The 72,089-nt window shown below is 40.5% G+C and overlaps 1 protein-coding gene across 1 annotated transcript; it reads left to right on the top strand.

The window, feature by feature from the left end:
- Window positions 1-31,118: 31,118 nt before the first annotated feature.
- LOC147443127 (triosephosphate isomerase, cytosolic-like) lies at window positions 31,119-36,668 on the top strand. Its single transcript, XM_086529054.1, has 9 exons — window positions 31,119-31,275; window positions 33,461-33,536; window positions 33,652-33,775; window positions 33,897-33,981; window positions 34,180-34,312; window positions 34,399-34,493; window positions 34,616-34,694; window positions 36,190-36,272; window positions 36,384-36,668. The coding sequence occupies exons 1-9, from the start codon at window positions 31,237-31,239 to the stop codon at window positions 36,429-36,431; spliced, it is 762 nt and encodes a 253-aa protein (XP_086385180.1). The 5' UTR covers window positions 31,119-31,236; the 3' UTR covers window positions 36,432-36,668.
- The last annotated feature ends 35,421 nt before the right edge of the window (window positions 36,669-72,089 follow it).

Raw genomic sequence — 72,089 nt, forward strand, 5'->3', positions numbered from 1 at the left:
GTGAATTGCCCGATACTTCCCTATTCCTAGTTGAGACCATGCCTGAATGGAGTGAGAAGATTGTGAACTTTTTAGTTAACGGTTTTCCACCCAAAGAGCTTCGTAAGGATATAGCTCGAAAACTGTTAAAATAATGTGAACCTTATTCTTTAATTGCGAGAACTCTCTATAAGTTAGGGAAAGACCATATTATCAGACGTTGTGCCCATGAGGATGAGTATTTATACATACTGCAAGAAACCCACTTGGGTATAGCCAAAGGACATTTCTCAGGGAAACTAATTGCTAGAAAGGTGTTGCAATCAGGCTATTGGTGGCTTATATTATTCAAGGATGCATCACTTTTTGCAAAAGGATGTGATGAATGCCAACATTACAAGATCACACAACAAAAGGATAAGATGCCCTTACATCCTGTTAAAGTGACTCAACCATTTGAAAAATGGGGTTTAGACTTTGTAGGTCCAATTAGTCCGACAGCTTGTAACACTCAATCTCGATATATTATCGTTGCCACTGACTATGTGACGAAGTGGGCGGAAGCCAAGGCGACACACAAGGCTGATGCAAGGTCAACTGCAAAGTTTCTCTTTGAGAACATTATTACAAGATTTGGTTGTCCCTTTGAAATTGTGAGTGACAATGGTACTCATTTTATAAATAGAATGATAAAGGAACTCACGACGAACTTCATGATAGCCCACCATAAATCCACGCCTTATTATCCACAAGCAAATGGCCAAGCTGAGAGCACTCACAAAACCTTAATTTCTATCTTGACCAAAACAGTGGAAGCTCATCACACGGATTGGGATTTGAAGCTGACATCAGCTCTATGGGCTCACCATACTTCTTACAAAGTGGCTATTAATAGTACACCATTCAAAATGGTATATGGCCAAGAAGCAATTATGCCATGGGAGTTTGTAATTCCTAGTCTGCGAGTAGCTTTACAAGAAGGTTGGGATGGTAACCCTTTAGTTGAGCATTTATATATCCTTGAAAGGCTAGACAAAGAAAGACAATTGGCTATGCAAAATGCACTTGTGGAGAAAGATAGGAGGAAGAAATGGTTTGACCGCCATCTAAAGAATAAAGATATGAATGTTGGTGATAAAGTCCTTATGTATGGAGTACGTAACAATAAGAAAAAGTTGAAATATGCTAGAAAAGGACCATATAGAGTATGTGAAATCACCCCATAAGGTACCATTTGTGTGGAAACTCTTGATGGAGTTGAAACCATTGTATTTCTCAATGGGAGCAAATTTAAAAGATATTATGATCCTTTAAGCCAAGAGGAGCTACGTGCCATCCATTAAAAAAACCAAACAGAATTAAAGAAGATACAAACTCAAGCTGAAGCTAAGGAGCGATAACAACGCATAAGATGCCAAAGAGAGGCCAACCTTGGAGTTACACATGCATTCCACATTGAAATAGAGGATGATTGGTTTGACTCTGGCACACCTCTACGATACCCTATTGAACTAAATAGCACCTATGGAAAAGTGCTATATAACGCCTTGCTAGACACGAGTGCTAAATATAATCTGTTGTCATATGGAGTGTGGTGTCAGTTGGGAAAGTCATCTCTATCTGAGAGTACTATCCAATTCAAGGGTGTCAACAAGAAAAAAGCTGCGGTTTTTGGTATCTGGCACACTTTTGATAGTTATAACAATGGGGTTGTAGCTCAATACTTTTTGGTCATGCCTCTTGGAACTATGGAAGGTAATATAAACCTAGGATGCACGTGGATGATAGCGACCAAATGCACTATTGATTGGGGGATAGAGAGTGTCACAATGCAGAAACCAACTCTTAGCCCTGTCACTCAAGCCATAGTCCCTGAGATATTACCTCCTGAGGAAATAAAACAAAAAACAATGCATGTCGAGGAGGTTGAATCATATGTCCCTATAGCCCAACTCTCTAAAGCTTCAACTTCTATAGTTGAACAAAAAATGTGACACGCAATACCCATCGCAATATAACTAAGAAAACATACAAGTGGGTCCCTAAAGCTTCTTTAGCGACCATGGTTGATGCTAAAAAACAGGAGCCTTGTAAGAAATGCCCCACTCACTTCCTAGAAATGTAAGAAAACGTTGCGTTGGATTCCTAAACGACTATTGAAAACCCAAGGCTAGTATCAAGGAAATGATCAATTCTTGGTGCCAAAACATAAATTGTGTTCTTACCTGTCACCTGACCCATGTGAGTCAAATCTTGTGATGATAAAGCCGATTGAAGATCGTGGGAAAGGAAAGATCACAAAACACTATACACTTGATTCGAAGCTAGTTTGGGTACCCAAGCGAGAAAGGCTTGTTTCGCTCAGCTCAACCATAGAGAAACCGAATGAAGCTTCTTGCTCTTCATGTAGTTTATTTACAAAAATAGAAGGTTCGACACAACCTCCACCTACCATTGTACATATCCATACAAACAAGAAAGAGTTTGCATCTCCCGTTGTAAGTTCACCACCTACAACAACGTTGCAAATAAAATCATGGGACGTACCTTACCACCCTTGCAACTAGATAAAATGCCTAGAGTGGTCAACAACTATTGATCAAAGTCTTCACCCATGACAACTTGGAACAATTGGTTTCAAAATGTGACGACATCATTCCAAAAGGTATGATCTACCCAAGGAAGGGAGAAATGTTTGCAGACATCCCTCATTCACTTGCTCCCCTCTTAACCTTCCTCCCCGACCTCTCAATCTTCCAATCTTAGGGAATGTATATAAATAGCCTTATACTCACAAAAATAATTTAAAAAAGTAAAAGAGCAAGAGCCACCAAACAAAAATCTAGAAACCTACGAGTTCTAGTACATGACCCAGAATCATTAAAAAACATTATGCACAAGGACACGAGCTTTTGACATGACCCTTATAATATTTACACATATTAACCATCATTTATCTATGTGTACAGATATGGCTAGTACAATAGAGTCATCCACTCCTACCTTGGGTGAGAGGTACCCTCTTTACTTTGCACAAGTGTTTCACATAGTCTACCCGGTGCTTGCAAGTGAATGGGATTTGGTAGATACGCTAGCGTGTGAGAGGAATTTCGAGGAGTGTGGCTGATACGTCTTGATCACAACTGATCCATACTTAGTAGAGGACGTCTCTTCGATTTCACAAATACCCTCTTGACCAAGATGACTATAGACGTCTAGTGATGTTCTTAGTGAACATTTATGCCTCTAATGATGAGGAAGAGCTACATGATTACACGGATGGTACATATGGTCTCATGGATGATGACTTCGTTTTTCTCGATGATGGCAAGGATAGGGGTTTAGCCTTAGGGTTACCTCCCCATCTCTACAATATCTTGTTCCCTTGATTCTCTTGGGGGGGGGAGGGGGGTGCAAATATTTAGGTTAGGGTTCTTTATGTTGTTTGATTGTGTTCAATAAGGGTTGGTGCCTCTTCCCACTGATGTGCCTCCTAGAGGTATTTTTTGTGTTTCCTAGTGTATATAGGAACGTGTTGCTGTTGTTACGATTTTGAACTTCATGGAATCTTTCTCTCGTTCACTCTTCAAATCGAGCACGCGATCATCAACACGAACATGTGTTTCTTGTCCATTAGCATTGCCTCTTGTCTTCTTTTTTTGCATCCATGTTTGTCTGCTTTAAATGGATTGGTAGCACAATATTCATCACATTTTCTTAAATTAAACATTAGATTCTATATAATTTTTGTCATAATTCCTTGTCCAGGTTTTAGAATCAAGCAATCTGACTAAGCTAGTTTAACCAAGTTAGGAGTTAGAGATATTCTCTTAATACCATGGGGAATGCCTTCCTAATAATCAATGGTTACTTTAAGCTCTTAATCCGATTTAGGCAACATTGTGTGGAATGTACTAGGGCTTTCTAGTGGGCTTAGTCCCTATTAACCTTTAAGCTTAAGTATTATAAAGGGAGTTTACTAGTGTAATGAGCCTGGGAGGGGTAACAGTGTCATATGACCACCAAAAGTTACAAAATTGAAATGTTGATCAAAACAAACAAACAAAAAAATCAAAAGTGCCACAATGTAAATTCTTAATTTGGTACTTCACTCACATGTATTGCCTATGGTACTAGAGCCCGAGAGGTTCCTTGTGTGTGCGCTTTTCCTTGAAAAGAAAAAATCCCAAGGCATACAAAATAAGCACACACATCAAAATTGAATCAATGTAAAAATACTTTGGGGGGTCAAAGAAAAGGGAATAAGACAAGCGTTCATCTCATGAGCAATTGCTTTTATCATAGCTTAACTATAGGGTCTTCTAGGTATAGCCTCTAGTCAGCCCTCGGATATGAAATACTTGGTTCTCGTGATTAAACAGCTTAATTGACCAGAGAAAATTGTGAAGCTTGCCCATGGTATTAATTGTGACCTCTAGTGCCTTTTGATCGTTAAATTAGCGACCCATACTTGTTTAGTTTTTGACCTTTACAATTGTTTATGCGTTTGATTATATTACAGTTTAATGTTTGCTGCTGACAAATTGTTTACCAATCAATTTGTGTGCCTACAATTGCATATGCTTTTTAATTGGATATGAGAATGCAATTATTGTGCCAATTTTGGTTGATTTTGCAGTGATTGAAGAAGACTAAGGACATTCAATCTCGGATGCTATTCCACCTCGACAAACGGGCTTCATCTCAATAGCTTCTGAGGACGGAATCTACATCAAGAAGGGGGGCATGTTAACCCTCACGGTCACCCTATCACCTTCGACGGACGCATATTATTTATTTGATTGAGTCATGGACGGGGCTTGTCGGTCCAATAGGTGTGTAGGTGATCACCGATGAGAGGCGCACCACTTGTCTTATTTTTACAGTAGTTTTGCAACGACCTGCCACTGTGGGCGCCCATGTGTGAATGAGTCAACTCTTATAAAAGGTCCATTTGACCTAAAAAACTCATTCTTTGAGGTGTAAGCTAAGAAGTGCTCTTACTCCATCTCTGTCTCCTTCTCCTTCGTGTGCTCATGTGTATGAGAGAGAGAGAGAGAGAGAGAGAGAGAGAGAGAGAGAGAGTGATCGAGCATTGCGGCGGCATCGGCGGCGCCGAGGCGGTTGAGCGCGACATCGACGGCAACTCCTTCTTCTTCGCAACACAGGATCCTTTACGCGACGGAAGCATTGAGCGGTGAGTGACACACCCCTTCCCCTTTGAGCTTGCTAGGATCTTCTAATTGTGTGTTTGCAGCCTTTCGAGGCTCGCACACAGTGCACAGGCAAGTTCCCAGCTTCGACACGCACGGCAAAGCGTACACAAAAAAATAGCCTGAGCACAGATGCAAGCTAAGGTTGGAGCTTGGCGCAAAGCGGCTCCTCGACAACGGTGCCAAAAATGTCAAGTGTAGGGAGTTTTCCCAACAATGTGTGTGAGCCACAGGGGCTGCAAGCACATAACCTGTGCACACAGACATGCTATATGACTATAGCTAGTGTGTCACTCACCTCCTGCGTTGCTCCTGTTGAGGAATCCTATGCGCACTGAGAGGAAGAAGCCGACACTACTACCATCCTCCTCATTATCGTCGTATTTGGTGCTGCTCAATCGTGTATGCTCTCTCTCTCTCTCTCTCTCTCTCTCTCTCTCTCTCTCTCTCTCTCTCTCTCTCTCTCTCTCTCTCTCTCTCTCTCTCTCTCTCTCTCTCTCTCTCTCTGACAGAAAACCAAGAGGATAAGGCAAGAGCTCAGCTTCGTACATTCAAAATAATCAAAAAACTAGGTTTACAATCCTTAAGTAGGGGTCCGTCTCTTTCACATACAGGCACCCACATTCGGCCAATCAACACTAAACAAGTTTGGTGTGCAATTTGGTGCGCCTTTCATCTGTGATCACCAACCTTCTATCATAAACCTATGGGACTGACAAGCCCGGCCCATGACTCAATATGACGCTTAAAGTTAACATCTTAACAGCCATTTGGACAAAATATGTCACCTGTAGAAGTGTTTCTTTCTTGGTGCCATCCACTTCAGTAGATGTTATTGTCATCTTCATTGTGTTGATGTTGATTGTCATTTTGATGTAAGAGCAAACGTGCATAACGAAGCACAATTGTGTGGATGAATTTTAAGATTGTTTTGGTTGGGAAATAGCACCTTTCCATGGGACATTGGTTTGCATTCATTGCAATCAAATGTCTTTGTGTGTGGCAATAAGCTCTATAGTTATTTATTACTGAGCAAAGTGTTACTCGTTGTGCTATTCATATGGGAGAAAATAAGCACCTTTGTGCTAAACGAAAGTGTGGGTCTGTAGAAAAGAGGACCGACTCACTACTACAAAAAATTTAAAGGGTCAATGGCAGATGAAGCAAATGCAAATTGTATTGCTATGTAGACTTTTACTTTGCAAGAGAAAAAAGATGATACCTTCCAAGGAGCAATCATGTGCCTTTCATTGGGAGCATTCCATGATTTGACACGTGGTGAAGTGTATTTTTTTATCTTCACAAGAGAATCACAAAATTTTATGCCGAAGTGGTGGAGCACACCATTTGAAAATCAAGCAAATAATTGCAATGAAGATTTACATTGATTTTCGAATGCATGCCATGTTATCAATGGCGAGATTGCTTGTGTAGAAACATGGATGTCTGGTGGGATGTCAGAGTATCACATTGCAGAGGGAGATTCATAATGCAAGATGAGTCCGGAGTTTTTGTGCCAATGACTAACTTGTCCGAGACCAAACATGCTAGCATGCGTGCATATATTGTCTACAAGGAGAAAATTAGCTTGTATATGGCATTTGGTGCAGACATGGCAATACTGAGTGCTACAAAGCATCAAATATAATGCTTATCTTAAAGGTCTTAGGTTTGGTATTCATCCTTGGATTAATGATCTTGCACACCGATTCTTGAGTTAGTCATCATTGTGTTAGCTACCAAATTGCTGGTTAATTTGACACAATCTTCAATGTTTGAGATAGGTGTGCAAACCCTTGAGATCGATAGAGCTCCCTTGTAGGAGAAGATTATTAAAATAAGTGACCAATGTTTAGTGATGCATACCAAATACTTGAAGAAGATAGTCCTAGACCTCAACTCTAAATAAACTGAGCACTAAGCTCTCTTTTCTCAACTTGAATTTTTGAAGACTCCTTTTCTCATGGTCATCGTCATAGGTTTAGGTGTGGACCATGTTCAAACCCTACCATCCCTCAATCTCCTTCCACAACTTGCTTTGGAAAGCAAGTTGCAAGATACAAGGATTCAAACCATAAATTTCAGCTTGTTGAAGTGCATGGCCTCTCGAATAGGTGCTCCTTCCATTGCTAATTTTTTATGTCATATACTATAGAGTACATGTATTCTTAGCTGCTTTGATTCCCGGGGCCGTCACGCATCAAATCTCCCTATATCACGTGTATTCAAGAGCTTCTTAATAATACCCCAGTATAATGTACACTATCAGCCTATTTAAAAACCCCCCACTCCCTCTTATGTAAAAATATATATTTTGTACTATTAATAATTCTCTTCGACTTACGTGATATGATACACATTTGAAAAGTGACCGCCCCAGGCTTTGATTTTCTTCTTATTCCATTGTGCAAGTTGATCTTTTATGTCAAAGTTAGCCAACTTAGAGATGATCTCAATGGGCTAAAAGCTGCCTTTGCAAAGGAGGATTAATTGGAAGAAAACGGGCCTTTTATGGTTTCCTTATGGGCATTTAAGAGAGATTAGGGATTAGGTTTAAGCTTGCAAGGATTTTGTCCCCTAAAATGGGGACCTGAAATTAGGTGACTTTAGAGAAGCTAAACTTGATTGCCCTTCATGAAGCCCCTATGCAAAATAAAAGCCATTGGTTCTCATGATTGGAGATTGGCAAGTTCACACAGACTACTTTTGCTGTCAAGAAAGTAAGGGGATCATGCCTTTTGAAGTGAGTATTGTTTTAGTTACTTTCTGCGCCAATGTTTATGAATATTTGCTTCATGTTCTTTGTTGGTAGGGTGTCGTATTGCTCCTTTATTGGCAGCATGCTTAGCATCCAGGTTTATCCTTTTGATGTAAATTTCACAAAAGGATTAGACACTATCCAACTCAAAAATAGGTAAGGCCTTTGCTAACTTTAAGCAACATTCTTATTTTTATTTGTATTGAGTCATGGACCAGGCTTGTTGTGGTTCCACATGTGTAATTATGGGTGTTCGCCGATGAGAGATATACACCAAGTTTAGTGAGAGAGATAACATGTTTTGACCATCGGTCGAGTGTGGGTGCCCATATATGAATGGGATGACCCACATAAGTGGCTTGTAACCTAGTTTTTGCTCATTCTTGAAGGTATTGACATTGCTCTTGATCTTGTCCTCTCTAGAATTATCTCCTTGTTGTGTGTGAGTGTGAGTTTGTGAGAGTGAGAGAGAGGGTGCAATAATCAAGCAGCAAGGCGGTACAAGGGCGACAAGGCGGTTGAGCAACAATAGCAAGCTTCTTCCTCTCTACCCACACAAGATTCCTTAATCGAAGGCTACACAAAGGTGAGTGACATAGTGCATCTATCTAGATTGCCTATATCCACGTTGGGTGTTTATAGCCTTAGTGACTCACACACAACGTGCAATAAGTCACCTACCATTTGGCATTTTTGGCAATGTTGCCAAGGAGGTACTGTGTGTTAAGCTCCAGTTGCAGATTTGTTGCTATTTTTGTGATTTTTTTTCTTTTCTGTGAAGAAGGTTGGGAGTGGTGTGTGTTTTTGGCCTTTGTCTACAAGATATGTGGGTGGCAAGCAAGATCTATCAGTTTTTATTGATGTTTGCACATATCTATTGTTGTCATAGTTTAGATTTGCTGCTAAATTTTTATAATTTTTGCGATTCTTTTCAGTTAAGTTTAGATCTACGCTTAGTTAATTTTTGATCGGTTTGCTGTAAATCAAGCATTTAATCTTTTTTGTAAAAGTTGTTTTGTGCATTGGTTTGTTTTTCTATAATCTTTGTAATTTTTATTTGGTAAAAAAGTAAAATTTTAGAAAAAGAAACTAAAAAACAAAAAACAAAAAACGAAAGAAAAAAAGTCCACACACACCGTGCGAAGAAATCCGAACTGGGAAATTTTTTGTTAAAAAAATTTTGAAAAGAAAAAACCCCCAATATCCCCGTCCGCGAGCAAGAGCACGGTCTTGGTCTTGGTCTAATGATAGAAGGCATACATGGGTTTATATATATACCCTACTCCTCTAAAAGTGGAACGTGGCATGAGAAAAAGGCTCCTCCTTTTCCGTCCACAATCTTCCACTCAATTTTCACTTCCACCTAGTTACCTAGGTAAAAATTGCTTTTTTTGAGGACCACGGGCAACGCCCCCAATTAAGGCTCATTTTTGTGCCCCTTATTTGTCATTTAATGGGTTCAAAAGCCTCATCCACTCCTCTTACAGAAAGGGTAGATCTTGGGTTTACCATTTATTAGAGTTTATGTGCCTTTCTTAGTGCGATTTTCAATTATTTATCATTTTTCATGACCTTTTCATGAAACAAAATGAAACTAGACGTAATTATAACTATATCCTACATTGTGACAAAGTGATATAGAGAGTAACTTAGATAAATAAATTCAATAAATACAATTATTGATGGATTAAATGAACTTTTCTAACCATGTCTAGAGTAAATTCTGGGGAAAATTACCAAAATACCCCTCGAATTTGTGGAAATTCCCGAAATACCCCTCAAATTTCAAAAATTCCCAAAATACCCTTGTATCTATTTTAGTTGGATTGTTCACGATTTCCTCAATGGTGATCCGTTTTTTAGTGCTTAGCAGGTAATTTGTCACAAATTACCTCCCAAAAGAAGACAATTATGTCTAAAAATAATGAAGCAGTTCATCTCAAAAGCCACATAACCAGCTCAAAATCTAGTTTTAGTATCTTGTATTGATAGACACTCAGTCTTCTTATGAAAAGCTATTAAAAAATTTATCTCTGGATAAATTTACTCACAACCAGGGTATTTTGGGAATTTTGGAAAAATTTTAGGGCATTTTGGGAATTTATGACAAAATGTGAGGGGTATATTGGGAAATTTTGAAATTTGAAGGGTATTTTGGGAATATCCACAAATTAGAGGGGTATTTTGATAATTTTCCCTAAATTCTGTTTAGATAAAGAAAAACCACTTCAACAACATAAAGTGCATAAGCTATTGCTTAAATAGTTACAAAATCCATAAGAAATGCCAAGTGAAAATCTATGCGATAGGAGCATTCGTAGTCTTCTTTACGTTGGAGACTCTCCTTTTCTTCATTGATTTCCATGCCTCAAAATGCTCAGGTTCTCTCACACTTGAAATATTGCTTCTACTTGCACAAGAAGATTTGGAAATTTTATCATGTAAGAAAACGAAACCTTTTTCAATGTTTTTCATACAATGCATAACATCATGAGCTTCTGCTCGAGAGGCACCGCATATCTAGCTAGGTACGTTTGGGGGCAGGGGACCAGCGGCCCCCCCACCGGGCCGGCGGTCCCCTGCCCCCAATCGTACCTAGCTAGGTATCCGGTGCCTCCCTCACAGAAGCTCATGATGTTGAGGTAAGTGAGAATGTGGGAATTATTGTGAGAATTTGTCCAAAACTTCTTGTGAATTGATGCTAGAACACCATTAGGAAAAATCTCACCTTCTTCTCGGCTTCAATCTCTTCGCATGAAAGAGGATCTCTCTCATGATAGAGAAAATACCTCAATTCTATATAAATTGAGCTCTCAGCTCCCGCTTATCAAACCTGAAGTGTTGAAGAGTGATTGGCTAAAAAGCACATTATGAGTTGGGTAAAAAGCTTTAGAATAAAGCAAATGTTGGTGCTACCTTAGGATCGTGTGCATAGAGAAAGCATGTGTAGACAAAAGCTAGGCACAAAAGCATTCATGTGGATTGTTCCCACATCACCATTTCTAATGTCATCTTGATTGACATGTGTCTTGCTTCAACGTCATCAATTGTTGTTGCCACGTCAACATGCTGCCACATGTCAAAATTTTGATGTCATCCTATTTTCCTCCTTCATATGCTCTTTTAATACGTCCAGTGTTCGGGAAAAATCATTTTCACAAACATACAAAAATCCCTCCAAGACAAATTTGAACCGGAAATTTTACAATACTAGCTAGTATTTTTCCAAACACTATTTTCCATGTATTTTAAGCGGAATTTTCTCCTTTTTGCCCTCCCCTCAACCGGCTACTTTGATTTTGCAACCGGCTCAAGACTAAGCTGAGGCACACTTTTCCCCGAACACTGAGTCCACGTCTTACGCTGCTATTGCACATGAGACATGTTCATGGATGCACAACACCCCTCCTTTCAAGGAGGTACATGTGCAAGCAAAGGAAGCCTAAGCTCAATATTTCTAAAACCAAGGTTGGAACTCCCATGCAAAACATGCTCTTTCAAGGACCAAGAAGAAAATAGTTGACTAGAGGAGTAGAATTTTTTATTTTTATTTTTGCAAAACTCACAATTGTGAGCGAATTATATTGAGCAGCCCAAAAAATTACAAGGTCTAGTCATGCTCTTGTTGAGCCATGACATCATCCAGAGACTATAATTACATCAGGGTGGCCACCCCCACCAACCCGCCGCCTCTTCCTCGATACACAGGGTCCAAAAAGTTCTTTACACCGTCCTAGGCATTCCGTCTGCTGACAACAAGGCACAAGTAGTCCTAGACCAATCCTTCAAGTGTTGCTTGCGCCCGAGCGTCCATATTAGCACTTTGCTTTCTTGAGTAATTTTTGCTAAGCTTGCCACCTCAGAGCCTCCTTCAAACACACGCCGGTTCCTTGTCTGCCATACATTATGTAAGAAGAAATATCTGACGATTTGAGTGCTGACGAGGAGGGTAGGACTTCCTGAATTCTTGCGTCCAAGGAATAGGTTAGTCTTGAAGAACCTAATTTCCCATGTTCTTTGGACCCACTTGCATATTTTCCCTCCGAGGCCTTTAATAGTGGGGCAGTCCATGAATAGGTGGGCCAGATCTTCTCTAGCCATCCTGCACCCCAAGCATCGATCTGACCCAATCCCTCTCTCCTGAATCTTCACCCCCATCGGTAGAGCACCCCAAATTACCTTCCATAGAAAGACCTTCATGTGCTACGGAACTTTTGGCTTCCATATGTACTCCAATACTTGCTCCCACTTTTCCTCTGGCCATTGCTTTTTCCATAGCTTGTTTAGGGGGCTAGACCAATTCTTCTTATGCATCATTGTCTGATAAATGCTTTTAGGATGGGGTTTCCCTAATAGACTGCTTCCCGGCCATTTCCAGGCATTCCAGTCAAACACCGAATCACAGATTGGCATCACTAAATTGTCAAGCTCCTTCATCACTTTGTGGACCAACAAGACCTCCAAGCTATTGAGTTGGTACTGGGTAACCAGCAGGTCAATGGTTTTCCAACTCTTGTTGCCACTGTCCTAGAAGTGTCCAAGTATCTTCATACCCTTATTATTCAGTTTCCTAGCTGTCTCAATCCAATAGGGAGTTTGTGGCGGATCTACAACTTTGGACAGCCAGGGGGACCAATGCAAAATGGAGTTCTTGAAGTATGTGACTTCTTCCCCCCATTTTAAGACTCTTGTTGCTCTCTTGCATTTTCTTACCAATTCTCCTGAGCTGCCTCCCAGTCTTAAGGTAGACCACTCCGGGGCTAACAGTTTGTCATGAACCTCCACCCCTCTCCACTTTCCGCCATTCGAGCCAAGTTTAGATGTTTCTATCATATCTCTGACCATGACAGCCCAAACTTGATCTTGCTTAGCCAAGGAGACAACAAACTTGGCACAACAAGCTTCTGCATGGGCCATTGGGTTGATAATTCTGAGGCCTCCTTGATTCACCGGTCGAACAACTAATTCCCACCGGGCCCATTGCCATGGCCTGGAGGATTTCGTGTTGTTTTTCCATAAAAACCTTTTTACTGGTTTTAAGAACTCTTTCCAGTGACACTTAGCCATCTTGAGAAGCGGGCTAGTGAAGGCAATGTAAGGAATCATACAGGCATTCATCACCTTTATCTGACTTGACAATGGGAGAAGAGCATACTCCCACCTACTCATTTTTGTTTTTATTTTCTCAAGCACCCACTCAAATCTTTGCTTGTGAGTCATGTCCACCCCCAAGGGGGCTCCCAGATGCCTAAATATATTCCCTTTTGTGACAATCTCCGCCGACCAGACAGACGGGTCAAATGAGTCATTTTCCAATAGGGAGATCAGCCTTGACTTCTCTATATTACACTGGGACCCCGAAGCTTTTGAGAATATTTGAACAATCTCCATAGCTTTTCTGATGACCTAGGGGCACGCCTTCGAGAAGAGGAGAGAATTGTCTACAAAAAGTTTTGCTAGGAGTTGGCTATTTCCTGGCAAAGCGAGGCCTTGCAACTCCCCTCGTTCCGCACTAGCTTCGAGCGTCGTGATTAAAGGATGTGATCCTATGGCAAAAATTAGGGGGGCCAGAGGGCATCCCTACTTAATAGACCTTTTGACCTCAAAAGAGCCCACAATTCTATCGTTGAATAGGAGCTCTGACTGGCTTCCAGGCCCCAGTATGCGTACCAACCGACATAGGCGAGCCCAAAGCCCAGAGCTTCCATGACGGCTTCTATATATGTCCATGTTATTCTGTCATAAGCCCTGTCCAGGTTCAACTGCATCAGAATGCACTCCTGCTTTGTGACAGTTGCGTATTCGATGCCCACCATTGCTGCCAAGATGTTATCGTAAATGGACCTTCCTTTTATGAACCCATGTTGATGGGGAGAGATGATCTTGGTTAGTAAGGGGGCTAGTCTGAGGGCTACTGCTTTAGCTATAATTTTTTAGGCCACCGACATCATCGTTATAGGGCGCCAATGTTTCAGTTGAGAACAACAGATCTGTTTTGGGATGGGTTTGATAAGCCCTCTCTGTACACTTACGTCCAACGACCCTTCGACCATGGCTTTATTGGCCAATCTTGTGATTAGGGCCTTGAGATCATCCCAAAATTCTCTATAGAATTCCACCGTCATCCCATCCCAACCATGCAACTTTTCCTTACCAAGGGCTTGCAATGCTAGTGAACATTCGTCTTCGGAGAATGCCCGTTCCAAGCAATTAGCTTCTGAGTTGGGAATTTCCTTCTTGACACTCTGCAGTAAGGTCCCTCTGGCGTCTTCCACTTCTTGAAACTGGATCTCTGGCCGTCCAATGATTTGACTAAGATAGCTCAACATCAGACCAGCCATCTCATCTTGGTTATGAACTGATGTCCCTTTCTCATCATAGAGCGAGCGGACGTGGTCCCGGCTCTTCTTGATTTTTAAAGCCCTAAAAAACTCAGTTTGATTGGAGGCTTCAGGTTGTGAAGGACAGTCTCCCTCAAGAGAAGCCTTGCCTTTTTGATATCTTCTAACTGCTCATTAGCGAGGTTAGATTTGGCTTCGAGCCATCGTTTGTGCTCCTCCTCAGTAGCATGCCCATTGGCTTTTGTGGAGGTAAGCACCTGGACCTCCGCTGCAAGATGCTGAAGGTGTACCTCCCTAGCTTTCTTGAACCAGGGGCCCAAGGTTTTGATTGCTTTCTGGATGCTCCGAGCAAAGAGGTCCCATGCATTGTGTTTGTTGAGGTCGACATCTTTTTTGAGCTTACCCATTGCTTTCTTGGTTAGATTCCTGAAGAGAGGGTCTTTGAATAGGTGTGCCCCTGTTACTAACAGTTTTTTCCCACCTCTTGGGGTCTCCTCCTCCCCTTTATTCTTCATAAAATGTATGTGCAGAGGAATGTGATCCGAAAGACTTTTTGTTGGGATTACCTTCATCTCCATGACCAACAGTATCCAGTCAGCTTGGTGTGAGCAATAGCATCTGTCTAGCCTTGAGGTAGTGCGGCCATACTGGAGGCTTGTGTAGGTGAAACCAGGCGTGCTTTTCCATGGGCCGACTTCCCATAAGTCGATCATCGCCCACTTTTTGCACAAACTTTGCCATTTAGACCTTTCCGAGCCAGCCAACATACTGGAGGATCATGTTCTATCCCTGCTCTTTTCTACCATATTGAAGTCGCCAACCAACAACCACTCGCCTTCAATAGGAGTATCTCTAAGATGCATCCACATTTTAGATCTTTCTTTTGCATTGCAAGGGCCGTACACATTCACAACTGTGAAGGGATGCCCTTCCCATCTGATTCTAATCCCCAAGATTCTGCCGGATGGGTGGTTAAGAATCACCTTCGGCTCCAATTCTCTATCCGCAATGCTGAGGACGCCACTGAAACCGCTACTTCCTTCTCCATAGAATACTAGTTTCTTTCCTAGCAATTGTTTTCTCTTGCTATGGGCATCCAAGTGGTGCTCTTGGATGGCCCAGCAGTTGACTGTCTTCTCCTTTTTTATTTCCTCCCAGAAAAGGGTACTCTTCTTAAGGGTTTTCAACCCCTTTACGTTCCAAGATTGGATAGTGAGAGACTCCATCATTAATGAGGGGTTCATTGGGATAGAGGAACAAATTCTTCAGCATCCGAATCATCCCCCCCCCCCCCCCCCCCTCCTTGGTCACAGGAGAATCCGGGGGTTCCAAGTCAGGGGATTTCTTTTCTTGCAGTGCTGCAAATGGATTGTGCAGTGGGACAGTGAACCCCCCTCCTTTCGACGGGGTGGAGGATGAATTAGATCCTTTCGACTCAAGTGTTCTCACAACTTGAAGCACTTTGGAGTCTCTTGCCACTTCCTTCACTCTTCTGGCTCTTTTCAGACCGGGGACTTGGACAGCCGTCACTGTTGTCACTGTCATAAATTTGGGGGTAGCAGCTGAAGTACTGCTCCTATTATTATTTCCTGCACCTTCAAAAGTTCGCTGTATGGGAATTCCTCCATAATCTTGTCCTGTATCTTGATATCCATTTTGTCACAAACCATACCTCCTTTAACCTTCTCTGCATTTATCCCTTCGTTACTGCCTCCTTGCTTCTCCAACTCTTCCATCGGGGAATCCATTTTACTGGGGGCTTGTGCTGCCGAAGCTGCATTATCATTAGACTTCAAGGGGTAGTCCTTGGCGAAGTGTCCAAAGTTTTTGCATTCAAAACATGCCCCAAAGTATGTTCCAAAGTTTAGCGGAATAGTAACTAGCCCTGCTCCGACATTGATAACCATTCTCTTAGGTGGCGTTTTAGACACATCCCAGCCTATACAAACCCTGTTTGAAGTTCTGCCAAACCCTCTCTTGCTAGATATAAATAAGGGAGTGCCCAATTGGCTAGCAAGCATCCTGAGATTTTCCCACAGCCAGCTAGGCAGACCCATAAGCTCAACCCAGACCGGATGAAACCCTTGTAAAGATTCAGCTGAGTCGAACACTGGCTCCCAAGGCACCACACAAACCGTAGTCCTATTAAAGACTAGGGGCCCTTTTTCAAGGATCTTTTCCACGTCTGAGGCCTCTTTGAATCTCACTAAACAGAATCCTTTAGCTAGGTAGAAAGTACTTTCAACTGCTCCTCCATGGCCAAGAATCTGAGGGCCTTGAAGCCATTGAATCATCTCAAGCCTGTTCGGGATACTTCCACTGAACCCAAATACAAGCGTCAACTCAGCTTGCCTGGCTAACTGTTTTTTGATAATTGATGGTGGTATCGCTACAGTAATAGCCTCGGCAACCTCCACCTGCTGGGGCAAAGACTTTTTTAAAGCGGAAAAGACCCAATCTGCCAACCCGTCTTCCACCAACCCACTGTTATCTGCTTGGGAACTAGTTCTTTTGTTGTTGTTAGGGCCGGATTCAATCCTTTTGTTGACTTCCTTAAGCTCTTGCTAAAGTCTAGCTCTTGTATTCTGCAGTTTTTCGAAATCTCTTTCACTCGCCAACCCTTCTGCTGAGCCTTTTCCACAATCCTTAGAGTTAGGCCCCTTGAGTATGCTAGCAAACGATATGCCTGGCCTGCGAACTGGAGATGCACTTGATGCCTTATTTGCGTTCGTATAGATGGGACCCTGAGGAGCCCGTCTTTGAGGGTTTTAACCTTGAAATTGAACCCTTGATCTAATCCCATTTTCTCTCTTGGTTCTTCAGAAGGCACTTTTCCAATCGGTACAGTTTTGTCCACTTTCATGGTTGAAGTTTTTGGCAAATTGGGGCTCGACATTTCCGCCCGAGCCGTCGCCTTTATCCATCGGCACTGCTAACTCCAATTCGGATAATTTACCCGCTGCTAACATCTGTGAGAATTTTACAATATCTTCGTCTATGCCTACCGCGTCGGGTTCCATTAACGAGTGGCACCCAAAACAAAAGAGTTATGAAATCCCCTTCCAAAAGGGAGATTAGGAGGATAGGAAAGAAGGAGAGACCAAAAAAAAAAGATTATCACCACAAGGTAATAATCGTTGCAAAAGGGGCGATTATTATCTTTGAAGCTGGAGGCTTGCAGCAAAAGGAAATAAAAACGATTATTAACTAGGAGAGAAGCGCGATTATTTACTGCAAAAGGGCAGGCTCAGTAGCCCGCTTGAAGCTCACAGAGCAGCCTGCGTCTTCTTCTTTGCGCAAAAACTTCTGACCCCAACCCTAAAGCAGGTCGAGAAGATTGTGTGTGACTAAGAAAACCAAGGAAAATGTTGGCCTAGCTGCGCGATGGCGAAGAGCATACTTGTTTAACAAGGTGAAAATTCAGCACAGAGCTCTCCCGAAAACTGAAGAGAACATGTTGCAGGTTTTCGCCATAGCCAAGTTCCGCTTTGGTGGTTTTCTTAGTTCCGCTTTGCTGGTTTTTGCCATAGCTTGCATCTCATGTTTCTAATCAGTTCACCTGCTCTTCTTAAATGGTTGAGGAGTAGAAAACTTATGACACATAATGATTCAAAGGCTTCGAAGGTTTGTCTCCAACCAACCTTCCATTTTCCATCCAAAAGTTTTCCTTCTCCCGTGCAACATGCAATTTAGATTTTTTTATTTTTTATTGCGAAATTCACAATTGTGAGTGGATAGTATTAAGAACATAAAAAATATACACCAACCTCGAGCTCAGACCGAGCCTTGAGGGTCATAGGATTACAAGTTTTCTGCTTGACAGAGAAACCACAACTACTCCTAGGCTTTACTTATTACAAGATGTCATGTATTGTTCTAAACTAGTCCTTTGAGGCTTGTTTGCCTCCGATCATGTGGATCGTCACTCTGCTCTCTTGTATGATTTCACAAAAGCTGCAACACAGCCAAATCCCCCTCAAACACGTGGTGGTTCCTTACTTGCCAAATATGGTGAAAGAAGTAGTACCTGATTATTTGAGTGCAAACAAGAAGAGCAGGACTTCCCAACCTGTTACTACCAAAGAACAGATCATTCTTGAAGAACTTAATTTTCCATGTTCTTTGAATCCACTTGCATATTTTCCCAGCCATGCCACTGATTGCCTAGCATCCCATGAAAAGGTGGGCTAGGTCTTCACTAGCTATTCTGCACCCCGAGCAACAATCGGACCCGATTCCTCTTTCTTATATCTTCACGCCCGTCGGTAGAGCACCCCACATCACTTTACACAGAAATATCTTCATATACTGAGGCCACCTTGGCTTCCAGATGTTCTCCATGACTCCCTCCCACCATTTTTCCATCCAGTGCCTCTTCCATAATTTGTTGAGGGGGCTACACCAATTCGCTTCGTGCATTAATGCCTGGTAAATGCCTTTAGAATGTAGTTTCCAAAAGAGGCTACTCCCGGGCCACATCTCCAAGCGTCCCATTCAAAGTTGGATTCACAAATTCTCAAAGCCATTCAACTGAAATTGGGTGGCTAAAGAGTAAGCAGTTTTCTAGCACTTCCTGTTGCCATCCCAGAATTGCTCAAGTCGAACGAGCCCCTTATTATTCACAGTCCTGGCCATTTCTATCCAATAGGGGCTTTACGGCGGCCCCAATATTTTAGAAAGCCAAGGGGACCATTGCAAAATGGAGTTCTTAAAGTATTCGGTTGCTTCCCCCCATTTCAATACCTCAGCTGCACTTTTGCACTTTCTCATCAGCTCCCGTGAGAGTCCACGAGATCTAAGATAAGACCACTTCGGGGCGAGAAGTTTGTCGTGCATCACAACCCCCTTCCACTTTCCCCCTTTCGATCCCAGTTTTACTGCATCAAGCATTTCCTTGGTCATGATAGCCCAAGCTTGGTCCTGTTTAGCCAATGATACCATAAATTTGGCACAAAGGGCCTCAACATGGGATACAGGGTTAAGAATGCAGAGCCCTCCTTGGTCTACCGGGCAAGCAACTACCTCCCATCTAGCCCACTGCCATGGCTGGGAGATTTTCATGTTGTTCTTCCAACATGCAATTCAAATTTTCACTCACTCTCCCTCTCACTCTCTCTCTCTCACACACATATACACACCCACACACACACGTTCAAATGGACATCCATTTAAATATGCATAATTGGCATGTCCTCACATTACCTTTGAGCATGAGTTTATAGCCACACTCACACATGAATCTCTTGGTGTTCAAAATCTAGGCCCTCACCCATGTGCGTAAACAAAACTTATCACCCTTGGGATCCACTTTGTGGTAACTCACATGTAGGTTCATATCTATCTTACGTTGGTTCACCTACAATTCCTTTAATGCAAGGCACGGTCTCTCTCTCTCTCTCTCTCTCTCTCTCTCTCTCTCTCTCTCTCTCTCTCTCTCTCATACACACACACACACACACAACTATGGTATTAGTTCTCAGCTATACAATTTATAATACATATTATCTCTTCCTCTTTTGGCTCATGTGCTTCTTGGCGTCCTATTATTGACGGCGGCCACGTGAGCTCTCTTCTCCATCTTATCGCCCACCCTTTACTCTCATGATTTCTATCACAGAGAATCAGATCGTGTGTTTACTCTTATTGCACACCCTACCTAAGAGCGAGTCGCACTCAAAGGCAATGGGGAGAGTGGGGGAAGTAAGGAGCCAGTTTTAGCAAATGCGATTTTCTCTGCCAGATTGTAGAAGCCCTGATGATGTTGTGATGATAGCCCCTTCAAAAATGAAGGGGTTAAGCTATAGTTTAGGAAAAGAACACACGGGCACAATTATCTCTAGCTTTGCCCAATCAGCAAGTTTGCTTTTTGCACTATCTTTGCCCTTTTTATTGCCCAAGCTTTCTTTTTTTGAGCGACTTTCCAAGTGCGACCAAGGGTGAGCCACGTTCCCTTAGACCCCTGCTACACCCTGTGTGACTCGACCCTAATGCCTCAATTGGCACCCCTCATGTTCCACAATGCGAGCGCGAAGCGGACACACATTCAATCACTCTCTCTCTCTCTCTCTCTCTCTCTCTCTCTCTCTCTCTCTCTCACACACACACACACACACACACACACACATACACATTTTTTACTTTAGTTGACCCTACATTGATACATGATCCCACTGATAGTCCTAACTATACACCACAATGATACCCTTTGATCTCCATATCCATTGAAACATTGCTAACATATGGATTATTGATTTATAATGCAGATAAACTAGGTATCAATAAAAACCAAATTTGCCAATAGTATCACCTCATTGGGAAGCGTATGTCAAAATGATGTGCTTCCGTGGATATAGTATTTTGCACATGATAGGGTATGTTGGAAATGCAAACTCCATTAATACTTTTGTACCCCCGGTTTCTGAGTGGCATGACCCACGTTGGTTATCCTACAATTACAGTGGAAAGCTACTCCTAGCTTGACAATGTACTCATCTAGCCAGATTTTTTACATCTCTTCTTCATCTCATTGATGTGGTTGACTTGCACACCTGAAAGAAGTTAAATATTATTATGTAAACTCTTAAGTCTTAAATATTAGTATGTAAACTCTTAAGTCTATGGTTCCAATTATGTTCTATCATTTGGTGATTCACCATGGGTGCAGTTAAAGACGTTAACATTTCCCATAATATTATGTCATTTGATGACCATCTAAGTTGTTTTTAGCATAGGAGATATGTAACATTTAATGGCGTAGTAACTTGTGTGTAGAGGAAATTAGCATGAACAAAGTGAGCATTTCATTAGAATAGATTCCTAATGAGCATAACAAGAGTGCTTGGGTGGAGAGAGAGCAACAAAAAGCATAATACCTAGTTAGATAGCATGAACAATACTTCAAAAGAGAGAAATTAATCTATTGACAACGGTTGAGGACCGGATTTATATGGAGAGAGAGCAGCAAAAAACATAATACCTAGTTAGATAGCATGAACAATACTTCAAAAAAGAGAAATTAAGCCATTGACAACGGTTGAGGACCGGATTTACATGGAGCCGGTCCCCCTTCCAAAAGGCTTTGTATTATAGGTTTCTCCCATCAAGAGAGACATTTTACAATACAATTCTTTGTGTCCCTTCAATACTAGCTAGTGCAATGAAAATGGAAGCTTCAAGCACTAAGCAAAACACTTGTAAAACACAAAATCAATTCCCTCACGGTCTCAGATCCAAGACCTCACACACCTTCGGAGATGGTTGGGTATGAGAGTAGATTGAGAGGAAGAAGGAGTAGTCTTATGAGAAAGATGTACATCTCCTCACATGATCACTCATATTAGCATAGCATAGCTTATTAGTTAGCATGGTAGAGGAGATGAGCATGCATTGAAGCTTGGCTCTTGGTTGGATTTGCATCACAAAGCCAAGAGTTGTTGGTGTAGGCTTCCCTTCTCACAAGCTTGGAGTAGGTGTGATAAGCTTTCCATTAAAGCTTGAGAAGGAGAGAGAGAGAGTCTTCTTGCTTCACACATGAGCTAGTGTGAGTGTGTGTGGAATAATGCCTTTGAAAATTCAGCCCCCCCTCTCTCTCTTGGTCAAACCCTCTTGCTATTTTCTCATGCTACCACCCCATTGGACCTCTCCAGGCTTTAGCCAATAGGATTTGAGGAGCATAAGTGATAGCCTTCTGACATATGTCCCCCTTTCCCCTTTTGTGAGAGCTTTAGGTAATTAATTAATGCAACTAAACTCTCATTGGACCCCTTGGGAGACTGTCCAATAGTCAGCTTAACCAATATTCTAGCTTTTTCTCCCCTGGCACTTTCCCATATTAAATGATCAGTTTAACATGAGAAAATCACTTAGGAGAATTAGATATTAGTTATTATGACAAGATATGTATATTATTTAAATAAAAGGATTAGATACTTTGTACCCACGACTCACCGATGAATAATCTTGGCATAGCTCAACCCCTCTTAAATAAAAGAAATCATCATCCCAAATTAGCTATGGACAGATAATATCACTTCCCTTGCTTTGAATGCATCGTATACCTTCTTACTATACTTAGGAGTATTGGGAATCTTTATTAACCTATGCATGTCATCTCTGCAATCTACCTTGCTCACCTTAACTAGCCTCACCTTGCTCGCCATATCGATACATGCTGCATGCTCTCCATCTAACTCTTACACACACACACACACACACATTTCTTACTTTACTTGACCCCACATTGATACACGATCCCACTGATAGTCCTAACCATACACCAAAATGATACCACCTTGTAGTCATGATAGATGTTCTCTCCAAGAAGAATAAACACAAGGTCGTCTAGGAAAGCTTCACAAACCTCCTTCAAAGATTCTCTAAAATCAGTGTTTATCAATCGTTGGAATGTAGCAGGGGCATTGGTTAAGCCAAAAGCCATCATGCAAAATGCAAACACTCCAAATTGTGTTATGAAGGCAATTTTAGCTTAGTCCTCTAGTGCAATCATGATTTGATTGTAACCTGAGTACCGATTCGAAAGCTATAATCCTCCTTGCATGCTAATTTTTCAAGCACATATTCCAAATATGGTAATGGATAATGATCTTTCCTAGTGGTTGCATAAAGCGTTTTGAGGTCAACGCACACTCTGAGTTTTCCATTCTTTTTGGGCATGATGACTATTGGAGACACCCATTCAGAGTGCTCAATAGGGTATATGAATCCACATTTGACAATCTTTTTGAGTTATTCTTGGACAATCTTTGCATACTTAGCATTCATTGGATAGGGTCGTTGTTGGACTAGTTTAGCATTGCTAATTGTGATATGTCCAAGAAAATATGTCCTTGAATTCCTTGAGGAGCTTCTTAAGTTTAGCTTCTTTGGTCTTTGTTAGGCCTTGGCCAATGACAACAGGTTTGGACTCCTCATCTAGGTCTGCTAACTCTACTTCATTAACTATTATCGGACCATCATAGACTCCATTACTTCCATTGGTAGGTGTTCTTTGGGTTTCTATATACTCAACCTTATGCTCCCTTGTGATGTAAGATTTGAAAGGCTCAAGTGCAGGGTGTAAGTCTGTGGGATCTTGTTCGGTTATAAATCGTGATTTTGCTTCCTTTTTTTGTTGAGCTGACTCTTGGTTTTGGCATCTCCTTGCAACAAGGCTCAATTTTGGCTCACCTTCCTCGCGTTGGGCTTTCTGGAGCTGAGATGCTACACCCCAAAGCAGTACCTCTCGTATGTACTCTTTCAAGAACAATTTCCTAAAAGTAGGGTAGTGCATGCACTCTTCAATCCTTAAAATCCTATACCAATCCCTAGCCTTCCCACTCAGAGTCAAGCTTAGAGCCTTACACTTATATAGTTCATTATGCTCTTTTGGGGAATCACATATATGTATAACTACCTCAGTATGCTTCCTAACATCTCCGTCTCCATTGAATTTCTATGTGAGCTTGGCCACTTGTAGTGCCTTGCTTATCAGCTCTCTATCAGGTGTGTTGCACATATTTTCTACCAAGTCACCCAAGTGAGCAAGTATAGTGGACAAAGACACTCTAGGGACTACATGGGAAATGGAGGTTGGCATTGGTATTGGCATACATACGGTCCTTGGCCATGCTTGATACGACACTATGGCATGCGGTGGCACAAAGCTCATAAGTGTGGCCCTAGGCATAGCAGATCTGTGATGTGACTTGTTAATGTTAACTGGCATGGATCCACTAGAATACGGGCTTGGATAGTGTGGTCATGGAGCATAAGCTATCAGAACAACTAGGGGTGTGGGAGCTACATGAGCATGAGTGGCAATTGGCATATATGACTGACGCACACTTGTAGGTGCTAGGGTAGGCACTTCGTTACCATGTAATGGTGCATTACCAAGCATCGAGGTCGAGGGTGCACTTTCCATCATGCTCACCATCGGAGTAGGTTGATCTTCAAGAGAAAGTTGAGCTAGATCCGAGAAACTAAAGGTACTATTTGTGGGTTCAAATTGCATTGAGACTCCATGAGAAACAATATATGAAGGATCCATGGGACTCACTAAAGGAGCCTCCATTTGTGATAGGGTCGGTGGTTTTGCCTTGCTCGTATCAAAAAATCTCATGAGACCCGGTGAAGGCATGCTAATCCCTTTCTTTTGCCTCTCCAAATCATTAACCGATGGATGATATCACAAAATCTTTGTTAATGCTCCTCTAAATTGGTAGCACTTGATGTGGATTGTACAACATCTAACCAATCCACATGGTATTTGTGGCCTGTGTATAGTCCGATTAAAGACTTCATTTGTAGATCATACTCCCAATTTTCATTGAGAAATAGCCCATCTAGGATTGATGTGTTGGGAGTGTCCTTTGAAGCGGATGCTGTGGCTCCCTGTGGTTTGACTCTTAGGGGCTGCTAATTCATGAGATCACCATGGCTCAACTAGTATAGTTGATACCATAGGGGCCTTTGTCTTTAGTGCTCAACATTGTTCTGCCCTACGTAAGCTTTCAATTTCCTTTTCCCTAGGTACAAGGATATAACCCTCGACCTCTTGCACTTGGGCAAGACTCCTACCATCATGTAATAGAACTTCAAAGGGGAATAGCTATGAAGGGCCATTAATTGTAGTGGGTGGAATACTCACATGGACACTTTCAGGGAATGTGGGGTCTACATGAGACTTTAAAGGTGAATTTACTTCCCCACCCCCTTCATTTACTTTGCATGTTCAGCTCTACTAAAGGTCTCTTTAAATTGACTAAACATGCTAGACCCGGGTAGTGAGACCAAGGCATGCATGTCTTGACTCAAAATCTCAAGATTTTGTATAGGATATCCCTCCATGATGTCATAGTTGGAGGAAGAGTCACTAGATGTGATGTGTGGGTCTTGGGTTGCACTACCTTAGGTCTCGACTGAAGGTGTGGAACCTAAAGTAGATGGATAGTGAGTGCCCACGTAATTTGAAGCACTCTCAAGCTTTTCAAACTCTAGGAAATAAGAGGGGCCATAGATAAATGTTTTCTTGTTTCTAATTTTCTATAAACTAGGACATTGAGTAATGGGTCCTTCTCCTCTTTCTCACCTTGTTTGTGAGATTGTGCTATTTCACACCTATGTGGTTTCTTGAATTGCACACTAAGAGATTGCTCTCACACATCAATGCCACAGAGAGAGAGAGAGAGAGAGAGAGAGAGAGAGAGGCTCTGTTAGAGCTTGTCCCCCAACAAATATATATATATATATATATATATATATATCACACACACACAAAGATGAAACATGCTAGGTTGACCCAATCGCCTTAGTCTGTAAGTGAAACTCTTCTGAAGAGTAGCATGGACATGTTTTAAGAGCTTTGTATGTTTGTGTGATTGTTCTACAAGATGAAGAAGAGATATTGATTCAAAAGGAGAAAGAAGATGATACTTCTTCAATGATGTGAGTATATGTTTCTGATAAGATGAGGCCAAAATTGTTGGTTTGATCAAAGAAGGCCATAACGTAAACACAAAGAAAATCCCACCTTATTCGAAAGATGATATATCATGATTTTATCTAGCTTCATTGCACGCTTTGGAATTCAAATAAGAGCCCTATGTGGGGTTGGCCATTTCAACCTTAAATACTGTGTTCTCTCTTCTCTCTCTCTCTCTCTCTCTCTCTAAGCTTTTAGTTAGGGTTATGTGATTGCCTCCATGTTTGGGTTTGATTATATTTTAGACACGAGGCTATAAATTTCTCATTCAATCATGCGAGTGATGATGGCAATCTATTTTCTCCAATTTTTGTTATAATTGTGTGTGTGTGTGTGTGTTGTTGTATTAAACTTAATATATGTACACAAAAGAACACAAAGTTCAAAAGACAATTGGCTTTACATAACTGAACAATGATTTGTACAAAAATGACTCAGTATTAGATTCAATTTTGTACAATATAGTAAGAATGAGGCATCATTCCAATATCCCATACAAAAGTAATAGAGTTGTGGAGGTCATCCAGGTTGAGGTCAGCAAGGACCTTCTAAGTCGGACAACATCTAAGCTAAATTATTTTAAGTAAAGATAGCATTCTCACTTGCATCCATATAAATAAGGTAACAAATTTGTTAGCCTTAAATACGTAGTATACATGTCAAAGAACCTATCAATTGTTATCGTTGTTCTACTTAATTTTTTTAAACCTAAACTAATATCCTAACCAGTTTGTTTTTATAAGTAGTTAGTATAGAGTATGTAAATTTAAGCATCTAAAGGCCATCACTGCCTCCAATACCAGTGGCATATACTTGTATTTAACCCAATATTGTATCATCAAGCAATTATATTCTCAAAAAACACATGAATAACTATAAGACTAGCCATTGTCTGAAAAGTAAGCGCAATATCCCAAGTACTTTCCTCTTTTTTTTTTTGAAGTTTTCAAGCAACAACTACTTTCTTAGAGTAATATCCATATCATTCTGACAACCGTATTTTAAAGTAGCTTTTTACTTATTCTATTCATAAGTCATCCTTAAATAGATATTCAAAGTGTTTTGAGAGCCATGTTTATCAACCAAATTCTCTTGCATAATTCAAACAAACAAAGTTTAGAGTGTATCATCATATCCCTTTTTCTTCTAATTCCTACTTATACTTTTCCAAAGAGGCAAGGAACCCATCTATGTGACTTTCATTTAACTAAGAGGAAGCCATCTTCCCAAAAATTCCATTTAACTAAGTGACGGGAAATGCATCCCTCACCTTTTATATTGTTTCAGAGATGTATCAGCATTAAACCAGACCGGAGAGGATCCCACCATTTATGTTTCCAAGATCGGATCAGTACCCAAGTCAACCAGCCACGCAGAGCAAGGTTAATAGGGAGATAGCTTTAGTAAAGCTTGTGCAATACTTTAGGGAGAGAAAACTAGCAGTAAATAGTGTGTAGACCCTCAGGTACAAGCGGGTGCAAGAGTGGCGGGAACCCCTTATTACTTAGCTACCATAGTCGATGCAGGTCCAAAAGCATATAGTGTGCGAGGGGAGTCGAGGCTATAGTCGCTGAGGGCATCAATCAGATTGCAGAGGCAAGTGAAGGGGCATGCAAATGGTACGGTAGGAGGGAACACCTTTAGTTGGGATACGAGAGTAGCTATAAAAGCCTTAGTACTGTTCAAAGTAAAAAAATTATTACCCAACTATATCACAAGCATAATGACTAGTGCTCATAGGGTACTCTAACCAATTTAGAAGAAGTGATGTTTACCAAGTGAAAAGTGGTTTAGGGCATATATGCCCATGTTCTAGAAGAAGTGTAAGGGGGGGGGGGGGGGGGATTGTTGGTTTATAATGTGTGTTTTTTTAAAACCTCAGTAATATAAAATAAATGCCATAACTCAAAACCTTGAAAATAAACCAATTACGGCAAAGTGCAAATGCTTTACCAACCAGAGTGCCAAGTAGCTTAACCAAGTACTTTAAACTTTATGCAGTGGACCACAGTGGAAAAAAATGATTTTTTGATTTTATATGCATAGAAAAAAACATGTGCAGCAATTAGTTTGTACAGTAATCTCCATGATCCGAGGAGCAAAACCACAGTCAGCCATGGTAACACTCCATCTCATTATAGCACAATGTAAACAACAAAATAAACAAGGCTAAGTGAGGGGAATTCATCACGCTCACCTTCTTTTATAGAGTGAAAGGCAACCAGGCCCGCTAAGAATATCCATGAGACTTTCATCATTTGCTCGGTGCAGGGTTCAAGGCTAGGCGAGCGGCATCATCCAAAGAAGTGGTAAGATTATACAAAGATATCTTATTAAGTTTAAGAGTTATCCTTTTAAAGATGCAAGGTAGATGTTAGGCACCCAACTAAAGGAAGGATAATGTAGACCTTGTAAATGCTTACAATGACTAATGTAAAAGGTGAGAACTTGGTATGAACAAATATGTCTTGTTTTGACTCTAAGATTTCTTTTTGATGTTCATAAGTTTTTTTTAAAAGTGTATGCATAAAATGAATCATACTTGTGGCAAACATGTTTTTCTCAAGCACCAAATAAACTTTGCCAATCTACTATGGAAGATAATTAGTAGCCAGGTAGATTGCATGCTTGCAACAATGTAGTCTTTCAAGCGCCAAGTAGACTTTGCTAATCTACTTTGAAAAATGTAAGGGCTAAGTAAAGACATACTTGCGATATCTAATTCTTTCAAGCACCAAGTGGAATTAGTCACCACTATGGAAGGATGTCAACGAGTAAAAAGGGATCCTTTATCCAAAGTAAAAGTACTAGCTATGACTTTATTTTCCCTACTCCATAGTCAAGGACGGCTATGATTTCAAGGGTTTAATTTCTAACTTTCTGAAATATTTCCATGTTAAAGTTTGGGGAAAATAAAAGGAACAAGAGAAATTGATTAAAGTGCGTATAGACTTAGCTCGGTCAAAGGCTTGGGACTAAAGGAGAGAATCTAGAAAATAGCAAGAACAATTGCTATTTAATTAAAGTTGATCTAAGGTATAGGTCAAGGAAGGATAAGTGTATCCTGAACAACCTTGATCAAAGGTACAAGACAAAAGGGGCTAATTAGGCAATTATAGAGTCTAAAAATAGAAAGTAGCTTAGTAAATTTTATAGTAATTGTGTTTACTCAATAGACTCCAAGTATGCAAGTACGAATTCTGCGAAGCCTTATGGTAAAATTTAAACTTACCAAAGATAACCTAAATTTAGCAGGTTTCATGACAGATTTTAAGGAGAACCTTGACACCTCCGTCTACATAACCATTGTAAAGCTATTGGTAATGTAGAACTTGCTTAGTTCTAAGAATGGTTGGGCCAAAAGCTTTTTTTTTTGTAAAACTCACGAACGCGAGTATATTATATTAGTAACCCAAAAGAGTTACAAATACTAGTCATGCTCATGACAAGCCATGACATCTTCCATCAAACACTAGTACATCGGTTTAAAGGGGGGCCACCCCACGACACTGGTGAAAAGCCAGAGACATATCCTTACCCACGTAGTTCCACCAATGCTGCAGTCACCACCATGTCCCTCTCTTCACAATTTCTCCTTTTCCCAATGGCAATAATTGCTACCTTGCTTTCCTGAATAATCTCCATAAACCTTGTTGTTTCAATGCGGTTCTCAAAAAGTCGACCGTTCTTGGCCTTCTAGACGTGTTTAAAGTAACAGAACTTGACAATTTGAGTACTGATGAGGAGTGGTTGGCTCGTGATCTACTTCCCCCCCAGAAAAAGATCGTTCTTGTAGAACCCAATCTTCCATGTCTATTGAATCCACTTACAAATCTTCCCTGTTAGCCACATATCCCCAGACAGTCCTTGGCAGGTTAGGGAGGTTCTCACTTGCAAATATGCGTTGTGGGCATCTATCTAGCCCAGCTAGGACCTTCACCCTAGTCGGCAAGGCCCCCTAGATCACTTTCCAAATAAAGACCTTCATCCTAAGCGGCCAACTTGAGCACCAGATGTTCTCAACTATTGACACCCATCTTGCCTCTGGCCATTGCTTGCCCCATTGTTTGTTGAGGGGGTAGAACCAGTCCGGCGAAGCCATGAGGGTGTTGTACACTGCCCTAGTGTGCGGTTTAAGAAAATGTCTATCTATAGGCCACCGCCAAGCTTTCCAATCAAACCTAGATTTGAAAGACGATAGCCAACAACCGTTCAACCGTTCTAACACTCTATCTACCAAAAATCTCTCCAACCCATTGAGCATGAAACGGAGGCTATTTGGTATGATCCTTTCCAGTCGTTGCTACTGAAGTCCCAAAATTGGCCCAGTCGAAGAAGTCCTTTGTTGTTCATCTTTCTGGCCACCTCCCTCCATGCAGGGTTAAGCAATATGCTTCCCACATTAGATAGCCAAGGGGACCAATGAGACATCGAGTTGTTGAAGTATCTAGTTACCTCTCCCCATTCCAAGGCCTCCGCCACTTTGTTGCACTTTCGAGCCAGCTCGCCAATAAAGCCCCCAAGCTTCAGGTTAGACCACCGAGGGGCAAGTAACTTGTCGTGTAGATCTAGCCCTTTCCATTGGCCACCTTGTGGGTACAATTTGGCATTTTCCATCATGGCCTTAGTCATCACCGCCCAGGCTTGATCTTGCTTCGTGATTGCAGCTGCTAACTTGGCACACTGGGCCTTCGCGTGAGTACTAGGGTTAAGAATTCCGAAACCCCCTTGCCCCACCAGCGGCCTCCCAACTTGCCCATTGCCAAGGCATTGAGCCTTTATTGTTGTTTTTCCATAGGAATCTCTTTTCTTGTTCTTGGTCCTTTTGTTATGCATTTTTCACAAGATATGCTTATCGATTGACTTTAGTCATGCAAATGCTCTATTCTCTCCTACTCATTGCCCATGCCTGCCGGCTTAAAAGACAATGAGAAGAGCAAAACGTGAATGAGGAGCTTGTCACAAGGCTAGATTGATGTTTCCTAGCAATGAGCAAGTGCTGATGTGTGCACATTTGGATAAAAAGCGCCCATACTTTGGAAAATTGTAAAGTCAGGGAGGGGTTAGTCATGCTTGGACATCTTGAAGAGGGCTAATTGCTAAAGATAGGAGTCATGCTAGTCGTGGACACTAAAACAATAAATCACAATGGCTATTCACCAGTTGCAATTTTACGTCTTCACTTGCCTACTATAGTCCGAACCCACCCCATAATTACCCCCACACAACTTGATCATTGATTGAAAGTAGGTACCAAAAGGAAAGGGGTGTGTCCGTGTGTGGCATGTAGGGTGGGGTGTGAAGGGGATAAGCCTTGCGGACACCAAAGCCCTCTTTCAATTTAGCTCATAATAAAAGAGCACCATTTTCAAAAAAATTAAGCGTGTATCTAGCGAGCTTTGGAAAGTAAGCTGGCACTGTCGTTAATTGAAGTGGGAGAAGACGCAGCAGGAGGAGGAATCGATGGCCCGCAAGTTCTTCGTTGGGGGCAACTGGAAATGTGTAAGCAGAGAGGCAGAGAGAGAGAGAGGGAGGGAGGGAGGGAGGGAGGGAGAGAGGGGAGTTTTCTCATCACTAATCAACTAATGGGTTTCTTCTGCATGTGATGACCCATCTTCCGACCCAATGTGCAATGCTTACGTTTGTTGAAAATTGTTGCTATAGTATGTAGCACTTGCAAGAGCGGATCTTGTCGTGAATCACTGGTTATTTCAAAGTCAGTTCGGATGGCCCATCATTCTAGAAGGGGCACTAGAATTGAGGTGTATTGGATGACTTCAGGGAGTATGATAACAGGATGCTTGATAGAAAATTGTCAGGGTTTTTTTTAACCCTTTCTGTAGACAGTTGCATGCACCGTTTTTTAGTCATAGGACCTTGTAGATTACGATTGTGGCATCTATATAATTTAAGACAACAATTTTCTCCTTGAATACAACAGAAAAGGAAAAATAACTAGTGCTTTGAGTGTTGTTCTTGGCTTTTAAATTCGTGTTTTCAGAAGTTAGAGTAGAAGCAGTGTTACAGGAAGGGCATTGATGTCTTACCTGGTTGATTACTGGCATACTTGCATATTAGGGCTTAAGCTGATGATGATAATTTCTTACCAGGCTGAATTATGTCTGATCACTGTTTTGTTCAATTTCCAAATCAGTATTACTTCCAAACCTAGGCTGGCTTGAGAAAGAAATGTTCGTTTGTGACCTATGAGCCTTGTGTCTCTGAAGTGTGTGCTTGTCTGCAATGTGGAGGAACCATTGAAAGTGTTGTCCCAACTTTCAGATTGTGTGGGTGTTTAAGCTTTGTAGCCCATTGGAATTGCTACCTTCCCCCTCAAACTATATCGCCAGTTGAAGGGGTGCATTGACATCGAGGGTTGCGGCAATATTTGTCCCTGAGGTTTGCTTGTACGACATAGAGGGATGGAGTCTGTTGTCAAAGGGGGGTTTTCTCGTGCATCATAGGTATCTTAATCTCCTTTGTTGAATATGCAATGGCTAAAAGGTATTATCAGCTTTCAGCTGGGAAGTAGTGAGTGCCATGGAAACTGTCTCCTGTATTTTTGTGAAGGACAAAATGGAAACTTGTAGCGTTTAATGAATTCACTAGTAACTTGATACATGTGGCTGCTAGAGTGCTTATTCTAATCCTGATTTCTGGGCTTACCTGTATTTTCATTCGGCTTTGGTGGTTTACGATTCCTGATCTGAGCAGGAAATTACAGTGCTTAATTTATGGGTTGAATAGACCAATGTTACTGTGTCTTTTGTTCATATTTTTGTTTTGTCTCGTGTTTTGTCTGGAGAAACTTTATGGATCCTGTTGTCCTTGTTTGTGGGTATTTTAATTTGTGTCCTTGCCTGCAAGGTCCAATACTTTTGGAAAGCTAAAGAAACTTAAATCTGACTGTACAGGAGGGGATTATGGTGGGTCTTGTTTAGCACATCAAGCCTGTCTTTGGTTTGTGGGAACCTTGGTGTTGCAATAAAATAATAATTGTTATTTACTTCAGAGAAGCACTCCAGGCTGGGAGAACGTGAGTGACAACAGTTGTTTGCCCTTGGTATTGTGATGGTTGTATCGTGGGATGCATAGGTGGTACAGAACCATGTGGTAGCATGTGGAAAAGGTACTCAAGGGTGTGGGTACCCATGGGGTCATTCCTAGAGGGTGTGGACTCACCTAGAGTTAGTTAATGGACTTCTAAAGTGCCTTGAAAGGTCACCCACGAGTTTACAAGCCGGATTGGCTGATTTGGGGCTTTGTATGATATCATCAGTGATGCCAGATGAGATGCCTTGGTTAGTTCTATATAATGAGCCCTTCGTACACACTTTCAATTGAATCAATCAATATAGTTTTTGCATCTACATTCTACTCTATCTCTATTGTGTAATTAACATTGTCGTTGGCATGTTAACACCATGAATCCTTCTCTCTCTAATTTTCCCTAAACTCTACATTTTTGATGGCGGTATTGCTGTTTCAAGACCTGTGGGGTAGATCTTTGAGGTCCCTTGGAATTGTTCTAATGATGTAAAAAAGTTCTCTTTTACTCTAGGGGCTGTAGCTGTATCATGTTTTCTAGTATGTTTTTGTCTTGCATCTCTAGGTTTATGCAAAGTAGCAAAATGTGTCTACGGTCATCTTTATTGTGCTTGAAGAGTGCAAAATTTATGTAGTGCAGAATGGAACCGTTTCTGAGGTGAACAAGATTGTAAATGTTCTCAATGGTGCAGATGTACCCCCTACAGATGTTGTTGGTGAGCAGTCATTTATTTTCACTGAATTTGTGTTCTCAAATTCAATGAATCTGTCATTGAGTTTTTATTTGTTCTAATTTGATCATGTTTCTGGCTTGTTGAAAAATTCTGCCAGAGGTGGTTATTAGTCCTCCATTCGTCTTTTTGCCTCAAGTCAAAGCAGCCCTGCGATCTGACTTTGCTGTGGCTGCCCAAAATGCCTGGGTAAAAAAGGGTGGGGCTTACACAGGAGAAATCAGGTACATTACTCTTTCGCAATTTTGTAGTTAATTAAGCCCGCTTTCTTGTATACTTGTGTTGATAGTCTATAACTTCCAGTGCTAGAGCTTATGTATAATTCTATTGCACTGGTGGTACTAGTGCTGAAATGCTTGTAAATCTGGAAATACCTTGGGTCATTCTCGGTCACTCAGAGAGGCGGTCTCTTTTGAAGGAGTCTAATGAGGCAAGCTATTTTGCACCCTTTCATGCATGTACTCTGTCAATATTTGCCACATATGTATCGAGAAAATTAAAGTATTTATAAAAATCTTAGTACGCTTGCTACATTAGTAGAACCTTTAATCATGAGGGGTTTTGTTGTTAGCATGCTTGCATTTGTTTAGTTTTTCAGTCCCTTACCTTATTATTGTTGGTGCTGCAGTTCGTGGCTGACAAGGTTGCATATGCTCTTGGCCAAGGACTTAAAGTGATTGCTTGTATTGGGGAGACACTTGAACAACGTGAAGCGGGAGAGACAATGACTGTTGTTGCAGAGCAAACAAAGGCTATTGCAGGTCCCTTTGCTTTCTAGAGCTAGTTTTTCTGTCTCTCCAGCTACTTTTGTGGTTGGACAGGAGCTTCATTTGTTGGCTTTTTACAGAGAAAGTTAAAGATTGGAGTAATGTTGTGTTGGCTTACGAGCCTGTCTGGGCTATTGGGACAGGGAAAGTCGCATCTCCAGCCCAAGCCCAAGAGGTTTTTTCTTTATTGTGTATTATAAGAGGACCTCAGGGTTTTTCATTTCAAGTCCTAATTTTTCTTGTGCTCAATAAGTCGATTCGGTGAGTTTTTGCAAAACAGTGCAATTTTTTGCACAGGTGCATGTTGATTTGCGGAGCTGGTTGGCGACAAATGTGAGCTCAGAGATTGCGGAGTCAGTGAGAATCATCTATGGAGGTATATGTGGTTTCTAATGCAATGGAAGCTGTGTCTTAAGAAAAGTACAAGGCTTCAGGAAAGAGATGTAAAGTGTGTCTTAAGAAAAGTATGAAGTGGGTGTGTGTGATCACATATTGGTACCTAGATCTACACTATTGGGCAGTGATGATGTTAGTGGGGATGTGATCAAGACAATGCATGATGGAGCTGAGGCTTGTATCGTCTTATAGGTGATTTCCACGAGTCTATACTATGCGCTTTCCTTTCGAGGTGAATCTGGGCTTATACTGGATTCATCTTGGTATACCTAATGTATACCTTTTGAAAACATGAATTAATTTGCTAGATTATTCCTCTACGGAATGGCGAAGGATATTACAGCCAACACCTAAGGAATGTGACTATTTGAGAGAGAGGGAGAGAAAGAAAGAGATCTTTTTATGTCTATAAGAGGCGGAAGTCTGCCTATGAGACAAATCAAATATACATGTGTCCTCCATCTATCAAGAAAGGACAAAAGCACAAAGTAGCAAAATGTGTTCCTTAGAGAGAGAGAGAGAGAGAGAGAGAGAGAGAGAGAGAGAGAGAGAGAGAGAGAGAGAGAGAGAGAAATGTTATATTAACGTCTTCAAGAGGCCAAGGTGACCTATGAGACCAAAAAAGTTACAATTGGTGGATCTGATACAATGTGTGAGGACAGAAAGTACAAAGAGCTGAAAAAATTGAAGCTGAAACGAAATAGGTGGAGAGGGGTGATGGGGTGAGGGTTGATATAATGGGTTAGCTGATGGATACACGTCACTAGTGATACAAATGAGATACAAATTATGAGCGGTAGGTGGCTCGAGCTCAGATGAGATCCCTCGTCGGTCGCTCCCGAATCTCATCAATATCCTCCATGGTCAATACTCTTACTGGTTGTCTGGCATGTCGAGCTAGGAGGATCTGGATCCTCTGCTGCCACCTGCGTCGATGATGTGAGGCCCCCCGTGGTCGTGGGCGCCTGGATATGCCTAGCTCAATGGCTCGATCAATCAAACGTACCTCTGGTGTGGATGGGGTCTGAGATATACTGTGATGACTGCTCCTCTGGCTGTCCCCTGGCTGGTGTAAAAAGTTTGTGATCTGTCTCTGAGACTGGATCTCCCGTGATGTCCTCAGCAAGCTCTCTCTATGTCTGCGCAGCTCTAGTAGAAACAATGCAACTCATCTCTGATCCTGGTATCTCATGACTCTAGAAAATGGTCCAAAACCATCTCCGAAGCTTGATCAACTTTTCACCTTTCATCTCCTCCACCACTTGGCTTTCCACACCCTTAAGGCCATTTGTTTTCCGAATGAGATGTCACATTTCCTACTAAGGTTTCTAACCATCTGTCTCTGTCATTCACTTTGGAAGAAATCTTCAATTAAAATGAATTGGGAGCTTCTACTGGATTCATGTCGGTATATAGATTGTCTATTAGGTTTATTTTCTTGGATACTGTTCGTCAAGTGATGTGATGCACAACAGGTTCAGTCAGTGGGGCCAACTGTGTGGAGCTTGCTGGCCAGCCTGATGTGGATGGCTTTCTTGTCGGTGGGGCTTCTTTGAAGGTGAACTTTCTCAAATTATTTGGCAGTCTCTGTGTTAATGATTCAAAACATATTCTGCTTAGTGAGAGCATTTTGCATCTGATCTGGGGGTTCTCTTTGAAAATTTTGCAGCCGGAGTTCGTTGACATCATCAAAGCTGCATCGGTAAAGAAATCTTAATATTCTGTCCTTGAACGACTTCCCTAATAATTCTATTGAAATAACTTGAACCAACTCAACTCCTCTGCATTGAGCGATTCCGTCAAATGTACCGTCATGTTGCATACAATGAGTGCAAACTTCATCCCTCATTTCCTTGAGAGGCAGGGGCCTAATTCACCTTCTGAAATCTTGTCTCATTGAGGAATTCATTGATTGCAAGTTTTATGGGAGCAATTTTGATCAGGTTTTTGGTAACTTTTAGTCTATTCAAATCTGAAATGACTATTTAGGGGTGCTTATTTGATAAGTGGAGGATGCAAATGCCATTCATAGAGAGGACTTGCTTATTTCATTGAAGTCTTGTACTGCAATATTGGTGGTTCTCCTCGTAGCTGAAAGTTTCAAGGGAACGTTCTTCCCTTCTGCTTTTGTCAATTGCCTTTACTGCCTGCTTCTGATGGTAGGCTATTCCTGTGGTTGAAAGAGTAGTGAGAAGTGCTAGAGCATTCCTTGCTTAATGTAAAGCTATATGTCTTGGTGATTAGAAGTGGCAGCAAATTGAGACCTAGTTTCTTTTTGTGACGCAACTAGCAATGCTTGCCACCGTGATTACAAGTCTTATGCCACCTTTAGCTACATGAAGTCTTGGTACTGTACCTAAAGAGAGCTGGGCGCTTTTTTAGCATGCGCAGATTTGCAAGGTTTCTTTGGCTCAAGCTGTAGTGTTAGGCATGGCCTACCAGCAAATAAGTGAGTGGTGCGATAGGATTTCAGGTCGAAGATTCGAGGGTGAAAAGAATTAATATACATGTGGTAGTCTTGGAAAAGGACAATGGGATCTGAAACCATGAACAAGAAGTGTAGGATGATTTAAAATGATAGTCTTTATAGCCATGGACAGTGATGATGAACGATTAGTCTTCTATCTTCGTTCGATTTTTGCTCCTCCAAAGTATTTACTTGGTCAGATTATCTGCTAGGCAAAGCCATGAAAGAATCATAAATGAGATGCTATACATGCATAGAGTTTAAGGAGTGTTGTTTGATGAGTTTGCTTATGTGATATTGCATCCTATAGCTAATATTGTGATGCGATGTTTATCGTTAGGGTTTGTGCAGAGTCTTTTCACTGCCTAGCTGGCATTAGATCAATTGAGGATGTGAAAATCCTGTTTAAATTGTAAGCTGGGTTTGTATGAGTTTCAAGAGTAGGTGTCAAATTGGAAAGTGAAAGTTGAATAAAAGGCCTTTTCTATTTGCTAAATGGTGTAAAATTGAGTAATTTAAGAGACATTTTACCAATTTTTAGCGAGAGCCGTTGTAGCTATTATTAAGTTGGCCTCTGAAAATGGAATGGCTTAAAAAAATATCCCCCATTCAACACTATCCAAAGCAACCTTTCTCTCTCTCTCTCTCCCCCCCAACCAAAACTAGTTCCTTTTTTCTACATGTAGCTTCTTTTCCGTTCCACTTTTTATATGCGAGGGCCTCTCCGAACTTTAGTTTTACCTCTCCAAGATGCAAACAATGCATCCAAGTACAAGAAGAGGACTCTTGTTGATAGAGAAGCCTTCGAAGCTACCATAGAATACGTGGATGTTGGAGGTAAGGCAGTCAATACAAGATGGTGAACATTCAACACATGTACATGGCTACAAGGCTTAATGTGAACAGAAAAGAATGTCTCCTAGCAAATTTTAGTCTTACCTCTTCTTAATTTGCAATGGGAAAGATGATAAGTCACTTAAGTTTCTTCCACATCCATGGGACTCAAAACTTGTTCAATAGAAGGGCAATACACAGAAGGTGGCTATGCATTACTTGATTACCAATTGTATGCAATATTCACAAATTACCAATTTACCAGCCCTCCATTATATGCACCAACACCTGAAGGAAAGAGGTGTTGGACTTTTTATGAATTGTGGAAAGTAGGTGGAGCTTCATATTTGCATGGAAGACGATGGTGTGCTAGAAATTTCTATTCTCTTTACAAGCATAGATCCATAGTCATCCAAGTAAAGATTTATTGTAACTTGTATACAACATATGTAGATATTTTTCCGGACCATCGTGTGAAACATTAGAAAGCATTATCAACTCAATTTTATTGATTCATATGGCTTGTTCACACTTAAAACCAAGATTTTAAGACATATTTGGGGTGGCATGCCACATCAATGTGTGTTTACCATTGAGTTAAATCTCTTTTGTTGGCACTCCCTTAAATGGAAGTGCATTGCTTTGATACACTTTTGAGATGTTTGGACATAACATCATCCTTACACAAGTGACACTGGAGTTTGGGTTCACTAGCAAATTCTCGTGCGCGCGTGCACACACACACACACACGTGTTATTTATCCAACAATTAAATTATATAAATACAACAAATTTTTTCCCTTTTCACAAGGATTCCTATTTACCTTGATCAAAGCTCCTAGGGTATACCTTAAACCATCATATGGGTCGGTTTTTATAAAAAAATGGGGGGGGGCAACCCTCTTCCTTTTGTCTTCTCATAGGTACCCACCCCTAAGATATTATGTGAACATTGTGGCATTCATTGCTACCCTACCCTTCACGCCCTTGCTCTCTCTGTCCCCCTTGTCTGTACCATAACACACCGTAGCCTAGTGCTAACTCCTACACACTCTCTCTCCCTCTCAACTCCCAGTACGCGAGCATGAGTGGCCATAACGACTGCTTGGGAACCTGTAGCCACTGATTACTCTGATCGTGGGGTGTCTTTTCACCTTGAGCAAACTAGATGAGCTATAAAAGGTGAGGGTGGGATTATTTCTCTTTGCGTGTGTTTTTTAAAGTAAGGTGTGAGGGCTTTGACACTGTGCAGCTATGGAGGTGGTTGAACTATTGTCTCAAGTCGGTGTTCTTTTTGGTAATAATACCTTGATGACATACAATATGATTTTGTACATAATGCATGAAAACATCCCTTTACTGTGACGAGGTTAGTCTGTCTTTTGCTGATTACATTTCGAGAAATTATAGGGCAGTTATCGCCTTGCTTGACCTGGTTTCTTTTTGGTGGCTTTTCTATCGCAACTGCATATTGTGCATGATTTGATTGTTTGAAGGGTGGATGGTGAAACAACATGGTTTGCAGAACCCGTTTTACTAGAGATGAGTATTGAGGGGATTGATGGTTTTTTTACCCTTACTGATCACGTTGATGATTATTGTTTGAATTCTGGTTTTTTATTTTGCTATGGTAGTTGGTTTTTCATACAGTGGGTTATGATTAAAAAAAAGAGCAATTTTGGACTTGTATATTGCCTTAATACATTATGGTTTAGGTTTCTGGTAACCCATGCATAATCATCGTTCAGGTGCTAGATAATATCGCGTTTAGATAGCTAAATAAAGGGGGATTATTGGGTACTTGTTACTGCTGTAAGTTTGGTATGACATTATACTGCAGCCTAATGTTTGAGTTTTTTTTAAAAAGAGGTGGTACGATTTTTCCTTGACACTCATGATAATGGTGAGGTTTGCCCCGAAGGATGAGTATTACTTGAACCATGTTGTGGGGACTGTGGTTTGCATACTTTGGGTTAAACCGCTCATTCCTTTTGATACCTGGTTCTTACCAGGCTACCTACATTGTAAAAGATACCATTTCTAATGTTATTTACTAGCGTGTAATAAGTTTTAACTAGATTAAAGCTAGGTAGACTGGATTCAGTTGATTTTTTTTATCACAACACTTACCAATACAAATTGAGGTAAGTCGGATGCTGTATGCCCATGTGGGCCTGCGGGATTTGGTTTTTGCTTGACGACATAGCCAAGATTGATGCCTTGAATGGAATTTTTGTGGTACATATCTCAAGCTGTTGATTAGGTTACTTTATGCTTTATGGTACTTGTGAAAAGAGGAGTTAGGGCCTGACAATATGACAAAGTAATATTTGAAAAACTAACCTATGGGCTAATGTGGGGATTAAGACGCTTGGATCAGAAGGGGTGATGGCCTTTTCATCAGAATGATATGTACGTTTCTATTTAAGGTCTTATAAAAATTGGGCTAAATAGAAACCATACATATAATTACTTCCAATCATTGGGATAATAAACTTTTTGTACACAAAAAAAAACACTAAAGAACACATGAACACTTTGGACAATGGTTTTAAGGTAAAAGAGTTGTAAGTTGGACATGGATAATAACTGATATAGACCGTTGATACATGTAGTAATACACATCCAAGGCTAACGAATCTGTTGTCGTGTAATGGAATTGGCCTATTTAACTTGAGAGTAGCGGAAATTAGTGAGAGTACTTTTGAGAAATAACTTTGTGAGCATAACGGGTGAACATAATTGAAGATAGCAACATAATCATAGCAATTAGTTAACTTGGCATGAACAATACTTTTGCAAGAGAGAGAATTTAGAGAACATAACAACAATTGAGGACCGGATTTATGTGGAGCCGGTCCCCCCTCCAATAGGCATTTGTATTATGATTTCTCCCATTAAGAGAGACTTGTTACAATACAATCTTTGTGTTCCTTATGACCTAGGTGATGCAATGAAGATGGAAAGCTTCATGCATCACAAACATAACATAAACTTGAAGAAAGCTTTAACTATCCCAAGCCTCAGTCCCAAGACCTCAAACACCTTCGAAGGTGGAGAGAGCTAGCAGGGAATGAGGGTAGGGAAGAGGAAGAAGAAACATTTCGTAGGAGAAAGAATTAGTTCCTCACTTATCATACTCTTGTTGCTAGCATACATAATAGCATAGTAATGAAGAAGAAGGAGATGGCAAGCTTAAGCATTGAAGCATGGCTCTTGGTTGGATTTGCACTCCATAGCCAAGAGTGTTGGTGTAGGCTCTCAACCTCTACTTGCTTGGAGAGGGAGCTCTTGCCCTTTGCATAGCACACAATGAGAGTGTTTGTGAGTGTGTGTGGGTGAGTATACCCCCTAAGCAACCCCCTAGCTTGCTTGAGTCGACCCCCCCTTGTAGCTCATGCTTGAAGCTCATTGGACCCCTCCAGGCCTAGCCAATCATGAGCAGGAGGCATTACAAGCAGTAGGGGTAGCCTTGAGACAAGTGTCCCCCTTTCCCTTTTGAGAGAGAGGGCTAGATAAATGCTAAATCAATTAATATAGGTAGGGTCCTGACATGTGTCCTTGTTGCCTCTTCAAGCTTGGGCCTTCCTTGTGTGCGTGAGTGTGTTCTCTCTCTATCCCCTAGGAAAAGGGCTCGCCCCCCCTCTTGTAGGGGTACTTTTGACTTTTAGTGCTCAAGCACCTTAGTCATCAAGCATGACAATGCACTTTGAACTAGGGGTGTTCCCACAAGCATCTCAGGCAAGCATGTCAAAGCACCTCGAGCACCTTCATCAAGTAGCAAGTCAAGCACCTCAAGCATGTAGCAGGTCAAGCACCTCAAGCACCTTAATCAAGCACCTCAAGCATGACAAGCACCTCAAGCACGACAAGCACCTCAAGCACGACAAGCACCTCGAGCTTGGGCCGGGTTCCCACCTCAAGCTCAGCCCTAGCTTACCTAAGGTCAAAGGACTTTTACACACATTATTGGAGGTCTTCAATGAAGCTAACCCTAAGGTCTTACACTTGTTCCCGTTTATTCTCCCACATTAAGTGATCAATTTAATATGAGAAAATCATTTGGATTGGTTAGATATTAGATTTTATGACATGTCGTTTGGATGAATGCATGTGAGGACTCTATCCTTTCTTAGATTTTTTTTTTTTGGGTTTAAACCTATCGTTTGTCCGAGAGTACACTTGCTCCTACCACTTGGGAAGTAACTCTTTATTGGATCACCATCATTGTATACTAGAATGAGGCTTCATTCTCATATGCCATGTACAAAGATAATTCTAAGACTGAGTTGTTTTTGTACTCATTTTTACCTTTTCTCTAAAGCCAACTGTCTTTTGAATGTAAAAGTTCATTTATGTCGTATTATATAAGTTAAAACAGATATACACACATCCTATACATGAGGTTTTTTCAATACTTTTTGAAATAACCAGAACAATGGATTTAGAAACTTTCTTGAATCCTGATTGTATGTTGGACCCACTATCTATAAATCCTTGATTGGTTGGGTGGTGTTAGGTGGTCCTTCATAGGCTAAGGTTTTGTTTTCCTGCTCATAGTCTCTGACTTTGCCGGTTTTAGGATTGCAGGCCCAACCCACTGGACTAATTATATATATACTTTCCTTCAGGATCACAAACATTTTAAGTTGACAGCTTGCATGAGGATAAACCACGACGACCCGGAGAAAAAATAAAAGGATTTTAGAACACAGTAGATTTTACCTAAAGGACCAGTCTCCAAAAAATGCCCTAGTTGTTAGAGCTAGACCTTTTCTGGCTAGACGGGCCAAGTATTGTGTTACATATTACCACAAGTAATCCATGACTTACTAACAGATTTTGTCTATTGCAGACCCTTGCTCTCTCGCAAGGCTTGGAACTATCTTCTGAGCCCCTCTCTGTGGCTACTTCTCTTGTCCTCAGATTTATTGGTAGTTTGGATGCTTCTCAATTAATATATGATTCAACTCAAACTTAAGGTAAAACGCTATCTATCTTACACATGTTGTCCTTTAATGATTGGGTCAAGATTCTGGCTACCTTGGACAAGGACTCCAAAGATGGGGCGAATATGATTTCCCAGTACATAGCCCAATTTCCTATACTTTCTATACAATGTCAACAAGAGCTAGCCTTATTTTCTTCTTCTGGAGCTGAATTATATAACTTTTTGAAAAAATTATGTGGGCTCAATCCATCTTTTATCAGTACCCCTACTGCCCCAACTGTTCCTCTAACAGGTGGAATATTTTGCAAAGATAGTGCAACACTGGTGGCTGTCAAGGAATTCCAAAACAATCTTTGCTCCCTAAGTGACTCTAACCTTTTAGAAATGGTACCCAAAGTATCCAAGGTTTTTCCTTTCCTACATGTTAGACAGATTGAAATTGAATCCTTTGGTGTGGACCATCAACTTTGGGTTCTCCCTAACAAAGCTTTTCTGATACCTATTCTTAGTGAAACCTGGGTGTATCGTGCTAATCTCCCTGCCGCCACAATTGAGGATTGTAGACTCAGAATTGTGAAAGGAGGTCAATTCTTAGACAAAGGGGAATTCATTAAAGCCCCCTTCAACCTTAACCTGATAGACCACTCCAAGTGCTTTTTTAATACAAGTTTGTACATACAAACAAAAGGAACATGGAGTTTGCTAAAAGAAATACTGATTTCTACACATAATCCATTTGGAATGTTTTTTGACCTTATGTTAAATGTGCTAGTAAATTTCTTGACCCTAAAGCTTCATGCGAATCCAACATTATGTGGTTTGACCATGCTATCTGGTTTATCCTCAATCATTTGAACCAGCTCTTTCCTGAAAAATCGGTGGACTTTAATCTGTCCCTCATCTGCTCTTGGCTAGGTGGCCAGGCTAAACAATTAGCAATTTCTCAAATTGCTTTCAATATTTTTCGTGGGCTTATGCTAGGTATCCTCAAAGAATTGAAAGTTGATGAACCAGGGACATATTTAACTACCTATGCAAATTACAAAGGTGTTAAGATTATCACCAGCTTTCTCAAGCCTTGTATTGATGATGATGACTCCTCCTCACTAAAAGGACCCAACTCTCTTGCCACCCCCAATTCATTCACCTCATTCCTGACACCTAGCTCCTCTTCTAATTTTACTAGAGGAAAATCTCGTAGCTTCACTAGGGGAAGAGGAAGGAATACCCTTATCAGGCACCTTCTTGACTTATGATCACTTATGATTGTGCAGGTTGCGGTTTGCCCTTGTGGAAGATTATCTTTCACCAAAAGGACATCTTGCAAAGATTATATTTACGAACATTGTTTTTTTCAAAACGTACTTCTGGATTGGGTACACCCTAAAACACTCTTTTGTGAATGTTTTGACTCATTATTTGGAAACCATGAGATGCTTGATAATGTTCTTATTGGCTGGAAGTATCAACAACCTATTACGAATGTGGTCTACAATTATGATTTTCTACAACACAACACTGTGCCTGATTGTGCTTGTGATAAATTTATCCCATACTGCAAAGATTTTCACACATATGGCTTGCATGTCTGCACTTGTGCGCGTATGTCGCACGTGTCAATGCAAGGAACTTGCCGATACACCGTGTGCGAGCCACAAATGGCTCCAAGCGCACAACAAGCTTAAACTAGTAAGCTCAAAGATGGCGATGGTGTGTCACTCACCGCTCTATGCTTCCTGTCATGGAGGATTCCACGCCGCGAAGAAAAGGGAGACGCCGCTACGCCGCGCTCAACCGCCTCGTCGCCACAATGCTCGATCGCACACACACACTCTCTCTCTCTCACGCGCACGCGCGCGCGCACACACACACACACACACACACACACACACACACACACACACACAAGGAGATGATGAACTAGAAGATGGAGATGGAGCAAGAGCACTCTTCAATTGCACAAATGAGAGAATGAGTGACTTTTAGGTTTAGTTGACTTTTATATGAGCTCGCCCCATTCACACTTGGGCGCCCATGCTTAGCCAACTAATCCCTTGAATGTTCCAGTTAGAGTGCGCCTCTCATCAACGATCACTCTTACCCTTTTTCTATTGGACCGACAAACCCGGTTATACCTAACTCTACCAAGTCAATAATACAATGTCTGTCGTAGGTGATAGGGTGTCCGTGAGCCGTGAGGGTTAACATGCCCCCCTTCCTGATGTAGATTCCGTCCTCGAAAGCTATTGAGTTGAAGCTCGTTCGTCGAGGTGGAAGAGCGTTTGAGATGATTGTCCTTAGTCTTCTTCAGTCAGTGCAAAATCAAACAACATTGGCATAGTAATTGCATTCTCATATACAATTAAAAAGCATATGCAGTTGTAGGCAGACAATTTGATTGGTAACAAAATTTTAAACCATTTGTTAGCAATAAATATTAAATTGAAATCTAATCAAACGCATAAATAATTGTAAAGGTAAAAAATTAAACAAGTCTGGGGTCGCTAATTTAACGGTCGAAAGGCACTAAAGATCAACTACTAATACCATGGGTAAGCTTCTTTATTTTCTCTGGTCAATTAAGTTGTTTAATCGCGAGAACCAAGTATTTCATGTTCGAGGGCTGACTAGAGGCTATACCTAGAAGACCTTGTAGTTAAGCTACGATAAAAGGAATTTGTCATGAAATCATCGCCTGACTGATTACCTTTTCTTTGACCCCCCAAAGTCTTTTCACAGTGATTTAGTTTTGATGTGTGTGCTTATTTTGTATGCCTTGGGTTTTTTGCTTTTAAAGGAAAAGCGCCCACACTGGGAACCTCTAGGGCTCTAGTACCATAGGCGATACATGTGAGTGAAGTATTAAATCAAGTTGAGACTTCTCTTCCAGCTTAAGATTTTACATTGTGCCACTTTGATTTTTTTATTTTTTATTTTTGTTTGTTCGTTTTCAACATTCTAAATTTGTAACTTTGGGGGGTCATATATCACTGTTACACCTCCCCAGGCTCATCACACTAGTAAACTCCCTTTATAATACTTAAGCTAAAGGTCAATAGGGACTAAGCCCACTAGAAAACCCTAGTACATTTCACACAATGCTGCCTAAATCGAATTAAGAACCTAAGTAACCATTAATTATTAGGAAGGCATTCCTCATGGTATTAAGAGAAGATCTCTAACACCTAGCTTGGTTAAACTAGCTTAGTCGGACTGCTTGATTTTTAAACCTAGACAAGTGATTATGACAAAAATTACATTGAATTTAATGTTTGATACTAAACAAAGGCACTGAATATTATGCTACCAATCACAATCAAAGCAGACAAACATGGATGCAAAAAAGATAAGGCGCAATGCTAATGGACAAGAAACACCTGTTTGTGTTGATGGTCGCGCTTGACTTGAAGTGTGAAAGAGAGAAAGATCCCATGAAGGTCCAAATTCTAACCACAGCAACACGTTCCTATACACACTAGGAAACACAAAGAATAACTATAGGAGGCACATCAGTGGGAAAAGGTACCAACACTTATTGAACACAATTAAAAAACAGAAAGAACCCTAACCTAATTATTTGCACTCCCCCTAGAGAGTCAAGGGAATAGGATATTGTAGAGATTGGGGGGAAACTCTAAGGCTAAACCCCTATCCTCGTCGTCGAGATAAACAAATTCATCATCCATGAGACCATATGTGTCATCTGTGTAGTCATGTAAATCTTCTTCTTCATCATAGATACCCATGTTTACTAAGAAGGTCACTAGACGCCTATAGTCATCTTGGTCAAAAGGATAGGCTTGTGCAATGGGAGATACACTCTCTACTAAGTATGGATCAGTCGTTGTCAAGAGACGTATCAACCATTCTAACTCCTCAAAATTCCTCTCACATGCTAGCATACCTACCAAATCTCATTCACATGCAAGCACCGAAAAGACCATGTGAAACATTTGTGAAAAATAACGAGGGTACCTCTCACCCAAGGCAGGAGTGGACGACTCTAGCGTACTAGACATATCTGTACACGCAAATAGATGATGGTTAGAGTGCAAATATTACAAGGGTCGTGTTCTTGTGCCTAATGTGTTTTTATGATTTTGTGTTATGGCTCTTGCTCTTTTACTTTTTTATCTTGTTTTTGTGAGTATAAGTCTTTATATATACATTCCCTAAGATTGGAGATTAAGAGGTCAGGGAGGAAGGTTGAGAGGGAAGCAAGTGAATGATGGATGTCAGCAAACACTCCCCCCTTCCTTGGGTAGCTCATACCTTTTGAAATGTTCTTGCCACCCTTTCAAACCAATTGTTCCAGTTAGAACTAGGTGAGGATCTTTGCCAGTAGTTTTCTATTACCTTAGTGCCTCGTCGAGTTGCAAGGGTGGTAAGGTAATCTCCCAGGATCGAACTTGAAGTGGTTCATCAGGTGATTCTTGAACACTGGGAGGTGTGGATTCCTTTGTAGCTTCATGAAGGTCCACTATTGTAGGTGGAGGCTATGGAGAAGATTTTTCCTCTATGGCTGCATTAGATGAGGAGCTACAAGCTTCATGGGACTCCCCCCTTCCTGAGCTAGGTGGAACAAATCGTTCTTTCTTCGGTACCCAAACTAGCTCTGGAGCGGGTGTGTAGCATTCTGTGATTTTTTTCTTTCCACGATCGTCAATTCGTTTTGGAGCTACATAATTGGACTCACATGGGTCAGGTGATAGGTAAGAACACAATCTACGTTTTGGTACCCACATTTGATCATTTCCTTGATAGTAGCCTTGGGCTTCCAATAGTCGTTTAGGAATCCACCGCCATGTTTCTTTACATTTCTTGGGGCGAATGGACGTCTCTTACCAGGCTCCTGTCTTTTAGCATTGGCTATGGTCGCTAAAGGACGAGTCTTGTCAGAAGCTATATGCATTGCTTGTAGCATATTTAAGGGTACAAGAATTTCATCCCCCTCAGGTGTTACCCAGGTCGTCCCCCTATTTCCCCAAGTGTCTATGGTTGCTGCTAGGTGGACCCAATCCACATTTTCCGACTCAGTCATCCCAGGTAGTACATCTATATGAGGAGAATCTTTCCCAACATCAATGTCCGCTTTACACATGTAACAATACTGCAATGGGGCCGAGTGAACTGTGGTGTCAGATATATGATCAATTATAAACTTGTTTCCTAGAGGATGTGCTCGACCTGTTACAAGATCTACTCGAATGACAGAATCTTGGAACTGCAAGTAGACATGGTTTTTAGACCAGTCATGTACCATTTTTGCTTCCCTCATGAAAGGACGTCCTAAGATCATCTGTGATGCCATAGTGTGTTTGAGAAAATCCATAACAATGAAGGTAATCCTTATTTTATGTCCAAAGACCTTGATCTTGAGATCTTCTAGCATCCCAATAGGTTTAACAATAGACCCATTGGCCATCTTCACTACTATGGTTGTGGTCGCAAGGTGAGGTCTTCCCATAGTTTCCCATCAATTTTTAGTCACAATGCTAACCCCAGTGCCACCATCAAGGATTCCCTTCATAGTTAATCCCTTAGTAGTGATTGGTATGGTCGCATTGGATTCATCACCCTCAAAGTATTGTCCCAACTTGTTAACATGTATTTCTATAACAAGGTTCTCATCTAGGTTGGGTTGTGGATCTAAGTGTTCCTCCTCTATTGGCATCTCCCCTGCTCCATCCATCTGTGTAAATTGTGGTAGCCCACACTTCAGTTCTTCATTGAGGAAGGCTCTAAGAGCTGAGACTAGCTCAGGGTCTTTATATAGTTTGGACATGACAGTGGTTCTAACTTTTGAAGACATGAAATCCATCAATTTGGCAATGTTTAACGGCACTTTTTGAACTTTAGTCCCTTGATGTGGGGAAGATGGGATTTCCATTTCTTCAATAGGATCAAGTAGTCCCTCTGTAAACATTCTTTCCATCAAGAAGTGAGTACGCCCACTTTCCCATGACTTTAAGTCACTTTCTTGTTGGATGACACTAGGTATGGCTAAGGGTCTATGGACTTGGTGAGGTTGTTGTTGCGTAGGGAACACGGTGTCTGTAATCTGGATTTGCCTAGGTGCTGGTTCTAGATCCCGTTGGGTATCTTCTACCAAACTCCTTAATTGCTTGACTCGCTCAATCTCCTCTGTAGGGTTTAGATAAGTTCCTATCTTCTTCTTGGATCCTGGCCATTGTGGCTCATGAAGATCTTCCTTGTTGGTTTCTATGTTAGTGGTCGTTTTGGTCTCCATGGTTTCACCTGAATCAGAATCCTCTTCAGCGTCGTTCATATATACGGGGTCATCACCAATCCCTATGTTGGTCTTTGAACTGGGGTCTGACTTTGCTGCTTTTTGCGATCTCTTTCTTCGTGTTTTCTTCTTTTTCTGAGATTGGGCAATTGATGCCGTGCCTCTTTCCTCAAGAATATAATTTTGTTTTTGGAGCATCGATCGTGTGAGTACGTTTACTGGTACCACAAGTGTACTTTGTGATGGCTCCTCGATAACTTCAATCAAGTTTAATGGTGTGATCTTCGATGCATTTGGATTATTTGGACATTGGGCAATCAAATGATCTATGCCACATCGATTACACATGAGTATCGGCATTGTAGACGTGCTCGCTTGATTGGTTTGCATTAGTGTGGTGTTTTTTTGTAGCCTAATAGGATACTCGGCTACACGATGTGGACCTCCACACTCATAGCATTGAAGAGGTGGTCTCTTAGCAGTGTAATTGATATTTTGGCCTCTTGTCGCAAGAGCGGCTACTTGATATACAGGTTTGACTTGTCCCCAATAGTCCTCCATGTAGTATTGTGGACTTTCTTCAAGCACATCCATCCCATAGGCAATATTAGGGTCTATATCTTTCTCATAGCCTTCCAAACAAGCAATAGATGACTCACAACCCACTTGATTCACTGAAGTGATTCTCGGATGTGGTGGTTGCGGTTCTAGCACTGGAGGTGGTAAGGGTGTTGTTTGAACAACATTTTGGGCCCTAGGGACCATGTGTTGTGCTGTTTGTTCAAGAGGTGGGACCGGCATCAATGCAGGCACTCGAGGTGTGTCTGTCCATGCTAAGGTTGGTCTATTGGCCATCACGGGCTTAAATACTATGCAATCCTTATATTGATGACCATACCTCCCACATGCATTGCAATTTCCATTGAACTTTACTCTAAAAGTAGGGCATTCATTGGTACTATGCGGTCCATAGCATACTGAGCACCATTGTTGCTCCCCTCTTGGATACATATGATTGTTTTGCGGAGCACGATTGTCTCTAAGACTCTCTTGAATAGCCTTGGTGAGATCTGCTAAAGTCATCTCAGATATCTTTGGCTCCTTGGCAATAGGCTTTAGGGTCATTGGCTGATGCCCTGATGCTTGCGAGCTAATAGATTTAGGCTCAATAGACGCTCTTTCTCCTTGAATCATTAAATTATCCTCCAATTGGATCGCATTGGTGGTGACTGCTTCCCAAGTGGTGATACCTCTAATGACTAGGCCATTGTAGATATCCTCATGTCGTAATCCCCTAATGAATCTATCAAGCAATTGATTATTATTGAAGCGCTCATTTGGATTACAACGAGAATTCAAATGCTTCAAGCGACTAATAAATTCTTTCACCGACTCTTCTTCCTCTCGTTGGGCTTTCTGGAGCTGAGAGGCTACATCCCAAAGCACTCCCTCTCGTATGTATTCTTTCAAGAACAGTCTCCTAAGAGTAGGGTAAATCGTTTTTTCTTCCACCCTTAGGGTTCTATACCAATCCCCAGCCTTCCCACTTAAGGTTAGGCTTAAAGCATTACTCTTATGCAGGTCATTGTGTTCCCCTAGAGAATCGCATATTTGTTCAAACACTTCGATATGCTTTCTCACATCCCAGTCTCCACTAAATTTTTGTGTGAGCTTGGCTATTTGTACTGCCTTACTTCTAGGCTCAAATGTTGCCAAGTCACCTAAGTGAGCAGGCACCGTGGGTGAAGGCGCTCCTGAGACTACATGTGGAGTAGGAAGCCCTTGGGTTCCACGTTGGGTACGATGTTGTGCCATGTGGTGGCCCAAAGTTCATATGTGTGGCCCTAGGCATAGCAAACGTCGGATGTGACATGCTAATGCTAGCCGATATAGTCCCATGGAAATAAGAACTTGGGTGTTGTGGTTGTGGAGCATAGGTAGTTGAAACAATGGGAGGGGTAGGGACTACATGAGTGTGATGACCCATAGGTGCATACGATTGGTACACACTTGTAGGTGCTGTTGCAGGCATTGAGCTACCATGTAGTGGTGATTTACTAACAAATGAGGTCCATGGAGTGTTTCTCGGCATGCCCATCATTGGGGTAGGCATGGTAGCCGTGATGTCATCAAGGAAAAGATGAGCTAGACTTGGAAAGGTGAAGCTATCACTTGTGGGCTCAGATTGCACTGAGACCCCTGGAGAAACAACATATGGAGGATCCATCGAACTTACCGAGGGAGTCTCCCTTTGCGATAAGGTGGGTTGTTTAGCCTTTCCTATATCTAAGAATCTCGTGAGACCCGTTGAAGGCATGTTGATCCCCTTGTTCTGTCTCTCTAACTCAATGACCCTATGGATAACCTCACAAACTCTTTGTTGTTGATCCTCCACACTAGTAGCACCCATTGTGGATTGTAGGACATCTAACCAACCCACGTGATAGGTGTGACCTATGTATAGGTCGGTCAGAGTTTCTGTTTGTAGTTTGTACTCCCAGTTCTCATTTAAGAACGCTCCATCTAGGATTGAGGTGCTAGGGGTGTCCTTTGAGCTAGATGCAATGTTGCTTTCTAGGGGTTGGCCCTTAGCGATTGCTAAGTCAGGAGCACTCGATTGCTCTCTTAGCAAGGATATTGACATAGGGGCTTTCACTTTTAACTCTCTTCGTTGCTCCGCCTTGCGTAACTCTCAATTTCCTTTTCCCTTGCTGCAAGGATATATCGCTCAACCTCTTGCACTTCGGCAAGGCTTCTACCATCGGGTAATATGACCTCAGAGGGAAATAACTCTGGAGAGTCAGGAGGTGCAATGAATGAAGTATTCACGTGCACATTCTCTAAGGGTATAGGGTCTACGTTGGTCACGAATGGAGAATTTACTTCCCGACCCCCCTCATTTACATCATTAGCTCCATGTTCGGAGTGAGTGGCTCTACTAAAGGTTTCCTTCAGGTGGCTAAGCACACTTGGCCCGGACCGCGGGCCCATGGCATGCATGTCTTGGCTTTGGGAAACCCTCCATGAAGTCGTAGTCAGAGGAAGAGTCACTAGCTGCTATGTTCGGGTCTTGGTTTGTATTACCTTGGGTCCCCGCTGAGGGCCCGGAACCTAAAGTAGGTGGATATTGAGAACTCACGTGAGTCGATATTCTCTCTAGTTGCTCCGTCTCTAGCACATGACCAGAGCGCAGATGCATGTGCCTTTGGCACCCTACAAGCGTTAGCGAATAACCTCGAAGGTTAACCGCTTACTTTTTTAAGCGTCCGTTTCCACTTGTGTTTTTTACGTTTTTAATGTTTTTTAATGATCATTTTTTGATTAAAGTGTGTGATAGCTCGAAACAAGCATATCACTTAGAGGGTCGCTGTGTGCTTTACAACACAATTTTCAGGCATCTGAAGTTCCATTGATCTTCAAAAAATCGATTTTTAGCTACGTGTGAAGCTAAAATTCGTAATTTTAAAGGGCGATAAATGCCTAAGCCTGAGCATGAGCTTGGGCTTGGGTCTGGGAGATATTCCCGATCCCGGTCCTACCTTGAAAATTTTTTATTTTTTATTTTTTTTGATTTTTTAATAAATTTTTTATTTTTTTATTTTAAGGATAAGGTCGCTGTGGCCTGTGCGAGAGCACACACACTCTCTACCTACCTACTTCTAACTAATACACCTACTGTTACACACTAACACACTCTATTAGCTCTCACAGATCTACTTTCTACTTACTGTACATTACATTACACAGAAAACTAACAACCTTAATACTAACACCTTACCCAGAGAAAAAACATAGTACCTTTGAAAACTCCATTAACAAAAAAAATACACAGTAGTAACAAAAATCCTTCTTCTCAACACACACACCCTCCTTCCTTACCTTTCCTACAATTGAAATTGCACCACAAAAGAAGCATAGAGTGCCATTCAAGCTTAGTGTATGGCATTCCCCGGTAGTGGCGCCAAAAATGTGCGCTTATGTCGCACGTGTCAATGCAAGGAACTTGCCGATACACCGTGTGCGAGCCACAAATGGCTCCAAGCACACAACAAGCCTAAACTAGTAAGCTCAAAGATGGCGATGGTGTGTCACTCACCACTCTACGCTTCCTGTCATGGAGGATTCCTCGCCGCGAAGAAGAGGGAGACGCCGCTACACTGCGCTCAACCGCCTCGCCGCCGTTGTGTCGCCGTAATGCTCGATTGCACATACTCTCTCTCTCTCTCTCTCACGCATACGTACACACACAAGGAGACGAAGAAGAAGAAGATGGAGATGGAGCAAGAGCACTCTTCAATTGCACAATGAGAGAATGAGTGAATTTTAGGTTTAGTTGACTTTTATATGAGCTCGCTCCATTCACACTTGGGCGCCCATGCTTAGCCAACTAATCCCTTGAATGTTCCAGTTAGAGTGCACCTCTCATCGACGATCACTCTTACCCTTTTCCTATTGGACCGACAAGCCCGATACCTAACTCTACCAAGTAAATAATACAATGTCTGTCGTAGGTGATAGGGTGTCCGTGAGCCGTGAGGGTTAACAGCACTGGTAATCTGGATCTTATTGAAAATACCACAATCCAAAAAATCCTTGCTAAGGGACTTAATCACATACCCACTTTTCCTAAAAACCCATATCTAACTTTAACAGATTTACTTAGCTATTTAACTGACCTTGTCATTACCCTCTGACTAGAGAAGACAATCCTACTGAACTTAGTTAAATTGGTTAAAAAATGCTTCTTTCAAAAGATCTCACGTATACCTTTTCAATGGCTGTCTACTGAAAGCTCTTGGATCACACCACAATTTGCTATTGATTTTCAAAAACTTTCACAGGACTGGTTTATTGTAGGACTTGATAAAAGCTCCAATTGTCCCACTCTTATATGCAAAAACTTGGCTTGGAATGTAACTCACTCACGGATTTCTGGGAAGTAATTCACACCACTTAATACTTCTCCTTATGAGGTCCCCTATAATATTTCAAAACATCTAGAAAATATGGGGTATTTTATTCAAGATACCAAGCTTCCAGTACTTTTTCCCACCTATAAGTTACACAAGCATAACTTTAGATGGATATCTGATGCCTTGAATAGTATTTTTTCTAACATTACTAAAGATATCACCCTCTTCCTTGACCTTGTTCTTTCAAAATTTGAAAATATCTGTGCTGCTAAAGAAAAAATCTGCTCTAACTTTCTACAAATACACTATAATCCCTTCTGGTTGGTAAAAAACGCCATTGAGGTTACTTTAAACCTCCCTAAACAAAATTTTCATCTTTTCACAGCAGATATTACTCAGTGCTATGAGAATATACCTTTGGAAGGAAAATTAGGGCTGAAAGATGTTCTATCTCAGATGATTAAGCTTACCTTCAAGAATGCTAGGAATAATGGTTTCTTCTACATTTCGCTCTCCAAGAAACCTAGATGGATTAAAAAAACACAATCTTCTCATCCCCTTCACTTTGATGATGAAAAACTATTTAAAAACATATTTTGGGTACTTGATAACTATACTATTCTCTTTGGAGGACAGTGCTTTAATGAAAGCCAGGGCATTCCCATGGGATTTTCCGGCTTACCTCCAATGTGTAATCTATACTTAGCTTTCTTTGAATACAAATGGTTTCTCAAAACCATGAGTGACAAAAGTAACTATCTTAAACTTTCACTTTTTAATCATACTTACAGATATATGGATGACTTATTAAGCCTCAACAATAGATTATTCTCAGAAGAAATTATCATGTATATCCCAACTGCCTAAAAATTGAACCAACCTTCAAACATGGATTTACTTCATCAACAAGCTTCTTTGCCACTACTATCCAATTCCTTAACTTTACAATTAGACTACATAACCCTTGTGTAGGAGACTATGACCTAAAGTTTACTTGGAAGAGAGACCTTTTAAATATCCCACCTATTGAATTCTTAAAAAAGAACAGTAATCGACCACATAAATTTTCTCTTAGTACTTGTATCAGTCTCCTACTTGATATTATACTCCTCTTCCAGCTGCTTCTTTGCATGGGAAGATATTAAGATACTTATACACAAACTTTGCCTTAATGGATTCAAAAGGAAGGACATAATTAACAGAATCACACAATCCCTTTCTCAAAACGATTGGCATGGCTTACACTTCAACCACACTAACCTCATCTCTCTGATTAGGTAGTAGTCCCATTCATAATGGGCCTACTATCGACCCATTGTGTATGGTGCTTGGGACAGGGCGGGTACACACACACACATACACACACACACACACGTGTGTGTGTGTGTGCGCTTATTTATCCAACAGAGTTAAATTATATAAATATTAAAAAATTTCTTTCTTTTTCACAAGGATTCATATTTACCTTGATCAAAGCTCCTAGGGTATACCCTAAACCATCATATGGGTCAGCTTTTATAAAAAAAAGGGACGTAGGGGGAGAGGGGGGGGGGGGGGCAACCCTCTTCCTTCTGTCTTCTCATAGGTTACACCCCTAAGATATTATGTGAACATCGTGGCATTCATTGCTACCCTACCCTTCACGCCCTTGCTCTCTCTATCCCCCTTGTCTGTACCACAACACACCGCAGCCTAGTGCTAACTCCTACACACACTGTATCTCCCTCTCAACTCCCAGTACGCGAGCAGGGGTGGCCATAAAGGGGGCTTGGGAACCTGTAGCCAGTGATTACTCTGACCGTGGGGCATCTTCTCACCTTAAGAAAACTGGATGAGCTATAAAAGGTGAGACTGCTTTGGCCCCTCACTTAGTATGTGGGAATATCTCTCTTTGCGTGTGTTTTTTAAAGTAAGGTGTGAGGGCTTTGACACTGTGCAACTATGGAGGTGGTTGAACTACCGTCTCAGGTCAGTGTTCTCCTTGTTAATAATACCTTGATGACATACAATAATGATTTTGTATATAATGCATGAAAACATCCCATTACTGTGATGCGGTTAGTCTGTTTTTTGCTGATTATATTTCGAGAAATTATAAGGCAGTTATCGCCTTGCTTGACCTGGGTTTTTTTTGGTGGGTTTTCTTCTACGACTGCATACTGTGCATGATTTGGTTGTCTGAAGGGTGGATGGTGAAACAACATGGCTTGTAGAATCCATTTTTTGATGAAACTAGAGATAGGATTGATGGTTTTTTTACCCATACTGATCATGCTGATGATTATTGTCTGTTTTTTTGGCTTTTTATTATGATAGGTAGTTGGTTTTTCATACAGTGGGTTATGATTCAAAAAAAGAACAATTTTGGACTTGTATACAACCTTAATACATTATGGTTTAGGGTTCTGGTAACCCATGCATAATCATCATCCGGGTGCTAGATAATGCCGCGTTCTGACAACTAAATAAAGGGGGATTATGAGTACTTGTTACTGCTGTAAGTCTAATATGACATGATACTATATAGCCTAATGTTTGAGGTTTTATAAAAAAAGAGGTGGTATGATTTTTCCTTGACACTCATGATAATGGTGAGGTTTGCCCTGAAGGATGAGTATTATGGGGACTGTTGTTTGCATACTTTGGGTTAAACTGATGGTTCCTTTTGATACCTGATTCTTCCTAGGCTACCTACATTGTAAAAGATACCATTTCTAATGTTATTTACTAGTGTGTAATAAGTTTTAACTAGATTAAATCTAGGTAGACTGGATTTAGTTGATTTTTTTTTATCACAACACTTACCAATACAGATTGAGGTAAGTCAGATATTGTATGCCCATGTGGGCCTATGAGATTTGGTTTTTACTTGACAACATAGCCAAGATTGATGCCTTAAATGGAATCTTTGTGGTACATATCTCAAGCTGTTGATTAGGTTACTTTATGCTTTCTGGTACTTGTGAAAAGAAGAGTTAGGGCCTGACAATATGGCAAAGTAATATTTGAAAAACTACTTTTTCAGATTTCTATGAGCTTTGACAAGCGTCTTTGTGTAGAAATATTGTCAGTGCCATGTTCTGCGTAACAGGTCCCTTACAATCTTCTATGGTTTGTGCTATACATCACGTGTTGTTTCCGCTTCGCTTCTCCTCTTTTCGGGCAGTTTTCACATTAGGTGCAGGATTTGCCATGGCTGACAACAACACAAATGTGTTCAAGATATTTGATGCTAATTGGATGGGGACAATTACCCTATGTGGGCTTATATGATGCAACATGTTCTTGTGTCAAAGGGTGTTTGGAATATTGTGCAGGGCATTGATGTACGTTCTGGTTCGGATGATGTAGACAATGTTGCAAGTTTTGGTGGCAGGATTGCTGCTGCCAGAGTTGTTTTACCTACGGCTGAGCAAGCTCATAAATGTAAAAGACACGCAAGCTCATGCATTGATTGTGTTGTCTATGAAGCGCACTATTACTCCTCACATTCGTTCAACAAAATCTATAAACAGGCTTGGGATATTCTGGCTGGTCTTTATGCAAGTCGCAATGAGGCAAAAATTGCATTGTTGTCAAAAGAGCTAGAGTCAAAGATTATGCATAAGGAAGATGATATGGACACTTTCCTTGCTGGTAGGGAAGGCTCACATGAAGATAAAGCTTATGTTTAGATCCTATAAATCCTTGATCAAGAGAACCCAACAATAAAGGAAAGAGCCATGGTTGACCATTCATTGAGGATGGGCTTCTCTACTACAAGCATCGGCTTTACATCCCTAGGGATTCAATCCTAAAGGAGTTAATCTTTTATGAAGGACATAACACCCTAGTAGCAGAACACCCTAGCTAGGCAGAAACCCTTAATGCTCTAAGAAGGAGCTATTTTTTGCCAATAATAAAGGGAGATGTACTTTGTTACATCAAACAATGTGATGATGCCAAGGAAGTTTCAACCATTAGACATCCTCCAATGAAGTGAGAGTTCATTAGCATGGATTTCGTAACTGGTCTTCCCACTATTCAAGGGGGCTATGACTCTGTGATGGTAGTTGTAGATATGCTCACCAAGGTATCTCATTTAATACCATTAAAGGCCACCTATACAACATCACATATAAGTTCTCTCTTTGTTAAAGAGATCTTTAGACTTCATGGTCCATGTAGGGAGGCGTTGTAGAATGACCTAATCGCAACCCACACAAAATTATCAAATCCGTGGATCAACAACCCGGCTAGGGCATGGAAGCACGAGCATCGGATGAATAGGAATAGAGGATTCAAGAAATCAACTCTCCAATGTAAGTAGAGATTAGCCATGGCAATACTAACTCTAAACCTACTCTAATCACTAATCAAACAACTCCTACACACATCAAGCCCACCGAAGTCCGACTTGCCATAGACTAGAAACCCCGAACACACTAATGATAAGCACACACTAATTACCACATGTCAATTACGGCACTTCATCAATTGCTACACACACAAGGTGAATGGTGCTAGAGCTTCATAAAACCTATTTACACACAAGCAAAGAATAGGGCACACACACAAATTACAAGATTAAGACCAACCTAATTTGTGATGCTAAATATCACAAATCAATTGCTTATGAAAGAATAGGAGTGGTTACTAGCAAGAAGTACATACATCTCTCAAATCTATAATAATGAAAGTGTAATACTACTTCATGACAAGATGAAATGTAGAGAAGAAGTAGACTAATGAGAAAATAAGGGTTAGATTAATCAAGAAGAGCTTACACTAATTATGATGGTTAGCACTACCCTCTCAAGCATGGGCATTAAGCTCAAGGCTAGGCCAAAGAGTGAACACTCTAGAGAGGGAGAGCTCTCAAAAGTGGATACTCAAGAATGAAGCCTCCTTGCATAAAGGCTTCCTTTTAAGGGCTTTCACCACAATCCCTTCTACTATGGGTTTAAGCTTGAGCCCTCAAACTACCATATACAAATTTGGAACTCCAAGTGAACCCAAGACTTATACAAAGTGATTCGAAATATTATGCACAACCGTAGATATCTCCTGCTTGATGCATATTTGGTGTAACCTGTGTTAGCCGCTGCTAACATTCCCCCTTCTTAATTTGGCTTACGTCCTCGTGTGCGAGTGAAGCAAGACATGTGACATGGTAGAAAGCAAGTCCATGGAAGAAATGTTGAGCTGCAAAACATAAGAACAAGTAATGAGCATCAAAGGCCAACAAGGATACAAAACATGAAGTACATTGAACAATCATGCAAAGTGAATTTTTTGCTTTTAAAAGATGGGTGAATCATAGTAAAAAACTAGACAACATAAAGCAAAAAAGACACCCAGACTATCATGAAGATTAAACCACTTCAAATTTCAGTTTTATGCATGAAACACAAGCAATCAATTATGACCCTAGGCTAATGCAAGTTCATAAACCTACTAGCCTAAAAACTATGTGACCAATATTAATAAATCATTCAAGTCTATCATATCTACGGGCTATAAAAAAGCTCCTAATCTATTAGTACATTGTCAAACTTTTTAACGCTCATGGAAGTTTTGTTTTTTTCATTCATTGAAAAAATTAAAGCACAATACAAGGCTACCACCCCAAGGCAAGTCTAGGTGCGACTCTCGGCTCCTTGAACCCTCAAGAAGGTGTTCCAAAAGCCTACTAGCCTACCAAGGCAACGGCTAACCCCTATCAACCCAAGGCATCGATTTAGGGCCTTGACCAAGCAAGCCAAGGTGATTCCCCTCGCTTGCCAAGTGCCAATAAGGCGATAGGGCTCACATAGACACAACATAACATATTAATTTTCTTTTCATGTGTCTACTAGCATTTTTGCTACTTTTTCTCGACACTTTTTGCTTCATTGATTCATTTTTTTTAGCACTTTTTTGTTTCTTCCAACATGAGATGCTAATGGCAATTGGACTAAAGGACTAAAGCCTAATCATAGCCCTAGGTCATGTTAAAAAATGAATGGAGTATTAAGACCTTCACTAAGAGTTTAGGACTAATGAGAAATGAACCTACATTAATCTAAGGTCAAGCCCAATTACCTATGATTAACACACATAAAACCTAATTTTTTTGATGAGTTAATATTCACAAAGCAAAGTGTTGAAATTTTAGTATGCCTAGCTTTTGAACATAAAAAAACCATAGCTTAGAAGCAAAAATTACTTAAGCCAAGCATAGAGAATGAAGAGATGAAAAAAAGAGCAAAAACATGGAAGGATTACAACTATTTATGCTCTTTGTGCATCTTTGAGCAAGCATCCCCTTTGTGTAGAGAAATCTCTTGATCCTTTTTATTTGCAAAAGAAGCTGATTTGAAGCTAAGTGTAAACACAAGCTACAAAAGCCAATTATTGAAAGCCAAAAACCACAAAAAACATTAATGAAAACCTAAAGCTAGGGTCTTGCATACCCGAATTTGCCAAAGGAAAAAAATCCAAGGGAAAAAGTGCCTTTGGTTATGCACATGATGCTCTTTGATAGCAAATTTATGCATACACATTAACAATGAGAGAGATAAAATGCTTCTAAATAAGCAAATTTTGCAATTTTTACCATCTCTCATGCATGATTCCACTTGAAGTATGGGATTTAAAACAAGCAAAGAGCTGAAAATAATGCAACTTTGAATGAATGTGAAGCGGCTCTCAATAGCCAAATTCTACAATTTAAAGCTTTCCAAAAAGTTGGCTAACAACTAGCTCACATGAAATTTTACAATTTTTTAGAGCAATCTATGAGCTAGAGATGATTGCAACTTGACGAAATGAAAATGAACAGCTCTCACTAGCCAGATTTTGTACTTGAAATCTCTCAAAAAATCTGGGTAAACACTAGCTCCAATGAAAATATTTAACTTTGACCAAGCTATGAGCTAGCATATATACAACTTTTAATCAAAACAATTGGAATGGCTCTAATTAGCCAAGCTTTGCAATATTTTGCAATGATGGCCCCTTCTTGGATCAATGGAAATCACACTCCTGCCACAACCTTTCAAAACAACTCAAATCATTAGTGCTCTTTAGCCTTTGAAGATCCAATACAAGCACTAAAAGAATTTAAGAACAATCATAAGCCCGAAATTTTACTACCCTCTCATGGTCATTCAAGAACTCTCAATTTTAGTGCTATGTATGGGTTTTTCATTCAAATCAAGCACTAAAATACAACATTCAAATCCAATTTTGTGCATCAAGTGTTTTGATCAAGCATGCATGTCAATATAATCTCTCAAAAGTGAGACCCATAGCAAGAAAGAGCTTATTTTTTAGTGCAAAAGAGCTCTCCATCGGATCAAAACAAACATCACAACATGCTCAATCATAAACCCGATCCTCATACAAAACCTTAATTCATGACACATTAGGTGCACCAATGTGCTCTCACGCTCTTTTGTAGCAATTTTGACATACAAGGCAAGGAAGGAGAGAGGGAATTGGGATTGGGCAATGAAGACACACAAAATGAGTAACTTTGAAGAGGGAATTGGGATTGGGCAATGAAGACACACAAAATGAGTAACTTTGATTCTCATGCATCATCTAACAAGAAAGTGATTATTATCATGGAAATGGATCTTCACTTTGAACTCCCTCATCATGAGCGGTCTCTTGAGGATAACATGCATATTTCATAAGAAACTCGACTTTGGAAAATGCTTAGCCATGAAGTTATGCGAGCTTGGCATGGCCAAGCATTGTATCTTCCCTTCCTTTAGTCACTGAAGACTAGTCCTTTCTAATCACTGCTTTTTCTATTTTTTTTTGTTGAAGGTCAAATGGGGTGGAGGGTGATCCCGTGGGAAGCATCCCTTACATCTTCATGTATTTTTATTTTTATTTTTAAATAGTGATTCTCAATGGCGGCAGTCTGTGAAGGCAGGCGACGGAGGGAAGAAATGAGGGAAAGTAAGGGTAGGTGGTTTGTGTTTGTGTGTGTGTGTGTGTGTGTGTGTGTGTGTGTGTGTTGAGTGCAAGCAGTGGGAGGATGCGAGCTGCCAGCTTGGCAAACAAGGGAAAATGGCACTAAAAGTCAGAGAGATGATGTTTCTAGTTGGTGAGGACACCTGTAGCATCCACAATTGCCATTTAATGGCGTGTGCCAGGAGAGTGTGGGCGTATGAGTCTGTGACCTTTGCACGGTTGCATCATTGCACGGTTGCATGACTTGCATCCAAGCAAAGACGATCCTCAACATACGTCGTAGTAGACGAAAGCACAATATGAGGCACAATTTGAAAGTTGAAGTCAAATCCTTACTGACTCAATGGTAAAGTGAGCACGTGCGTTGTGATGAGGCGCGGCACTAACGGGAGTGTAGCTCTGAATTTAGGGGGTGTGTGTGTTTAGACTTGCTTGCAAGAGGAGAATGGGATTTGAGAGCAACCAGCAGCATGTGTGTGTGGGGCCGGCCAAGCAAGTGGCAGTGCTTTAATGTCAGCCAGGCAAGGAGCCAAGCAGCCGAGACAGAGACCACCGAGTCGAGGGAGACAAGATGGGCCTCAGGACTAAATAACACATAGTATTAATAATAAAACCCCAAAAACCCGGGCCATGGCTACAACATGTGCGCGCGGGTGGGATGGTTACCCCATGCATCACAATCTGGGCGATGAGGCCCTGGGTTCAAATCGAGTCGCCGCCCGGGTTCTTTTTCGCGTTGACTTGCCGTGCGTCCGGGTTTAATCTGCCTCGGGCTCCCCGCATCCACTTCCGCGCCGTCGATCCCCTTACCCCCCCCTCTTTAATGTTATGTGTCACTTAGTGTCGTGGCAGGATGGGCTGAGGGACCAGACTCGTCCCCAGAGGTAGAAAATGGGATGGACTGAGCGTGTGTGTGGGGTCCAATCAGGTGAGGGCACGCGAGGGTTGTTGAGCCTGCCGCATGTGCACCAAAACGGGCAAGCTGGTAAGTGGGTGGGTCATATGCATCAAAACGAAAAGCTGCCAGCTTTGAAGCTGGTCATGCCAAACGTGGCGGGCCATAAAAGTGTTTCCAAGCTTATTTTGGGTGTTTGTGGAGTCATGCGAGACCAGTAGTTTGAGGATCTTATTCCTCCTTTTGACCACTTTTTGAACACACTTTGGATACACAAAATTTTGAGCTTTATTTGAATTTCCACCCTTGTGTTAAGCACAGGCATTTTGAGTCCTCATTCATTGACAATGTGCTTTCATTCTTATTCTTGATTCAACATACCCATGTAATCGAGATTCGTACACATTCCCAATACTTGTAGTAGTCAATAATGTGGCCTTGCACACACACATGAAAGCAAGATGCACACTCGATTATACAATGAAAATTAAGTCAATTGCTCTTTAAAATTTTAGAATCTCTCATCCACCTTACTTCATAAGGGTGATTTTTTAAACTCATGCGCAAAGATTTGTTTGCAAATCCACCAATTGAATAATGCTTATGCAAACATTGAGTGATTAGCTTCTTCTTGACCAATCCAAGCACATTTAGCCATCATTGCAAAATGAATTGCTCATTCAACCCTAATTAGGTTTGTCATAGCTATACCCGTAGTTTGATTTGGGCCTCAAATAGGCACATTGTTCAATGCAAAATTTTAACCCTATCAAATCAATTTGGTTACGTGAACTCAATGGTATTGCATTAAATCATCCCAATTATGCACAAATTGAATCATTCACCTCAAAACCCAAATCAATCAATTATGCACACACCAATTTTTAGGTCTACTAATTATCATAATTGGTAATTGTTACCAATTATTCATCCAAGCACCGGATTGCACATGCCATAGAGTAGGCACACACAACCAAATTTAGGCCAAAATTGTATGAAAAAAATACATCAATTCCACATTGCAAGGCCCAAATTGAAAACTCAATCAAACATAAGTGAATGCATGCAATCTTAATTTCTAAAAATTTAGCACTATTTTTACCAATCAAGCAATGCACACATTTAAAAATTAAGCACAAATGATCAAATTTGGCTCAATTGGCAATGCATTTAGGCTTACACCTAATGATTGCACACAGTTTTCATGCAAATTTCATAATCAAAAACCATTTAGGTGCCCTAATTGACCATCAATCATAGAAAATCAAATGGCCTTGGATGGGCACACACACTCAATCTTTGTCCAATTCTTTGGCAATTAGGCTTATCCAATGATTGAATTAGCTTAGCAAACACATCAATTACATGGTCGCATACTCATAAATCATCAACTCCATCAATTTTTATGTATGCACACATTCAAGATTAGGTGCACACACTTGAAATTTTTGACAGCTTTTTTCCCTCTTTGGTGCATGCACACACACAATGATTTTTATGCACACACATGAATTCTTGATGGGAATTAAGCATTATTTGGATACACCCAAGTTCATTAGTCACAATTTGACTATCAATTTCATTCCAAGTGTATCAAATTAGGTGCAAAGTGTAGGTCAATTTGTGTTACACACCTAATTTTAGCAAATAATTAGCAACATTGAACCTCATTAATCAATCAAGAATTGACATAACAAGTGAGTGTACTTACATCGTAATTACACTCCAAGCTAGTTCTTTGCTCCATGCGAAGACGCATCATTGCACACACAAGTGTGCACCATCAAATCGGCTCCAAAATTGACCATTTGTAGGTCAAAATCAAACACTCAAATCATCAAATTAGGCATAAATTGGTACAATTAACTTGATTAGAGTGATGATTCCACCTTTTGCAAGGGGATTTCACATACTTTACACTTCAAATGTTAGTGGTTAGGTTAGCAAGGTTAGTCAAAATTAGTAAAAATTAGCATGAAATTAGTACAATTAGCACGGAAATGAAGCGAATTAGCAAGGGTTAGCATGAAATTAGTAAAATTGGGGGTGGAATTGGGGGTTTGGGGTATTCATAACTCAACATTAGCATCAATTTCTTGCACAAACATCATCAAATCACACCAAAATCGAGTTACACACACTCAAAAACCAACAAAATTAGTAGTGAAATTATTCTATTCTACACATCCTAAACTCACTAGCTTAGGTTATCGATCCCCGGCAGTGGCACCAAATGTAGGAAGGCGTTGTAGCACAACCTAATCACAACCCACATAAAATTATCAAATCCGTGGATCGGCAACCCGGCTAGGGCATGGAAGCACGAGCATCGGATGAATAAAAATAGAGGATTCAAGAGATCACCTCTCCATTGCAAGTAGAGATTAGCCATGGCAAGACTAACTCTAAACCTACTCTAATAACTAATCAAACAACTCCTACACACATCAAGCCCACCAAAGTCCTACTTGCCATAGACTAGAAATCCCAAGCACACTAATGATAAGCACACACTAATTACCACATGTCAATTACGGCACTTCATCAATAGCTACACACACGAGGTGAATGGTTCTAGAGCTTCATAAAACATATCTACACACAAGCAAAGAATAGGACACACACACAAATTACAAGATTAAGACCCAACTTAATCAACCTAATTTGTGATGGTAAATATCATAAATCAATTGCTCGTAGAGAGATAAGAGTGGTTACTAGCAAGAAGTAAATACATCTCTCACATCTAGAATAATGAAAGTGTAATACTACTTCATGACAAGATGAAATGTAGAGAAGAAGTAGACTAATGAGAAAATAAGAATTAGATTAATCAAGAAGAGGTTACTCTAATTACAATGGTTAGCACTAGCCTCTTAAGCATGGGCATTAAGCTCAAGGCTACGCCATAGAGTGAACACTCAAGAGAGAGAGCTCGCTCTCAAAAGTGGATCCTCAAGAGTGGATACTCAAGAATGAAGCCTCCTTGCATAAAGGCTTCCTTTTAAGGGCTTTCATCACAATCCCTTCTACTATGGGTTTAAGCTTGAGCTCTCAAACTACCATATACAACTTTGGAACTCCACGTGAGCCCAAGACTTATACAAAGTGAGTGGAAATATTATGCACAACCAGAGATATCTCCTGCTTGATGCATATTTGGTGTAGCTTGTGTTAGCCGCTGCTAACAATCCAACTATGTTTTAGTTCAACATATCATCCCCAGACTGATGGATAGACGGAGCGAGTAAATCAGGTGATTGAAGACATTCACCAAGCTTATTGCAATAGAGCACCTTGCAAATGGATACAATTTCTACCTTTCATGGATTTTGCTTATAATTCTCCTTTCCATAGAATCAATGGGATGTCACCTTTCAATGCACTTTATGGACATGAGTATATATCACCTTTGAATTTTTTTGACCCCATTATAAGGGTAGAAGCTTCAAAAAGATTGTTAGAAGAGATGGAAACATAAGTAAAGGCCATACAATAAGACATTCAAGCTGCTAAGGACCATCAAAAGCACTATGATGTTCAGGAACAATCTAATAGGACTTTTAAGTAGGGTGATAAAGTATTTCTTCGAGTCCAACAAAAAAGAAGCAATCTATCCTTAGGGAAATTCAAAAAGCTTAGTCCTAGGTATTGTGGTCCCTACAAGGTAATCAAAGTACTTAGTGATCAAGCTTATAAATTGAAACTACCTGACCACATCAAACTTCATAATGTATTCCATATTCCATGTCAGCCTTCTAAAGCCTTACATTCCAAAGGCAATCATGCTTTGGATTGTAATGCAAAGGCAAGGAGTGCTTAAACTTCAACCAGATTGTATTCTTGAAACCAAAGCTTAGAAATAGAGTAATTGCAGAACATTAATAAAGTGAAAAGACTATCCCACAAAAGGTGGTACTTGGGAAGATGACCTCGCTTTTCAAAGAATTTATCAACTTCAATTGAGATGAGGACATCTCAAGTTCTTAAGTTGGGGTGATTGTAAGGCTTTTGCAATAAAGAAAAGGTGTGCAAAGCTAATTAAAGAGTCCTGAATCTACAAACCAATAAAGAATTCCCTAAAAATAGCTATAATTGGTATTTTTAGAATCTTAAGTACATCATTACTTTAGTCAACAAAAAAATTTGAATCAAATTCGAACCTAAACTGACCCCCAAATCCTTGCCACAAGCTTTCACAGTTACTTTAATTAAATAAATAATTGGAAACCTTGGACAATTATTAAACCATATGGGCTTTTCACATGGCCTACCAGATATTTTATCACATGGGCTAGATATTCCCAATTGAAGCAGTAAAATAAATTGAAGTTAGAAGTTTTGAAGAAGCTAGGCAAGTAGTAGGGGGTGATATTTTGGACCTACCAAAGACTAAAACAACAGTAGGAGGTGCCAGGGAAAGCTAGGAGGGTGCATGGGAAGTTGGGAATTGCTAAATGCAGGCCTTACTCAAAGACCCTAGCAAATTCTCTCTAGCTTCAAGAGAGTCTACCCAAAAATCAATAAAGAAAAAACTATAGGTGATTAATCAAGGTAATTAACCCTAATCTCGTTAGATTACTGAATGAAAAATTAATTTAGGTCTATTTTTTTCAACTATATTTTTAATTAGAAAAGATCATGCCATCTCTCTAACTAATTTAATTAATTTTTAACCTATCATAGCAAAATTGTCTAACTTTGATCTAGCTGAAGGAAAAATATATATTAAATCAACTTAGATTATGAATTAATTTAAAAACTTCTGAAAACTATTAGAAATCTATGGAAGTTATATTTAAATTATCTATCTAATTTTGATATTTATTAAAGTAAAATTTGTTTATTTTTATATTTAATTAATAAGAAAATAAATAATATAGCTTTAAAAATCTTGAGATAATTATCAAAGAATTTTTATATTTCAAAGAATTAGAAGAGAAAATTAGTAAGCTAACTTAAAAATATAGATTAATTTAAAGAGCTATAACACACTGCTAGGAACCTGTGATAAAAATAGCCTAATGAGATGATTAGTTCACTAATTACTAAGTCTTAAATTATCTATTTTTTACAAAAAATTAAATGGGATGATTGCTAAACTAACTTAGACTCTTATAAGATAATTTTGAAAGCTAGAAACCATTTTTAAGAGCTTGAAAAAAAGTATCTTAATGAGGTAATTAGTTCCACTAATTACTAAGCCCTATATTCTCTAATCTTAGTAAAAAACTAAATAGGATAGATGGTAGATTAACTTCAGATCTTATAAGATAATTTTAAAAGTGAGAATACATTGTTAAAAACCCATGATAGAATATCTTAATAGAATCTAGTTAGTTTCACTAATTACTAAGCCCTAAATTCTTTGCTTTAGCATAAATATAAATGAGATAATTAGTAAATTAATCTAGAAACCTATAAGTTAATTTTTAGAGCTAGAATACATTATTAAGAACCTACGATAAAATTATCTCAATCAAATAATTGGTTTTACTAATTATTATCACTTAAATATTTTATTTTTAATAGAAATTAAATATAATAATTAATAAATTAACTTGGAAATTTATAAGATAATTTTAAGAGTTATAATATACTCTTAAGAAGTTGGGATACATATATTTGAAATATATATTCAATTCAACTAATTATTAAGTAAAAAATGCCCTATTTTGAATTATTATTAAAAGAAAGGAATTAGTAAACTAACTCAAGAAATTATAGGATAGTTATTACAGCTTATATACACACTAGGATAAAAACATCTTGCTGAGATATTTAGTTAGAAAATTACCATTAAAAAAATAACTATTTTTACTATAATCCAAAGGAAAAAATTAGCAGGTTAGCTCTTGAGTGTTGGAATTAGGGTTGCAGGAAAACACACATAGCTTGGAGAAGACGAAGGAAGCTCAAGGCACACAGTACAGTGTATATTACTTAGTGTGAAATGGAAAAGATAGATAGCCCTAGAGTGATGGGCGTATATACAATGCACGGGGGGGAAAACCTCCTAAAGAGGGAAAAAATGCCTCTGCATTCCTAGTGAGTTCACACACATCACTACCATATGTATATGGTAACAAATCCCCCCTGGGAGTGATGCAGTGAACGAGGGCTGGCATGAAGAGTAAGAGGAAGTGCCATGCCTTGAGGACCTAATCAGTCCACAAAGGGGATCAAGCCCAAAGCTTTGCAGAAAGCTTTGAACTTCTCATGAGACAATGCCTTCGTGAAAAGATATGCAAGGTTGTCATGTGTTGGCAGATAAGCCAAGTTGATCTCTCCTGCTGAGAGCCTCTCCCTGACATAGTGGTAATGCACCTCAATGTGCTTTGTGCGAGAGTGAAAAACTGGGTTCGTCGCAACTGCCAATGCACTATGACTGTTAGTGTAGATGATGTTGGCAATGTCTTGTCCAACACCCAAATCAACCATAAGGCATATGAGCCAAACACACTCAATCGTAGGTGTGAAGACTGTCATGTACTCATCCTCACAATTGAAAGTGGCCACATTAGTTTGCTTCTTGCGCTCAACCACGAAATACATGAACTACCAAGCATGAACAAAAACCACTTGTGGACACTCGCGTGTCATAACAACCAGCCCAATCTGAGTCCGAAAAGGCATGTAAATCTGGCGGCAATGATCTCCCCTTGGGATAAAAGAAGCCAAGATGCAAAGTGTCACTCAAGTAGCGAAAAATCCTCTTGACTATCTGTGAATGCTTAGATCCTAGGCTATGCATAAATCTATTGACATGTGAGACTACAAACTAAATATCCGGCCTCGTGTTGCATACATAAATGAAGCAGCCAACAATAGTTTGGTAAAGAGTGACATCAACAAGATCACCAGCATCATGTAGACTCAACTTCAAACCTGTTTCCATGGGAGTGGCAATAGGTTTGCAATCCTCAAGTCCAAACTTACAGCAGTGTCTCTATGTAACTTTTCTGCCACAAGGCAATACCACCATCACACTGCTTAAACTGTATACCCAAGTTATGATGCAACAGCCCCAAATCTTTCATCTTGAAAGTAGCATTCAAATCAGCCTTGAATTCAGCAATATGTGCCTCATTGGGACTAGTGATCAGCAAATCATCCACGTAAAGAACAATAATGAGAAGTACATTGCCCTCACGCTTGACATACAATGTGCTTTCTGTTGAACTGTTACCCAAGCCTCGTTTGACCAAATGAGTGTCATCTTTCTCATACCAAGAACAAGGAGATTTCTTCAACCCATACAAAGCCTTCTTACATCTGCACACTTTGTCCTCTTGTCCTTTCTTAACAAAACCGCGAGGCTGTGTTACATAGACTTCCCCAAATATGTCACCATTCAAGAAAGCAGTAACAATATCGGATTGATGTTTATCCCAACCAACATGAGCTGCCAATGCACATAGAAAACAAATAGCAGTCATACGACAAGTGGGAGCAAAATTTTCTTCATAATCTATGCCTTTCTGCTGCGCATAGCTTTTTGCAACAAGTCGAGCCTTATGGCGATCAACCTCACCATCCGGCTTGCGTTTCAACTTGTAAAACCACTTTGTACCAATGATCTTTTTGCCAGGAGGCAAACCACATAAAGTCCATGTGTCATTTCCTATAAGTGCATCATATTTAGATTGCATGGCAACCATCCAATTTTATGAATTCTGTGCTTCATCAAAAGATAGAGGTTCCTCTATATCACATAAGCTAGACACAGCCAAAGAGCATAACAATATGATGCATAAGAGGCATGACGAGAACCTAAATGAGTACGACTAGACAAAGGTGCACCCAATTACTGCCATGCAAAGTGTGCACTAGCCATGCAAAGTGTGCACCCAATTTATGCCATGCAAAGTGTGCACCAGCCATTTTGACATACCTCTAGCTTGCTCATTTTCAGCCCTTTCCTCATCAAGTACATCATGTACATCTACATCAGTAACAGGCTGATCTGTAACATTTTCAGAAATCCCCATAGGCTGTACATTTGCCTCCTTTGAATTTACATTCGAACTTCCACCACTAAAAAGAGGCAATAAACTGTCATAAATATCTTGTGACCTTACATTACTATCTCTAGTACATGACAACAAAGGCTAAACAAAATCTTCCACAAACACAACATCACGTGAGACCAAAATACTATTTGTTTGTGGATGGTAAAACCTGTAACCTTTGCTTTCAACACTATAACCAACAAAAATAAATTTGATAGCCTTATCATCCAATTTTTTGCACTGCGCTTGTGGCACTAAACCGTAAGCCAAACAGCCAAAAACACGCATGTGCTTAATAGATGGTTTTCTATTATGCCATGCTTCATATGGAGTCATAGACTGCAACTCTTTCTCTTGTTGAGTACATAAGTGGCACACATGATAGCCTCGAGCCAAAAAGAATGTGGTAAAGCTTGACTCTTGACCATACATCATGCCATTTCGTAAGAGACCTGTTTTTCCTCTCAGGAACACCATTTTGATGAGGCGTATACGGCACTGTACATTGGTGTTTTATCCCACGACTAGCCAGAAATGCATTAAATTCATGAGACATATACTCCCCCCCTCGATCTTATGAATTTTATAAGTGGTAAATAATATAGGTAACTTAGTGTTCAGCACAGAGTAGCCTAGATTCCCTTAAGTGTTTAGCAGTTTTATTGGTAACTGTTTGTAGTGGAGATTTAATATTATAGAATTCCTTACCAGATACTCGATTATGAGCAGCCTTCCAAGCAAGGTATTTGCATATAATAGTGGGACAATTATAGATTTTGTCAATCCCGACAACAAACCATTTATCACAGATTATTTGAAAATCAAAAGTTAGCTGAGATGTAAGCCAAGAATCATCAGAGGATAACCATGTTCTAGGTAGTTGTGATACTTTTTGAAGGAAGCATTCCTTCACAACTTCCCTCAAGTCCGGTAGGACTGTCATCTCTAGTCGGAGAGCACTGACAAGGTCAGTGAGGTATAACTGATAGAGCAAGGTAGGGGTTTTTTGGAAAGTTAGGTATATGATTGAGCCCTTTGGCCAAATTCTACGTATTTTAGTATTTTCAATAATGCTAAGATCACAGGTGCAAACATGGTTACCAAAA

This window comes from Adiantum capillus-veneris, chromosome 14 (genome assembly GCF_014529385.1).
Source record: "Adiantum capillus-veneris isolate H3 chromosome 14, ASM1452938v2, whole genome shotgun sequence".
NCBI classification, from domain to species: Eukaryota; Viridiplantae; Streptophyta; class Polypodiopsida; order Polypodiales; family Pteridaceae; genus Adiantum; species Adiantum capillus-veneris.

Bases quoted from the DNA above. Each gene is read 5' to 3' on its own strand.
- LOC147443127 (XM_086529054.1), top strand. From the start codon at position 31,237: ATGGCCCGCAAGTTCTTCGTTGGGGGCAACTGGAAATGT. The intron at 33,537-33,651 runs GTGAGCAGTCAT...AAATTCTGCCAG, and splicing joins ACCCCCTACAGATGTTGTTG to AGGTGGTTATTAGTCCTCCA. The intron at 34,313-34,398 runs GTCCCTTTGCTT...GGCTTTTTACAG, and splicing joins GCAAACAAAGGCTATTGCAG to AGAAAGTTAAAGATTGGAGT.